At 40.6% G+C, this 67,473-nt stretch overlaps 27 protein-coding genes across 27 annotated transcripts in view; 16 read left to right on the forward strand and 11 right to left on the reverse strand.

Annotated features, from left to right (window-relative positions):
- Positions 1–96: 96 nt before the first annotated feature.
- On the forward strand, positions 97–2,791 carry JH06_0361 (hypothetical protein; the record flags this gene model as incomplete). Its single annotated transcript, XM_014674160.1, has 2 exons — positions 97–2,034; positions 2,066–2,791. 2 exons carry the CDS (start codon positions 97–99, stop codon positions 2,789–2,791), a joined length of 2,664 nt encoding a protein of 887 aa, XP_014529646.1.
- Positions 2,792–3,636: 845 nt separating this feature from the next.
- On the forward strand, positions 3,637–4,129 carry JH06_0362 (replication factor C subunit; the record flags this gene model as incomplete). The annotated part of the gene is made up of 2 exons (XM_014674161.1): positions 3,637–3,839; positions 3,871–4,129. 2 exons carry the CDS (start codon positions 3,637–3,639, stop codon positions 4,127–4,129), a joined length of 462 nt encoding a protein of 153 aa, XP_014529647.1.
- A 137-nt stretch (positions 4,130–4,266) lies between these two features.
- Positions 4,267–4,869, forward strand: JH06_0363 (gamma-interferon-inducible lysosomal thiol reductase precursor; the record flags this gene model as incomplete). The annotated part of the gene is made up of 1 exon (XM_014674162.1): positions 4,267–4,869. One exon carries the CDS (start codon positions 4,267–4,269, stop codon positions 4,867–4,869), a length of 603 nt encoding a protein of 200 aa, XP_014529648.1.
- JH06_0364 (hypothetical protein) lies at positions 4,866–6,173 on the reverse strand (the record flags this gene model as incomplete). The annotated part of the gene is made up of 3 exons (XM_014674163.1): positions 4,866–5,276; positions 5,307–5,386; positions 5,417–6,173. The coding sequence occupies 3 exons, from the start codon at positions 6,171–6,173 to the stop codon at positions 4,866–4,868; spliced, it is 1,248 nt and encodes a 415-aa protein (XP_014529649.1).
- Positions 6,174–6,289: 116 nt separating this feature from the next.
- JH06_0365 (hypothetical protein) lies at positions 6,290–7,117 on the forward strand (the record flags this gene model as incomplete). The annotated part of the gene is made up of 5 exons (XM_014674164.1): positions 6,290–6,333; positions 6,356–6,452; positions 6,483–6,527; positions 6,558–6,629; positions 6,662–7,117. 5 exons carry the CDS (start codon positions 6,290–6,292, stop codon positions 7,115–7,117), a joined length of 714 nt encoding a protein of 237 aa, XP_014529650.1.
- Positions 7,118–9,457: 2,340 nt separating this feature from the next.
- On the reverse strand, positions 9,458–12,503 carry JH06_0366 (n-acetylglucosamine-1-phosphotransferase subunits alpha beta-like protein; the record flags this gene model as incomplete). Its single annotated transcript, XM_014674165.1, is given in 9 exon segments — positions 9,458–9,505; positions 9,545–11,266; positions 11,296–11,489; positions 11,510–11,558; positions 11,577–11,762; positions 11,787–11,875; positions 11,906–12,001; positions 12,032–12,366; positions 12,397–12,503. 9 exon segments carry the CDS (start codon positions 12,501–12,503, stop codon positions 9,458–9,460), a joined length of 2,826 nt encoding a protein of 941 aa, XP_014529651.1.
- Positions 12,504–14,053: 1,550 nt separating this feature from the next.
- Positions 14,054–15,004, forward strand: JH06_0367 (pseudouridylate synthase; the record flags this gene model as incomplete). Its single annotated transcript, XM_014674166.1, is given in 4 exon segments — positions 14,054–14,167; positions 14,198–14,741; positions 14,754–14,800; positions 14,831–15,004. The coding sequence occupies 4 exon segments, from the start codon at positions 14,054–14,056 to the stop codon at positions 15,002–15,004; spliced, it is 879 nt and encodes a 292-aa protein (XP_014529652.1).
- Positions 15,005–16,631: 1,627 nt separating this feature from the next.
- On the forward strand, positions 16,632–18,707 carry JH06_0368 (hypothetical protein; the record flags this gene model as incomplete). The annotated part of the gene is given in 2 exon segments (XM_014674167.1): positions 16,632–17,063; positions 17,082–18,707. The coding sequence occupies 2 exon segments, from the start codon at positions 16,632–16,634 to the stop codon at positions 18,705–18,707; spliced, it is 2,058 nt and encodes a 685-aa protein (XP_014529653.1).
- A 774-nt stretch (positions 18,708–19,481) lies between these two features.
- JH06_0369 (cullin domain-containing protein) lies at positions 19,482–21,154 on the forward strand (the record flags this gene model as incomplete). Its single annotated transcript, XM_014674168.1, has 8 exons — positions 19,482–19,505; positions 19,527–19,808; positions 19,840–19,943; positions 19,972–20,138; positions 20,169–20,308; positions 20,339–20,393; positions 20,424–21,016; positions 21,047–21,154. The coding sequence occupies 8 exons, from the start codon at positions 19,482–19,484 to the stop codon at positions 21,152–21,154; spliced, it is 1,473 nt and encodes a 490-aa protein (XP_014529654.1).
- Positions 21,155–21,225: 71 nt separating this feature from the next.
- Positions 21,226–21,819, reverse strand: JH06_0370 (hypothetical protein; the record flags this gene model as incomplete). The annotated part of the gene is made up of 5 exons (XM_014674169.1): positions 21,226–21,291; positions 21,324–21,404; positions 21,435–21,501; positions 21,527–21,603; positions 21,640–21,819. The coding sequence occupies 5 exons, from the start codon at positions 21,817–21,819 to the stop codon at positions 21,226–21,228; spliced, it is 471 nt and encodes a 156-aa protein (XP_014529655.1).
- Positions 21,820–22,760: 941 nt separating this feature from the next.
- JH06_0371 (gamma-interferon-inducible lysosomal thiol reductase) lies at positions 22,761–23,315 on the forward strand (the record flags this gene model as incomplete). The annotated part of the gene is given in 2 exon segments (XM_014674170.1): positions 22,761–22,881; positions 22,900–23,315. The coding sequence occupies 2 exon segments, from the start codon at positions 22,761–22,763 to the stop codon at positions 23,313–23,315; spliced, it is 537 nt and encodes a 178-aa protein (XP_014529656.1).
- Positions 23,316–23,970: 655 nt separating this feature from the next.
- Positions 23,971–24,204, reverse strand: JH06_0372 (hypothetical protein; the record flags this gene model as incomplete). Its single annotated transcript, XM_014674171.1, has 1 exon — positions 23,971–24,204. The coding sequence occupies one exon, from the start codon at positions 24,202–24,204 to the stop codon at positions 23,971–23,973; it is 234 nt and encodes a 77-aa protein (XP_014529657.1).
- Positions 24,205–25,048: 844 nt separating this feature from the next.
- JH06_0373 (fucose kinase) lies at positions 25,049–28,734 on the forward strand (the record flags this gene model as incomplete). The annotated part of the gene is made up of 16 exons (XM_014674172.1): positions 25,049–25,096; positions 25,128–25,234; positions 25,267–25,429; positions 25,460–25,707; positions 25,740–25,820; positions 25,851–26,084; positions 26,115–26,223; positions 26,254–26,327; positions 26,358–26,616; positions 26,646–26,729; positions 26,760–27,011; positions 27,043–27,129; positions 27,159–27,621; positions 27,652–27,825; positions 27,856–28,001; positions 28,033–28,734. 16 exons carry the CDS (start codon positions 25,049–25,051, stop codon positions 28,732–28,734), a joined length of 3,231 nt encoding a protein of 1,076 aa, XP_014529658.1.
- Positions 28,735–30,447: 1,713 nt separating this feature from the next.
- Positions 30,448–31,194, forward strand: JH06_0374 (CDK protein kinase; the record flags this gene model as incomplete). Its single annotated transcript, XM_014674173.1, has 3 exons — positions 30,448–30,507; positions 30,538–30,775; positions 30,806–31,194. The coding sequence occupies 3 exons, from the start codon at positions 30,448–30,450 to the stop codon at positions 31,192–31,194; spliced, it is 687 nt and encodes a 228-aa protein (XP_014529659.1).
- A 592-nt stretch (positions 31,195–31,786) lies between these two features.
- Positions 31,787–32,165, reverse strand: JH06_0375 (u6 snRNA-associated sm-like protein; the record flags this gene model as incomplete). Its single annotated transcript, XM_014674174.1, has 2 exons — positions 31,787–31,914; positions 31,946–32,165. 2 exons carry the CDS (start codon positions 32,163–32,165, stop codon positions 31,787–31,789), a joined length of 348 nt encoding a protein of 115 aa, XP_014529660.1.
- Positions 32,166–32,377: 212 nt separating this feature from the next.
- On the forward strand, positions 32,378–33,499 carry JH06_0376 (hypothetical protein; the record flags this gene model as incomplete). Its single annotated transcript, XM_014674175.1, is given in 4 exon segments — positions 32,378–32,426; positions 32,457–32,704; positions 32,722–33,395; positions 33,427–33,499. 4 exon segments carry the CDS (start codon positions 32,378–32,380, stop codon positions 33,497–33,499), a joined length of 1,044 nt encoding a protein of 347 aa, XP_014529661.1.
- Positions 33,500–35,384: 1,885 nt separating this feature from the next.
- On the forward strand, positions 35,385–36,911 carry JH06_0377 (atypical RIO protein kinase; the record flags this gene model as incomplete). Its single annotated transcript, XM_014674176.1, has 7 exons — positions 35,385–35,461; positions 35,491–35,626; positions 35,659–35,852; positions 35,882–36,106; positions 36,137–36,253; positions 36,283–36,641; positions 36,673–36,911. The coding sequence occupies 7 exons, from the start codon at positions 35,385–35,387 to the stop codon at positions 36,909–36,911; spliced, it is 1,347 nt and encodes a 448-aa protein (XP_014529662.1).
- Positions 36,912–37,419: 508 nt separating this feature from the next.
- Positions 37,420–38,895, forward strand: JH06_0378 (methionyl tRNA mitochondrial-like protein; the record flags this gene model as incomplete). The annotated part of the gene is given in 9 exon segments (XM_014674177.1): positions 37,420–37,482; positions 37,513–37,710; positions 37,740–38,147; positions 38,159–38,193; positions 38,280–38,348; positions 38,378–38,468; positions 38,502–38,624; positions 38,656–38,800; positions 38,831–38,895. The coding sequence occupies 9 exon segments, from the start codon at positions 37,420–37,422 to the stop codon at positions 38,893–38,895; spliced, it is 1,197 nt and encodes a 398-aa protein (XP_014529663.1).
- Positions 38,896–43,297: 4,402 nt separating this feature from the next.
- JH06_0379 (hypothetical protein) lies at positions 43,298–45,651 on the reverse strand (the record flags this gene model as incomplete). Its single annotated transcript, XM_014674178.1, has 12 exons — positions 43,298–43,408; positions 43,439–43,538; positions 43,569–43,623; positions 43,654–44,005; positions 44,036–44,086; positions 44,117–44,496; positions 44,525–44,903; positions 44,935–45,129; positions 45,161–45,278; positions 45,309–45,474; positions 45,509–45,552; positions 45,587–45,651. 12 exons carry the CDS (start codon positions 45,649–45,651, stop codon positions 43,298–43,300), a joined length of 2,016 nt encoding a protein of 671 aa, XP_014529664.1.
- Positions 45,652–45,887: 236 nt separating this feature from the next.
- JH06_0380 (mitochondrial carrier family protein) lies at positions 45,888–46,306 on the reverse strand (the record flags this gene model as incomplete). Its single annotated transcript, XM_014674179.1, is given in 4 exon segments — positions 45,888–45,921; positions 45,933–46,090; positions 46,121–46,169; positions 46,200–46,306. 4 exon segments carry the CDS (start codon positions 46,304–46,306, stop codon positions 45,888–45,890), a joined length of 348 nt encoding a protein of 115 aa, XP_014529665.1.
- A 682-nt stretch (positions 46,307–46,988) lies between these two features.
- JH06_0381 (hypothetical protein) lies at positions 46,989–49,271 on the reverse strand (the record flags this gene model as incomplete). Its single annotated transcript, XM_014674180.1, has 8 exons — positions 46,989–47,133; positions 47,163–47,335; positions 47,365–47,396; positions 47,424–47,737; positions 47,768–48,774; positions 48,805–49,025; positions 49,056–49,201; positions 49,234–49,271. The coding sequence occupies 8 exons, from the start codon at positions 49,269–49,271 to the stop codon at positions 46,989–46,991; spliced, it is 2,076 nt and encodes a 691-aa protein (XP_014529666.1).
- A 182-nt stretch (positions 49,272–49,453) lies between these two features.
- Positions 49,454–50,595, forward strand: JH06_0382 (multidrug transporter permease; the record flags this gene model as incomplete). The annotated part of the gene is made up of 4 exons (XM_014674181.1): positions 49,454–49,693; positions 49,723–50,157; positions 50,188–50,243; positions 50,274–50,595. The coding sequence occupies 4 exons, from the start codon at positions 49,454–49,456 to the stop codon at positions 50,593–50,595; spliced, it is 1,053 nt and encodes a 350-aa protein (XP_014529667.1).
- A 1,561-nt stretch (positions 50,596–52,156) lies between these two features.
- On the forward strand, positions 52,157–53,525 carry JH06_0383 (hypothetical protein; the record flags this gene model as incomplete). The annotated part of the gene is made up of 7 exons (XM_014674182.1): positions 52,157–52,288; positions 52,319–52,411; positions 52,443–52,522; positions 52,553–52,610; positions 52,637–53,019; positions 53,050–53,409; positions 53,441–53,525. The coding sequence occupies 7 exons, from the start codon at positions 52,157–52,159 to the stop codon at positions 53,523–53,525; spliced, it is 1,191 nt and encodes a 396-aa protein (XP_014529668.1).
- A 557-nt stretch (positions 53,526–54,082) lies between these two features.
- JH06_0384 (hypothetical protein) lies at positions 54,083–58,943 on the reverse strand (the record flags this gene model as incomplete). Its single annotated transcript, XM_014674183.1, has 2 exons — positions 54,083–58,713; positions 58,745–58,943. 2 exons carry the CDS (start codon positions 58,941–58,943, stop codon positions 54,083–54,085), a joined length of 4,830 nt encoding a protein of 1,609 aa, XP_014529669.1.
- Positions 58,944–60,665: 1,722 nt separating this feature from the next.
- Positions 60,666–63,241, forward strand: JH06_0385 (TKL protein kinase; the record flags this gene model as incomplete). Its single annotated transcript, XM_014674184.1, has 9 exons — positions 60,666–60,734; positions 60,791–60,883; positions 60,914–61,090; positions 61,171–62,219; positions 62,249–62,367; positions 62,397–62,867; positions 62,898–62,933; positions 63,006–63,077; positions 63,108–63,241. 9 exons carry the CDS (start codon positions 60,666–60,668, stop codon positions 63,239–63,241), a joined length of 2,220 nt encoding a protein of 739 aa, XP_014529670.1.
- A 190-nt stretch (positions 63,242–63,431) lies between these two features.
- Positions 63,432–64,444, reverse strand: JH06_0386 (u3 small nucleolar ribonucleoprotein; the record flags this gene model as incomplete). The annotated part of the gene is made up of 5 exons (XM_014674185.1): positions 63,432–63,648; positions 63,677–63,978; positions 64,010–64,174; positions 64,207–64,298; positions 64,333–64,444. The coding sequence occupies 5 exons, from the start codon at positions 64,442–64,444 to the stop codon at positions 63,432–63,434; spliced, it is 888 nt and encodes a 295-aa protein (XP_014529671.1).
- Positions 64,445–66,320: 1,876 nt separating this feature from the next.
- Positions 66,321–67,473, reverse strand: part of JH06_0387 (hypothetical protein) — a gene marked incomplete at both ends in the record, with an annotated part of 1,632 nt that continues 479 nt past the window's right edge. Inside the window, 2 exons of the mRNA XM_014674186.1 lie at positions 66,321–67,427; positions 67,458–67,473. The exon at positions 67,458–67,473 is cut by the window's right edge and continues 479 nt beyond it. Of these exons, the coding sequence (XP_014529672.1) occupies positions 66,321–67,427; positions 67,458–67,473 (1,123 nt within the window). The remainder of the gene's footprint in view (positions 67,428–67,457) is intronic.

Consider the following 67,473-nt stretch of genomic DNA (forward strand, 5'->3'; position numbering starts at 1 on the left):
ACATTCCTTCAATCTGGAAGTAACACGATTGCTATTGCGATTGTTGCTATTACTGACAGTTACACCACATCCTATTTCGATGCAATGGTTCGTTTGATGCCTTCAGAACAATCAGATTCTCATATCTGGGAATTCACTACAACAACATCTGGAATTACTGGAGATGGTTCTAATGCTTTCGATATGTATTACGGAACTTCCCTCTATTATTCATCCTGTGCTGCAAATTCTTTGACTTTGGTCCTATCAAACAATCGTCGTGAATGGATCAGTTCTGTTCAAATTCAGAACTATTACACTGGAATCAGTACTGGTGACAGAGCCAGTCAGTTCAATCTATATGGTCGTAACTTGGGAACAGATGAATGGACACTTCTGAAGGAAGTCACTGGTATCACCTTTTCTACTCTGGGTCAGAAGCGAAGAATCTATTTCTCTAACAATACTCCTTACAATCAATTCAAGTTTGAGAACTTTGGTACTGGTAATCCTTCTTCTTGTGGTTGGAGAGTTCAATCTCTGGATCTGTTGGCTGATAACACCTTGGCTGATATTCCAAACTTCACTTATGATTCTTCAGTCACAATATTCAGAGGTATTGAGATGTCTGAAGTGATTCCTGAGAATGTAAGTGGCTATTCTGAGTTCCGAGTCTCTCCTTCTCTTCCTGCTGGTATTGTGTTGGATCCTTACACTGGTTGGATCTCAGGTACTGCCACCGCTGAGAGTCCTGCTCAAACCTACACCATCACTGCTACTAAGATGACTGGAGGAGATGTGACTGCCACTATCTCTCTCTCAGTTATCATATGTACTGGAGGCAAGGGATTGATGACATTCCGTATCAGAGCTGATACCTATCCTCATGAGAATTCATGGAAACTGTATCAGGGAAGAGGAACCTCAGGAACTGTGTTGAGATCAGTTAACCGATTCCCCGTTGAGGAAACGTATTACTATGTTGATTTCTGTTTGAATGATGGAATCTACACATTTGAAGGACAGGATGTCTTTGGAGATGGATGGTCAACTGGAACTGGTTACACTCTGACTGTTGATTTGGGAGAGATGGAGTTGGATATCATGGAAATGAGTAGTGGAACGAAGCCTGTGAAGGTGACCACTGTGTTCTCAACATATTTCCCTTTCCAAATTGAATACACAGATTGGAAGGTGATACAGAGTGATGTGTCAAGTGATTGGAATACTGTGAGTTTCGATGATTCCACTTGGAACACATACAAGGCTGCTGCCATTCCTACTACTTCTTCAATCACAACATATATCCGAAAGAGTTTCACAATGAGTGGAGTGAATGATTATCAAGTGTTGAATGTTCGAGTGAAGTATTCTGGAGGAGTGGCTGCCTATCTGAATGGAAATCTGGTTGCTCGATTCAATCTTGAAGATGGCTTTGATTCTCGTAGTCTATCAATCACTGATCATGATCCTACTGTGTTCTCGAAGTTCCATGTGATTCTGGCAACAGCTGGAATTCAAGAAGGCAGTAATGTATTCAGTTTCGAGATTCATCGTCCTTTGAGTGGTACTACTGCTGATCCTGTTGTGTTTGATGCTACTGGAGTATTTGGAGTTGAAGATTGTTCTACTGTTGTTGATTCTTATTCTTCTCTTGATTCCACTAATCCAACATCTGGTACTCTTGCTGGAATCATGGATCTTGATCCTTACACTACAGGCCAGTTGCCTAATACGATTGGAACCTATATTGAATGGACTGTTGAGAATCTGGAAGGAAGCAAATGGAACTCATTCAACATGGTTGGAGCAACCACTGTTACTTCTTGGGGCTTTGATATCTATGGCTATTCCAATCCTGATGATCCCAGAGAAGAACCAGTTCCTGTCCTGAATGTTCTTAGTCAGTCTGTGACTAATCGAAAGAAACCTCAGATTGCTGCTCATGTGGCTCTGGCTGGATTCCGCAGATATCGATGGCAAGTCACTGATACTGGTTCAGCTACAACTGTTCTGGGTTCTGTTCATATGGCATACTGCAAGGCTTCAGGATCTGTGTGTCCTGGAATTGGCAACTATCCTTCAGTGGGTGAAGGTCAAATCTCTCCTTCTTCTTGTGAGACTGGTTACAGAGGTTATTCATATCGTGAGTGTTCTGGAGGTGTGTTGGGTCAAGACCGATAAGTGTGTGCAAAGACTCCCAGCCAATCCTCGTTATCGTCCTTCTAACTTTGCGTTTGTGATGGGAACGGCTGTGACGACTGGTGTGCCTACTGTGAGAAACATTGTCGAACGTTGGTATATTGATACTGGAGTATTCCTTCCTTCTGGATTGAGTCTGAATGAGAAAACAGGAGAGATCTCTGGTACGCCCACTGATACAATGGATATGACATCATTCACTGTGTATGCTGAGAATCAGTCGGGAGCCGCTCAAACGATTGTGACAATCCGAGTGCGAAAGGGACAGTGTATGGCTGAGGGAGTGTTCCCTGTAACTGAAGTTGGTACAGTGGCTGAGTATGATTGTGCTACTCAGGGAAGTTATGTGGGTACTCAGAAGCGTGCTTGTGTGTTGGGAAGTGAAGATGGAGAGTGGCAGAAGGCCTCTGGAGTGTGTATACCCATTGCTGCAATTGTACTGATCATATTTGTGGTGATTCTGATCGTTATTATTGTCGTGTTCATATTACTGAGAAGTAAGAGAGTGAAACCAGTAGGTGGTACGAAGGGAAAGAAACCTGCTTCAAAGTCTACGAATACGATGAGGACAAACAAAACATCAACGGCTGGAAAGAAGATCAAAGTTTAACAAGATGTTTGTTGATAGAGTATTGATTACATTCTCAGAAATGTAACTTATCTAACAAGTGTTTTTCGATTTCACATAACTCCATTGTAAACTATGAAGGCTCTTTGATCTTACTGTCTACTTATTACGAGAAGAATCACTCATAAGAATCATGTCAAAGTGACATTGTATGCTTAAGAAGTGCAACCGACAAGACATTGAGATAAATAACGTTAATTTAACTAATTGTAGACGAGAAAGAGAACTGAGAAACGATTAGCAATGAGAAATCATATGATTAATTCAGAGGACGAAACGATAATGTGAAATGATTTTAAAAAGATAGGCTCGAAAATATCCCATTTAGAGAGATCAATGACTACATTAGAGACGTGTTCTGTGATTCATCCATCAATATTTATTCATTCTATCATTTAGAAGTCTATTGTTAATTCAATTGTATTATTTATAATCAAATAGACTCACCAATTAATTCTTTCTATTTATGTAATCAATATTGAATTAATTCTCTATTACAATTCTGTTGTGGATATTAATCCATTTCAATTGCTTATCTCTACCATATCTTTTGCACATTTCATTATTCTCCAGTATGAACGCATCTTTCTTTTTTGCGGTTCTGATGATTCTCTCGTCTCACATTTAGCCAAAAGGAACGATTCCACTCCCGGGGTTCTCATCTCCATATCAAAAGTTAAAACGACCCATTGTTATTGATGAGGCGTATGTCCTTATATTGTTTTACTATCTCTCTAGTCCTGCTTCCAAGAAATCCAAAACCACCACAACAACACAGGATTCTAATAAGAGTATCACTTAGTAGATTATGGTTATAAACAGAAATCATGGTATGTGGAAACAGAAAACGTATGGTCCATAAACCAAAGCCAGCATTCCTTGGGGAGGCTCGTATACCACCAGAACATGACAAATATCCGATTCCAGAAGGAAAACCTGATTGTTTGGATGGATTGGCGTTTGTTCAAACAGGATTAGGTCGATACCTCACCGCTCAAGAAATTAGTGATCTCATTTTTGATCATGGAGGGTAGTCATTTATGATTCTAACTAGATCTTAGAGTCGAACGTACCTCTGTAAGTGGAAAGACCAATTATCTTGTTGCCGGCTTTGAGATGGAAGATGGAAGAAAAATCACTGAAGGAGCCCAGTACAAAGCGGCAAAGAAGAAGAAAGTCAAGATCATCTCCGATCTTGACTTAATAAAAATGGTCAGTGATAGCATCGAGAAGAAGGAGGAGAAGAAAGAAGGAGAAGAGAAAGAAAAGAGTGGAGAGAAACAACCAACTACTGCAGAGAATGAAGGTTCAAAGGAATAAGTTTTGAGTATTTTTGTTGAGTGACAAATTGTACGAGAACACATATCTTAATACTGATAGTAATAGAGGATAGAATACTAATTGGGACAGTTGTTTCCAGAACACTAATATCATATTAACAGATTTATTATTGAAAGATGAAGTACTTTACTGTTTTTGCACTTCTGGCTGTCTGTGCTCTTGCAGCACCAAAAGTCGAGGTGAAAGCTCTTGTTGAGGCTCTCTGTCCTGATTGTATCTACTTTACTGCCAATGGTCTGAAGGATCTCGTTAACACCGAGGACATCATGGAGATTACGGATCTAGAGATTGTTCCTTACGGAAAGGCTCATATCATTTCTCGGGATCCTCCTCAGTTCCAGTGCCAGCATGGTGACAAGGAGTGCTATGCCAACAAGGTAGAACTTTGTGGACTGGCTCATTTCCCTGAACATGGTCTCAACATGATGAACTGCATGCAACAGAAGTATGACTTTGAGGATGCTTCTGTTGAGGAATGCGCAAAAACAGAGTCTATTGATGCTTCTATTATTCTTGAGTGTGCTAAGGGAGATGAGGGAAATTCTCTGATGCTTCGCGCTGGAGACATCACTCCCACTCTTTCTTATGTACCTTCCGTAATGGTGAATGGAAAGGTGTTCACTGATCCTGAGAATGTCATCGCTCACATTTGTGATGCCTACGAGGGAGAGAAGCCCAAGAGTTGTTCGAACTGGAAACTCTACCGTTGCTACAACTAAGCTGTGTGTTTCTTCCAAACACCAAAACCAAAAAGTTCATTGAACAAATCGATGTCAGCTTTCTTCACATTCTGTAAGGGATCCACAAACTCCTTTTCTAATTCTTCCAAATCCAAATCCACAACAGCAGTCATATCTGAACGTGGTTGCTGCTTGTCCTTCGCACCGAACAACTCATCAACTGTAGTTCCTTTAGATTTTGTCTCCGTTGGGTTCACATCTGGCAATTGCTTGTATGGATCGCGGACGTTGAAGCGTTTGCATAAGAGCTTGGCAGGTCTCCAATCTGACACTAGATGGGTTGATTTGATCTGAGAAATTGGAGCTGACTCCTTCTCATCCACTGCTGCCTCTTTAGAAGACACAAACTTCGAGTTGAAAGTTGGGTCCCTTGAGACCGTTTGACGCTAGTTTTCAACTCTTACATTCTTCCCTACTCGTCGCTCTCTCCGCTCTTCTTCGGATGTAAAGCGTGTGAAGTCGTGACCTTGGTCAGTTGTAGGCCTGGAAATCCTTTCTATATATAACGTCTATCATCAATTGTCACCCTTAACAATCACCCAATCCCAAGTCAGCGGCCGATCCCAAAGATGATGCTCACGAAAACGACTTGGAACATGTGGGGGAGGGTAGACAGTACCCTCCGTTCTCTTCTTTTCTTGTGCATATATAAACCCTTCAATATCACTCCGTTTGGAAGAAATGGAAGAATGCTCGTTTTCTTCGCGATCCTTCAAACGATGGTGGCTATTATCTAGAACACGATCGTAATTCGACATTTGCGTTGTAGCATAGATGTTCTCATCATCCTCATCTTCTAAGGCACCCAAACCAAAATTTGCACTATTCACAGTAGATCCTTTTAAAACATCTCCCATTCGCATTACTCGGTTCCGATCGTCGTCAAGAAGCATGGCACTTGATAATAATCCCTGAATTGGCTTATATCCGATTCCATAATAATGCCTCCTTGACTTCAAAATCTCGTTTACTGTGTGAGCCTTCTCCTCTGTCTTCGACCGAATCTGACGTGTTGAAAAAGCTTTTGATTCGGAAAATATGTTTTGGGTTTCCAACGACCGACCAACAAGAGGATTATCATCTTTATCCATGAAGTCCTCCTTTGACATTTGTTTGAATTCTACACGCTGATCTCGCGTTGAAATGAAGGATGTAGGCGTCCATCCTTCCTCTGTTCCAACTGTATTGAAGTATCCAGCAGCAAAACCTCCCGTAAAGGCTCCATGAAAACGGCGTTTTCCATTTTCATCATATACATTGTCCTTCGAGAAGCGTTTCGGCATGTTTCACTTGTTTCTGTTTTTTGGAATGTAGAATTTCTACTTTTTCTGCCATACCAATGATGATAGTGATTCTCCTATTTCAATAATCTAGCCCTTTTTATCTATATGAACTAGCAATGGAGTTGGAATTACAACAAGTTGACTATGATCAGTACTTCGTGTAGATATTAACTGATATGCAGGTATGATCGACAGATTCATGTGTGGGGAGTGGAAACTCAGAAGCGAATAATGAAAGCGGATATACTCTTTGTAAACTGTGACTATTTGTGTTGTGAGGTTTGTTGCTTCGCTATGTTGATGTTTTAGATCCTGAAGAATGTTGTTCTTGCTGGTATCAATGTAACTTTATTTGTAGTTCCATCATCCCTTTGTTATTTCTAGGATTCTACTCTGGTATCGGAGGATGAGTATAAAGAGTCCATCTTTCTACGAAAGGGTGATATTGGAAAGAATGTGTTTCTCATATCCATTTCACTCATCTATAGAGAGCGGAGTGTGTGAGTAGTCGATTACAGGAATTGAATCCTCGTGCTACCATTAACGTTCTTAGCCACTGTTCAGTGTCAGCTTATGTGCACTATTCGATGGTTATCTTCAGCAACATGGATTGTGACTCCTTAGCAGAGATCCAGTTTTCATCGTTCACCATCCCCTTTTTTGCTGTATATGGAAATGGTGCATATTCGTACATCATATATCTCAACATATTCGATTTTACTCTCTTAAGGCTAAATAAAGAGCAACTCCAAGCTCGGAATCCTGACTCTACCTTGTGGAGACTTCGGTCCCAGCCCATTGTTCACTCACCAGTGGCTATTGCTGCAATTCTTGGAGGCTTTATGACAGAGTTCATCGTCAGCTCTCTTTCTGGTGAAGACAAGATGGATTCGGTTTTTGAATTCGATGGGTTTTCAATGAATGGAACCATGTATTCTTTTTGATATGTTTGTGTCCTGTAATAAACAACAAAAGTAGAGAAGAAGGAGTTTAGAATACTCAGCAACTGAGTATTGGAGAGTGACTCATCTGGATTCGATTTAGGGTTTGCCTACAGATGCTATTAGACCATCATATGTACTTCACTCAGAAAAGAAGTAAAAGAAACGTTATCATCGATTCGGCTATCAATGTCATGTACTAAATGTGGCTGATCCAGAATATCAGGATAGCTACTTTGTATGTACTACATCTCACCTACAGCTTAACAATATCGTTCTCGATAATAACGAGATGGGAATATGCCTCAAGATGCTTCTCCATGAATTGGAGAAGGGTATATGGTGACGTATGCTTCGACAACAGCGCAAACACAAGAAGCAGGAAATGTTGTGTCTAGGAATGAACGAATACTGCGACAAATACTACACAAGCAGGATTCATCGTTGTATTTTCCGATAGCGGTAAGGCAGTCTTCGTCTCATTCGTTTTGTCCAGTTTTGGCTTCAATGGAACCGATAGCGAATGGATGTAACCAGCAAAGTTCTGGATTGTGATACGCATAATTTGAGTTAAAGTCACCAAACATGCACGGGAAATAGTTTGAATCCCATTCTCAAAGCAAATGCTCTCTACTGCATCCAAAAGGATTCGATCTGCCAATGAGTCTGTTGTGTGGTCTGCCGAACTCACAAAATTCTGATTAACATAAGAATCATTGACAAGCGCTTGAGGAATAGTGACGCTATTGATTTGGGAAATTAATTCCGGTCCAACAGCTCCAGAGTGTTGAATACTCTTAAATAGGCGTTTGTATACTTGCAATCGCAACTTCATGTTACAATATAGTTGTATCCACTACAATACTGTTAGCAATTGTATGCGTTATCGATGGTGTCACGGCATGTAATTCTCCTTTGGATTCATTAACAACGATTCTTTTGGATGGATGAGTTTCCGATGTTGGCTTCCGTCTATTGCATGAATTTACGTCCGTAATTTCACTCTCGTTTGTGAAAGCTTTCAATTCGTTGAATTTGTTGGTTTGCGCTTTGTTCCTAGATATGAATTTCATTTGGTAATTGGTATTACGTTGTAATTGTCAAAGAAGGGGATCAGTGAACTCATTACTGATGTTATCATTCCCCAGGAACTTATGGATGACTGTAACTATATGCACATCTACTTTTGGACAACTTGCTTCTGGTTGTTTCAATCAGGTAACTGTTGTATTTTCTTATTATGCAATCAAGAAACTATGGTTATGGTACTATTAGTGATGGATTTGAAATGATTGCTCACTCATAACTGTACATACTCCTAAGAGCATGGGTTCTGTAGGAGATCTGCTCAATATTGTAACACTATTGTTTGAATTGTCATCCTTTGTGAAATGAGAATGCAATGGGAGGATGAGGCTATTGTCTGTATACTCGCCGTAAGTGGATTCCAGTTATCAAACTGATAAGTGAATTAGCCGATTTCAATGCTCTATCCTTTCGAGTGTTTCATTCATATCCAGTGTTTTCTATCATATATAAGTACTGATGTTCTGTCAAGTATGCTACTCTAGATTTAATGTATATTAGTCTATTGGTACTATGCTATTGTGTTTGAAGGGAATCTGATAATGAGATGGAGTTCTTGTTGGTATTGTCCCAATCTCTTTATGTATTCTTGTGATATGTGAACAAACAGTCTGAACACTACATCTATACAGTATTTAAGAAGGTCACTTAACCAAACAAGCCTCAGATCGATAAATGTTTTCATTGTTTCATTTCAAACGATGTCGGTTCTCGTTCATCATTGGCTTCATACGCTCTCAGAACATCATCTTACCTTCACAACATCATTATCTTATTATTCTATAAGATAAAAATGACTAGGGACAGTCCGTCGTTGATGCTATGTGACCAAGAAAGTTCTAGGAATAATCTTGCTTCATCAAATGAAGTAAGTGTATCCAGAAACGGGTTCACTGAACAGTGATATGTATCTTCCGGCCTGTGAGAAATGAAAAATGAATGATGTCATCACATTGCCAATCCTAAGATTCTTATAATGTTAGTTCTTATAGCAATAGTGTAATGTCTTTATCAATCCATTTCTCCAAAATGAGGACGAATGGTGAGAGAGGACATCACCAATCATCATTGACGAACTCTCTGCGTAAGCCCTTAGAACTCTTTTCTGTTGATTCTACGCTCTGTGTCACCAAGAAATTATGGTCTTGGTCATTATCTTAGTAGAAACAAACACAACATTTTTCAAACTGAGAAGGAAGGGGAAAGAAGGATTGATAGAACTGATGAATGGCATCTGTCAAGTTCTTTGTGATTCTTTTAATGTTGTCGTTGATACACACAAACTTCGACTTCCGACTTCGTACACTATCTAGCTATCCAATAAGATCTATTCTCATCACATACCTGACGAATCGTATCATTCAAATCATCTCCAATCATCTGGAAGGCAATCCATTCATCATTCTTCATCAACATATCATTTCCAAATCCCATTCTTTCTAATTCTAGCCTTGCTTTATCACATGAGATCACACTTTCAAAGGTAATTCGTCCTATTTGGACTACATGCTGCCATAGGTTTCCATGGACGTCTGTTCGTTCTCGTGTCAGCTCCCGAGGATTGTAGGTCACACATTTCAATAGCTCTCGGATACATGTACTATCCTCGCAAATTCTCATCCCCAGAGACTTGAACTCATACTCGTTTAAGAAGCCATCACCATCTGCATCGAACAGTTCCCAGCTATGTCGTAGCCACCGATCGCGCTTCTGACGCTCCATCCCCCGCAACCAATGGAAATAAGTAAAACTGAACTGCAAATCATTGGCCGAACGGAAGCGATGATAAACCGTGTTTCGAACCAATTCGCTCATATTCCGCTCGATCTCTGTCAAGACTCCTTTCTGTAACAGATGAGGCATGTGAGCTGGGACACGTCGCTCTTCGCTACCAAATCGTTTCTGTAGCTGGAGATTCGTGAACACTAAGGAATCTGCATAGCTATCGCTCAGTCGCCTACTCTTTCCCCAGGATTTGGAGATCCGCTGATGTCGGTCCAGCTCTCGGATCTGACTCTGGAGCTGCACCGAATCAAACCAGACCACAACACCCGCATCTCCATTCCTGAATACTTGACTACTCTGGTCGAAGTTCAGGAGATCCAGTACTCGACTCGACACTACTCTATGCTGCGTCTTCAGACTCGTCTTCACAAACCGAGACCATAGGTGTTCGTCACCATAGAAGTCCTGACGACGAAAATCCAACGTACAAGTCACGAGTTCAATTCGAGGGATGGCCAGCACTAGCGAATCCTTATCCTCTGTCGACCACCAGTCCTGAAGAACCAAGAGTTCCTGGAATGACAAAAATGGAGACACTTTCCGGTTTTTCACAAATAGAGACCAGATCTGATCGTGCTTCTCGGTGATCGGATGCAACTCATAGATCCCTCTCCAGAAGCTTACTCGGCCCTCCTCAACCTCTGATCCGTATCGCAGTCGGAAGGCCTGGGAACAATCTCTCATCTGTCGCCCTAAATGTGATCGTTCAAACGGTTGAATGGCCGCACGCAGACCCAGAAGGGCTGGTGTCGTCTCCAGATATGATCGAAGGGAGATAAAAGATGTCGAGCGGAAATTCACACTTCGCTGCAGATCCGGGAGGGTCAGATATGCAGAAAGTGAATCACTGGACGATGGTTGGAGAAGAACCAGACCTGAAGCATCATACTCACCCTGATAGAACCAGTCCGGATGAGTTACCGAATCCCCGTGGAAATAAAACCAATCCGAGGGAGTGGTTGCAAACAAGGCAGCAGCATCTGTTGGACCCTCTGTATTGAAGATGTATAACCCAATCGTTGCATTTCCTCCCGTGAATGATCTGCATTCATGTGGTAAGACGTTTCCAATGACACGATTTGGCAGAGGATCTGGAACATACAAATACAGAGCAGAATGTGATCTTGGAGCCATTTGAATGTAACCCACTGTATTCAATTGAGACGACAGAGTCAGTGAATGGCCGAGTTGCTCCCCTTTCATAACAAAGTGAGCCAACGTGGGATCCATATCCAATCGAAGTAACTCGATCAGGAAGAAGAATTGATCACCCTTCGCGTCCTCACATTGACTCTCTCCAGTAAGCATACCTGTGTTATTACCGAAATGTGGAGGTTTTGAGGAATACCGAGAATCGAAGGTTTAAAGATCATCAAGATGGCTTTGCGTTCTTTCTGCCACCCCAATTTCACTAGTGCATCTGCTGCTGACCCCCACAAACCATCCGTACCTGCTTCAGGTGAAAACAATTGTTGGTAGACTAAGGAACCATTGGTCACAGAACCTATCTCCAATAGCAAATACGACTGATTGGGAGAGAGGATGTGGCTACAATGAACAGCTGTTCCAATGCCTACCGCCCAAAGCACACACGATCTGATTCTATCTCAAACTCCTCCTTCACATACGATCGAGCATCCGACTGATACTTAGGACGGATCAAATGACCAAGGGAAGAAGAGAAGCACGAATAGACGAGTTTCTCAACCTTAGTCTCTCCACTACAGTCCAAACCATCAAACCCACATTGTTCCAAATTGCATATTTCATCGCATATCTACAAATGATATATTCTGGTCACATCGACTCCATTCCCTAAAGCAGCTGTCTGACAACCCGGAGCACAGTCTTCATCCTTCATGGTGGATCGCTTTTCCCGCTTACGACCTTCTATTCATAACAAATAGCGTGCATCTAAACCAGTTCCAGCCATCACACAGTCTCCCATATCATATCCACACTGCTGAATATTGCAGTAAGAGTCACAATGACCATCTCCCAACATGGAATACCTGCCTGTCTCTCACTCCTTCCAATCAACCCTACAGTGCTCATTACACTCAGGAACCGACCACGAAGCAAAGAAGAACTGGCCGTGTTGTAAGTCCATGAGATCATAAGGATACACAACATCTCCCAGAAACACATCATCGTTGAAGTACAGAAAGTATTCAGAGAGACCAGGAATGTGATGCAGATTAAATTCAATTGCTGGAGACGAAAATGTAGGAAGAGCATCGGGTTCTGAAAAGATCTCCTCGTGAGTGATGATAGATACACGGGGATTATCTGTATTTAGCCAAGAAGGAATTTGACCATTGGTTACAATGTATATATGACGAATCCAAGGAGCATTCTTCTCAAGCGAGCGAAGACTATATCTACTTCTAATGCAACATCCAAAATACAACCTTAACTCATCGTTATCTCGAAATCGATTTATCGATGTTGCTTGATCATCAATGGTGTTTCTCGAAGTATTATGTGATTCGTCCCACTTCTGTTTGTAGTACGTCATTTCCTTAAACCATTCGGGATCAGAACCGTTCACCCAAGTGTACACAGCATCGATAATAGGGTAACAAACGTCATCTGATACATCTTCGTAACCTATATTATCAAAATAGTTGGTTCCACAATAGGTATAACGCAAGGGATGTCGAATTGTTGCATGGATGAATAAGGAATTATAAACTATGTTTCCAATGGAGAACACGATCAAAGCCGCCCTTTCTAGTTATTCCTTATGAAAAGACACGTACAAACAAAAACATCCATACTTCGTGGAAACAAGTTTAGAAAAACCCGACATCAAATAGAAAAATAGAAAACAATAGAATGAAAGGTCAAAAGCACTTTCTGTTGAATGCGAAAATAATCTACCGATAACTAATTTGAGTTGTAACACGAACAAACAGCAATATGAGGATATCTGGTGCTGATTTTTCCATAAGCAGTAGTGAGAACTAAAGTGCCATATAGAGTAGAAAGCGATGACATCTTGTGTAGTTTTTGTTTGGATCTATCATCTAGCCCATTTTCCACCACTTACCAATTCAGAGATCTTGTGGAATTGTTTCCCGAAAACACTCATTGCAGCTTCAAAAACTGCAATTTCGTATGGATTCCACTTATCTACATCTTATGTACACATACCACGATGACTTAAAACAACTACATCCTGGTTCTCCTGACCATTCAGTAATCGATTCTTCTTGATAGGTCGGGTCTACCACTAAAGAACACTCACAATATCAAACCTCAGGAACATATGTATTGGGATCATGTCTATCCAAATAGTACTCTGTAACAACTAGTAATCGACGTTCTAACTCGATTTGAAGTAATGCTACAATCGATCTTTCACTCCACTCTTACACATCCGACGAGGATATGAGTGAATGTCGACACCACCACCACGCATCTTCTGACGATGCCAAGGACAAATGGCGATATCTACATGCTCATGCAAACAGACTGACTACCATTTTTGCACCCGCATTTTTCACACTTGTATCCACTTTCTGGGGGAGAAATCTCCATTCTACACATCACTCTGTTGTCGAATCACAACCGCTGACGACTTGTCATTCTCTTATCAGGTTTGATGAATAGGGATTTCCGTATTTCCAGCACTGTGGCCTTTTCATTCTTGTCTATCGTTGTTTGTATAGAAGTAACTCCTACTTAGATTATCTATTGGCTGGGAAGGGTTCCTTGCCAGTTCCTTCAAAAACAAAATAGCACGAATCACCCGATCTGCCACTGATCACTCACTTCATCGACACTCTTACCTCGTTCTTTTATCGGTTTCTTTGATTTTACTCCCTTTGCTACCATTTATGTGTGATTCTTTCTTAACATAAAAGGCTATTTGGTGAATTACCATTTTTGTTATTATTGTTTGAGTTGCATTTTTGACGAGTTAGAGTGACTCATGTCGTTATTCAAGGACGAGACGACGTGTTCTTTGAGTTCACCTCAATCCAAAGAATCGTATCTTGTTAGTGATGTGAATGATGACAGGGTAGAAAGAAACGAGAACGGAACAAAAAGAATGATGATCGTATGAAACAGCGAAAGGAGTATAAACACTTATGTGATGAGACTGAATATATCATTAAGAATGGAATGCGATATGTTAAGCCCTACATCTATAGACATGAGACTAATTGCAAACAGGTTTGGAAGAAACCGATCTATGACTCCTAGAGATGGTTCGGCCGAACTATTTTGGATGTCTTTTCGACCGAGTTTGGTGCCTATTCTGCAGATTATTATCGAGATGCTATTGTTACTGGTCGAATTGTTGTCAATAATAAGAAAGTCTCCACAGATTACTTACTGAAGAATGGAGATGTTATTTGTCATACTGTTCATCGACATGAACCACCTGTTCCATATGATCCAGTACATATTGTTGGTGAAACAGATGAACTCATTGCAGTGAACAAACCCTCCTCGATTCCTGTTCATACATGCGGTGCCTATCGCTACAACTCGTTGGAGATGATCCTGAAAGTCGAAGGTGGTTTCCAGAACATCTATCTGATTCATCGTCTTGATCGTGTAACTAGTGGGATTGTACTGCTAGCGAAGCAAAAGGAGACAGCAGCTCGTCTATCGGAATCTCTTCGTCAGGGAGGTGTTCACAAAGTATATCTTGCTGAAGTGGAGGGTCAATGGAAATGGCAGGAAGAATGGAACCAGAAAAGTGTTGATCGTGTTGGTGAAGCAGGAGTGGGTGTAAGTGTGGGTATAGCTGTAGTAAGTCAACGAGATGGGATTATGCGATGTGATGCTGAACAGGGGAAGGTAGACACTTGGGATACGATTGAGGGATAGTCAGCTTACACTTACTTCTGTCCACTCCTTTACAGTCCCCAACTCAATCATACTCTTCTGGTGTGTCTTCCAATCACAGGACGGACACATCAGATTCGTCTTCACTGTGCATATTTAGGTCATCCCATTGATAACGATATGAATTACAATCCACATGTGTATGTCCCTAAGTAAGTGTGAACGAAGCACAATGACTAGACATACGATAACTCCATGGACTCCTCCTACAATCGATCCAAAGGATCTAGATACCTTATCTCAGGGTTTGGATGAGGAGAAGACATGATTGAGTAGAGGAGATCGTAAAGAAGTATTGTCGTTGGTGTTCCATGCCGGAAGAGGAGAGATTCAACGATTTATTCAAAGAAACACAGTTACATCTCACATCCATTCATTTGCATGCTCTTTCGTATACAGTAAGACTGTTGGGAGGAAACCAAGACTAGATCGAAGGAACGACATTTCAAACCGATTTGCCATCTTGGAAAATTCTGAAGGATACAGAACCAGCAGTGTTACTATCGAAGATTGAAGAGTTTAAACACATTGTTGTTGAATCCGAGAAAGCGAATTCCCATTCCTTTTTTGTTTGTTTGCAATTGTCCACGATGCACGAGTCGCTGGAAACGCAAACAGTACATACGCCGATTGCCGAAGAAGCATCTTTGCTGACAGAATCTGTATGGGATGAAAGGAAGAATGGAATTTCGCCACGGAAAACAGATCAGAGTCGACGTACACTGATTTCGGAGATGCTCCCTCCATTCTCGGATCCAGTAAGTGAAAACGATGAAGACGAAGTTTCCTTTGAAGAAGTTCTAAAAATGGATGAAGAATCAATGAAACTCTTGTCGCAAGAAGACATGTAGCGTTATTCGATCAGTTTCCCTGTAGAGATATTCTCCGAAATGGATATAAGAAGAATCATGTCATTCTTCAGAAAGTAGATGTAACAAACTCGGATTCTGAGCTTGCTTATATTGATGAATATCTCTATGAAGAGCAGGAAAATCCCCCTGCAACAAAGCTTCCGATTCGCATTATCAATCAATTTGTACTGGACTCTCGTAAAGTCGTATTAGATTATCTCAAACGACCCTATCATCCCATATTATATACATCGACTTTGAATAGTTGTACACACGGAATTGAACCGAAACAAGAGGAAGGAGATTTGTACTCCATTATTCAGAGGAAACATCGAAATGTATGAATGTGAGAATTGGATAATAAACAGAATCGATGGTGCAAGCAAGTAAAGAAGAGTAGTAAGACGGCACAGCTTGTTCTCCATTATTGTTTCTCTCAGAGCGAATTCATACCGTCCGTATACAATGTATATCGCGTAGATGTTTTCTCCAGGCATCATCACTAGCTGAATCCTTCGTTAAAAGATACTTCAAATCCGTTTCTATTTGTAATTGGTGATTGCTCACTTGTGTATTCCATTCTGACACAAGGTCACCAGCATCTTCCTCAAACAGATTGGTTTCTTACGGACTCTATTTCAGTTGCCCTTCGTTATCAACAAGAGTCGCTGACGTCTGTATCTCAGAGTATTCTTATTGTCGTGTACCAGGGATCTGTTCAGAAGATACCACCATTTGCTTCATCTCTTTCACAATTTGAAACAAAAGCGAAGAATGAGGCCATTGAAAGTGTGGTGGGGAAGGCAAGGATTACTCGTATTCCCTCCAGATTAAGTGGTTTAATTACTCCATGTTATATAGTTCTACTGAAGTTGTATCTTTGTTAGATAAATTAATAAAAATTATTCTACCTGAGGAAGTTCAGTTAACAAATGGTGAACTATCTTGCGGTGGATTTTGGCACCACGAAACTTTGTGCAGCAGGAAAGATACGAGGGCAATTCACAACCATCCAGATTGAGCAGAATGATCTTAATCCATCGGATGTGTTCTTAGGTGATCAAATCTATGTTGGAAGACAGGCAAGGAAAATGGGAGAGAAGGACCCGAGTCGGTTGGTAACCAACATCAAGAGATTGATAGGAAGAACGATAAATGATCCACTTCTTGTAGAGTACTGCGAAAACCAAGAATTTTCTATTGTTGAAGTGGATGGAAGTCTTGCCTTGGAATGCTCTGTTAAAGGAAGTACAAAAACATATTTCCTATATGACATTATTTCCGATGTATTACGTTATGTTCTTAAAGAAGCGGAACAGAGTTGCAATTGCACATTTGATGGGCTGGTACTCACAATTCCACCTGTATGGAATGAAAATCAGAAAACAGAATTCATTCGTTGTGCTCATCGCTTATCTGTTCCACACATTGAGATTGTCACTGAGACTGTAGCTTCTTGTCTAAATGCGGGATACAGTCCTTCAAAGAAAGTCCGGTATGTTATGGTTGTAGATGGTGGAGGTGGTACATTCGATGTAACCACACTTCGTATTTCGAAGGCTGGTGGTTTTGAAGTGATAGCTACTAATGGATTGGAAATTGGTGGTATTGATTTCACAAAAGCATTACTTAAGGATGTGATGAGCCAACTACAGAGTCTTGGTATGGATATTACCAAGTTAACCCCTTCTCAACGTAGTAGAATCCACAGTATTGTGGAAGAGACCAAGATCAGTCTCTCTTCCCAAGATACGGCCTCTCTCGATGTGGATAGTCGATCTGGTGATGTGTTGCATATCCAGGTCACAAAGGAGAATCTTGCTAATGATTGTCATACACTCTTCAAGCGATGTTGGGAAGTAGTTGCGAAGACAATTGAACAGTCTGCAGCTCAGGATGCAAAACCAGAGTATTTGATCCTTTGTGGTGATGGTCTGCGAATCGACAAATTGTGGAAATCCATTGCCGGGTACTTCTCAGACTCTTTCGTCACAAATCTCCCTTCAAACTCGGTGGCGATGGGTGCTGCAATCTTTAGTCAGATGGACTATGTTCAGAAGCGTCATTATGATGGTGATGCATGTCAAATACCTCCCACCCAGCCTCCTACTCAGCCTTCCACTCAACCTCCTACTCAGCCTCCCACTGGACCATCAGCATTACTGTGTCAATCTTCATTACCTCGTCCTGTACTGTCGTTTACTTCCGTGCAACCTTTAGTCCCAGATGGAGTCGATGCAAATGACTTGCGTCCAAATTCCATTATAGGATTTGATGGCTCTCAATTGGATCCAAGTCAATTGAGAGAGAGTCAGATCCCATTTCCATTACCCAGAACCTCTCAGATTACGAATCTTGAGGAATATACGGTGAGTGAGAAGCGCTCATACAATGTTTATATCGCAAAGCAGCCTATTTACCCTAATGCAACCGACTTACGACCGATCATCCAAGCATCGGCAGTTCTTCCTTTCAGTTCAGTACCTCTCCACTGGAAGACATTAGCCAACAGACCATTGATAATTCGACTGTACGAGGGATGCGAAAGTTACAAGAGTAAGTGTCGTTGTATTCGTATTCTGGAGTTGCAGCGAGATGAATATCACTCCTTGGAAAAGGAGTGTAGGTATTCCTGTATATGTACTGCTGATGTCTCTGGGATACTCCATCTTGATTTTCACTGGGATGACACGAAAGAGGAGATCAAAGTGGCACATGATTATTCTCCAGATCGTGAGAACAAATCGATTGCAACGTTGCCTTCTGTTCATAATGTAGTATTACCTGCAGCGAATGAGACTGTGTCGGAAGATGAAAAGACTCCTGTTTTAGAGTTTTCTGTTTGTTACTATTCCTTCCAAGTTTACTTCAAATTCAATTTTTCATCATTGTTTTTGTATTTATATCCGAGAATGGAAGAGAAGTTATTCATAATTACAAGAGGAGGTAATACTAAGAGGGATGGGTTTTCTCGTAGCTGTTCCACTCATCGAACAGTCATTCATTGATGAAAGTCGCGAAGCCATTATCAAGACAATTCACGCCGTATTTGAAGGAAAGCAAAGTGAATATGGATTTCAATGGGTATATATGGTATTTAAGTTGGAAATGTATAATGGAAAGAGAGAAAAGCTTCTTTGTGATTACGGTCGTCAAGCTGAATTGTTCGAGGATGTTACGGCATGCTTGCAATCTATCCTTTCTGAGAAATGCAATTCGTTACTAAATTCCTTTTCTTCTGATAAGACGGCGGTTCTAACGCTTGTCTATAAGTTTTGGACAGAGATCTACCATAACATCCTAACAGTTTCAAGTTTATTGAATCACTTGAGTCAGAGTAATCCAATGTGAGTAATGGGTCAATTTCTCACGGAAAGGCATAACATAAAGAAGTACTGTATCTCACTAATTCTGCAGATTCTGCGACAACAGGAAGAAGAAACAAATTTCATTTCTACAGTAGGAATTGGAGGGAGAGTTGACTTCAGCTGTTTGCTTCGCTAATTGCTTCTATATCTTCTATCCGTATTGTCTATTTATCAAAGATTGCCGAAAACAGTGAAATGGAAGTTGAAACAGATGGAACACTAGAACACTCCGAAATCCGCACGGTAGTGGAAATGCTGGATACTCTTACAATTTACGGCGATTTCGAGTCGCAGTACTTGGCCTCTCTGCGTAGAGAAGATTCCCGTCATTACCTGTAGAACTGTTTTACCGTGATTATTCGTATCGATCATTGCTACACTCCACGATCACGGAGTATATTCATCACATTCAGTATGTTCTATCTACAGTACGTTCTGGTAGAAGCAAGCAATGAATAGGAATTTCGAGTCTGTTCACAACTACTGCGCTACCGGACTGAAGTCTTGATTCGACCTCAGACACTTAAAGCCTACCTCTCATTGTATGTATCTGAGATCCTACAGAAGGGTCTGGAGGAATTGTTGCAAAACCGTAATATGGAGGATCTAACAGTATTATATGACTATTTCGAGGTAATAGGATCTCTGGGAGCACTGAAAGATGGGATCTGTAAGTACATTCGTAGTCTGAATACCATTATCTGTACAGATGCTGGAATTCCTCAATTCATTCAAATTATTGTCATTGGTTCAATTCATTGCTGATTTCTAGAAGAATCTGAGTTCCTATAATGAGGTGTGTTTCCACGGGAATTCTCAATTTTCATTGGGTGTGCGAGGAGCTTTGTTAGAGCTTGTAAACAGTAATCTCGAGGCGTACAAATGAGGTGTTGTAACTATGTAGATTGTGTGAGCATTTGGTGGCTTATATTGATTCCAGTGTCCGCAACCAAGGGGCAACATTAACAGAAACTTGGGTAAATGACTGCATGCTTATTATTGGACTCATGACCCAAAAGGAAGCCTTTGAGGGTCTGTTGCGACGCTGTTTCTATCAACACATCTTGGAATGTACCCACGGGGATTTCATGTTATGAATAGTTAATGACCAATTATGTCCTGCAGAAACAGCTCTGATAGATCAGCTGAAGGTGTTATGTGGAAATGTGTTTGTCACCCGTCTGGATTCACTGGCTAAGGATGCTATCACATCACGAGAGTTTAATGATTATTTGAAACAAGTAGAAATCCAGAAATCAGGTTATTTTTAGAACTTCCATTTTTCGGAAGAATTTTCAAATTCTACGTTCCATGTTCTGTCGAAAGGTCTTTGATTCTAATCATATTCATGTGTAGATTCGTCTATAAAGCCGTTGTATTTGGATATTCAACTTCCCCCCACAATTGCTGTAATGAAGTCGAATTTCGAGGAAGCTTATTACAAGCGATACACGAGTCGTATCCTTCAATGGATGTTTGAGGAGTCACAGTTCACTGTGAGCATGATAGTACCAGGAGGAACGGTGGATTTACGAGTGAATTTCGATCAAATGATGATCCTTAATGCATTTGATATGGTTTCGGATCTCTCATTCTCTCAGTTAGCAGATCAAACGAAACTCCCTATATCCCATTTGTCAACAGCTTTGACACAATTGTGTAGTGATCATGCAGGGTGTCTGTTAGTGATTCAGTCAGGATCTATTGAGGATCAATCAGCCTTCTTCCATCTGAATGATGCTCCTTCACTAACAGGACCAAGTGTGAATCTGGTTCCACCAACCTTACTGACAATTCATGCTCCCATTGCTGCACCGATTCAAGATATGACTGTTACTCATCGTACAAAGGTGGATGCAGCCATTGTACGGATCATGAAGAAACACAGAATCGTACGTTATTCTGATCTGGTTGCTCAGCTATCAACAGTGCTCGATTTCCTTCCTGAAGTACTGTAGTAGTGATGTGTTGATGGATAGGAGGCATTTGTGAAGGAACGCGTTGAGTCCCTTATCAGCAAGGATTATCTGGAACGTAATGGAGAAGATGAATCGATCCTTATGTATCAACCATCAAGTGTTTGTTGAATTAGTGTACTCACTGGACCATTATAACGAGGATTGTTCTAACAAATAGACTGAAATCAAACAGATATAAACTATACACAACTGTCTTCAGATCGTTTATTGACAAAGAATGAACCTTGATGTGTACGGAAAACTGGCTACAATAAGAAGAATCCACTCAACTCCATACAAGATTAATTCCATCCCAAAAGAGCAAGAAACTAAAAAGAATGAACGATATGATTGTAAGTATATCATGAGATGGAGTACTCTGCACTTATAACAACTTATCATACCATACATGAGAATTCTCATAGAACCACATAACCAAGAGAGTAATGATAAATGCCAAGACTTGAACGATTGAACTAGGATACACTGATCCTCTCATACCTACGTGAAAACAGCATTACTGTATTGAACCAATCTGGAATAGAATTGATCATACAGAAGTCCTGATAGAATGTACACTAGAAGCCAGATCCAAGTCTACTATCTGAAACTACATAGAAGCCTACACCATGACCGAATGTGGTCAGAAGTCCATTCCAAATTGAGAGTAGAAATGTGAAGAGATCAGCAAACTGGATACAACTAGGGTCACGCAAAGCAAACATGACAAAGACGATTAGGAGCGAGAAATAGCACTCATAACGATACACGTAGAACTCAAATTCATTCTGCATGGAGGGCTAGAAATGATTTATTGAATCATTTCAAACAAATCGTAACAGAGTCTGAGCAGTGAAGGCAGTAGCATAGGAGTTCAGTACAACTGCAAGAATGAAGAGGATGGTTGCAATGATAATAGTTGGACAACACGTACGACGGTTGATAATGAGAGATAATCTGAATAGAAATAGAAAGAAACAAGATACATGATAAGGATGAGTGAGGTGAATCCGAGAACGAATTGACATGTTCGAGACCAATTCCATCCAGTTAAGTGAAGGAAATATAAAAATCCTCCATTAAATACACAGGATGATTGCATAAGAACTACGAGATGGGTGGATTGTAAATGAGGTGTCATAAAACAGATTAAGATATAATATACAGAGCTAGTAATTGCGATAATAAATGAGCGATAATCAGGAACTTGATACTCAGAGTATTCTAACGAATGATGACTCTATTTGTAAACTTCTGTGCAAAAATGAACCTGTTTCTTTTGATATTCAAGAGAGATTTTGCTTATGACTACGTGAAGGAGGAAATACAAAAAGCAAATAAAGGCAGCACCACTACGGAATAATGTAGATTCCTTTGAATGTACTTGGATTCAGTAATATCCAAATACACTTTGAAGCTAACAATCTCCAAACCCGAACATATAAGTGTTGCAAACCCAAGAAGAATAAGCTATGGATGAGTTCAGATTGCAATGTTAACGAGAAACCATCGATAACCTTTATGACAATAATCTTCTTTCTATTCATAATTCTAACCTCCTGTAAAAACGATCAATGGTTCCGCATTCTCCATTTTGTGGAATGCAGAATCAAATCTGTCTTCTTCGATTTGGAGAATGATGAAAAGAGGAATAGTTCTGTTGATAGCACTGACATTGTGCTTTGGAAGTGTATGAAATGGGAGATGTGTTGACGTTCAGGGAGAAAAGCTTCACATGGATGTATACATCGAATCAATTTGTGGGGATTGCCACCGCTTCGTAGCAAATGAGTTGAAGTTCATTGCACTCCATCCAGAGTTGCTGGATTATGTTGACTTGGATCTTCACATTTTCGGTAAGGCACATATTATAGACGCGTCGGAACCTCGTTTTTCGTGTCAGTTTGGAGAGCCCGGCTGTGTTGGAAACCGCGCATTGGGGTGCATTTACCATCACTCTACGTCCTTTTATGATGCTGTTCGTGTGATGGAATGTATGTATGAGAATCGTTTGTATTCGGAGACTTCAATTCATGCATGCTATGCTAAGTTTGGTCTGAATTCAAGAGATGCAGTCACATGTTTCAAAGGCTCAGAGGCCAATGAATTGCTTTTGGAAGCTGGAAAGCAGACTCCTATTTTGCGGTGGGTGCCAGGATTCAAGACGGACGGTGATGTGCGTCTAGACACTCGCAATGTTGTTAATGTCATTTGTGCCAGTATTCAAGGAGAGAAGCCTTCTGTTTGTCACCAGACAAAACACACTGTTGGAATGGATGCCGAGCTATGAGTTCTTTTGTTGCAACAAGCATTGGAATAGAGATAAGGATGTAGTTTTTGTCTTTTGGAATTAGGTTGGAATTGCATGAGATATCTCCTTTCACGCGTCATTTCTCGTTGTTTTATCCTACGTTTCAAACCATCTCAAACTATCGAACACATCACTCATCCCAGGCAATGAAGAAACACAGGAAAAGAGATTTTGGATCTCTTCTGGTTCAATTAGTGTCTTGGCTCCATCTGACTCTTTGTTTGCATCATCTTCTATTAGTTTATCCGAAACAATATCTAGAATATTGGAAACAAGCAATCGAATCTCTTCATTCCTGGACTTTAGATACTTTCACAATTCCATCCTACGCAGCTGGATCTATATGAAATCTCTGGTTCACCCGACTTTTTAAATCTCTTTCGATACATAGGATTTTTGAGTCCGTTATAGTTTCCATGAGAGGATTCCTATGATATGTGTTTCGTCTTTGCATTATATAGGAATCCATTTTTTAAATTGGTAGAAGCAGCCAAGAAACAAGATTCGCCTCATGTCAAACCATGTATTGTTAGGATCCTCTATAAATAGCTATGGTTCGAATTCACTTTGTCTAACTGTCTGAAACAAACACTCCATAGTACGTAACAAAAGAATATACATATAGCGAAGATCCTTAGAATCCTCCACGAAGACGAAGGACAAGATGGAGAGTGGATTCCTTCTGAATGTTGTAGTCGGAGAGGGTACGACCATCTTCGAGCTGCTTTCCAGCGAAGATCAAACGCTGCTGATCTGGGGGAATTCCTTCTTTATCCTGAATCTTTGCTTTCACATTCTCGATGGTGTCCGATGACTCCACATCCAGAGTGATAGTCTTTCCAGTAAGGGTCTTTACAAAGATTTGCATTCTTAGGAATTTACAATAAAGAAAAAATGATTTCTTCGGGCGAATCCAGTTGGGCGTTTCATCTCAAATCCATGTTAAACGGATCCTTCTAGAAAACTGAGCGTGAAGTGAGATAGGATCATGGAGAGTTACTTATAATTCAAAATCACATTAACTGAGATGAAAACAGAGCAGCGGATCCATCAATCAGATGAAGAACACATTCAAAAAACAATCAAAAGCATATAAAAGGAACTATCTTTTGTTTTGATCTATCCGAAAATATCTTCACGAAAGCTTGATATCACTCATTATGGACTTCGAAATCCCAAATGAGAATCTCTACTGTTTTCATCAGAATGATGACCAAAAATCATACTCATTGTCCAAATACATAAGACAACAATAACAATCTCCTAAACGAAGAATCGGTATATCCGGTGGAAACTGAATAATGATGGAGCGTTATCAACACTAGGAGCGTTGAGATAGATATTCCCCAGATGTACGATCATTATAAGTCTAGAGAGCAGCATAATTCCATTATGTTGGCATGAATGAGCAATATCTGCTATTTATCACCTGTGAAAACAGCCCTTGAACGAAGTCCACAACATTTACTGGAACTGAAAGTCAGTTCCATTCTACATTCGGTGACATATCAATTATGAGAAAAAGAGATAGAAATATGAGAGCAATTCATGATCATTGCCGATAAGATGAATTGGAGACGGATCCTTTTTAGTAAAACACCAAACTATCTTCTTATGCTCTCAAAAGAAATAAAGGAATAATCATCGTTATTGAGTTATATGTGATTCCCCGCGGCTCATTAAAGAAGGGAAATGAACATCAAAAAGGAATAATGGATCAGTTTACTGCAATTGTTGTTACTGCTGCTGGAGCAAAGCAAGTGAGTACTAGAGATAGGGAGTTATACGAAGGCTTCTGCGTATCAAGCGGAATTGGAACACCGTCAAAAGAGTGGCTTTATTCCGAAGAATACATTTGTTCTTGCCGTTCCAGATCCTAGTTCAGCTCGTGTGGGAAGGTATAAGTACATATTATAGTTGAGGAGACTAGTGGTGGTGCTACATTTAATGCAATTGTAGCTGCGTGTGAACACCTTTCGGCTCGTGCCGGATTTGCTTCTGTGTCGCCAGATATTCTTGCCAATTCCAAAATTGTGATTATTCACTCTGGAGGCGATAGTCGTCGTTCTCCTCTCCAGAGTCTGTGTGGAAAGGTAAGAACTAAGAAGTGTCTTGTTTTGTAGGCTTGGTCTGCAGTGAATTCGTCTTTGCGTGAAGATGTGATGACTCCTTTCGATTTCTTGTTATTGAATCTTGCAGATGCTTTCCGCGATTCGCCACCTGGTTTAATCGTGTGTTCTAGTGACGTGCTCCTTGACTTCGGCAAGGTTCAGAAGGCAGATTGGACACGTCCAGGTGTAACGGGTTTAGGCATTCCTATGCCCATTGACTATGGTACCCGCCATGGTGTATATATCAGTGATGAGTTCGGGTATGGGATTTCTGTGTATAGGTTGAGTTTAGAAAGGTGAAGGAGTTCTGCCAGAAGGCTTCAGTGGAGGAGCTACGTGCGAAGGGTGCTGTTCATAAGGTACTTGTGAATGGGTAAGCATAGAGGAATATGTATCAGTATAGAATTGAAGAAGAGCGTGTGAATCTTGACTCAGGTGTGGTCTTTTTCGATTCTCAGACAACACAAACCCTTACGAATATTCATTTGTATCCTCCACTGGACGCCTGCACGTACATGGGTGTGGACAATGGTGCTACTCCATTGCGTATTGAGCTGTACTCCGATATTATGGAGGCTTTGGGTAACTCTCCATTGACAGAGGAGGAGTACATGAACCTTCCTACATCAGCCAAACAGTAATCACAGATCAAGGTATTGACGTCTAGGCTTCAGGTAGTGAAGGATGCACGTGCCATCTTCTGGCGCCATCTGCGTAAGATCCCATTCAATGTATGTGTTCCTGATGATAGTGATTTTGTACATGTGGGAACAACTGTAGGCAATAGGAGAAGACCTGAGTGTTAGTTGGAGAATATTGAATTCCTGACACGAGAAAGCAAATGGGCCCAGCGTCTCCAGCTGAACAAGCATGTTCAATCGTAGGTGAGATGATGGATACTGAGACACAGATTCATTCGCAATGAAGCCTCTGTGGCTCAGAGTGTAGTAATGAACTCATTGATCAGCGGCGAGGGTGAGGCAGGCGAACAGTCAGTGATCGAACATTCGCGTCTGGAAGGAGCGTGGAGGATTGGACACACCAGTTTTGTATCTCAGATTCATTCGTTTACAGACTTGGAAGTTAAGAATGAGGTGGCTGTTCAGGAGATTGCGGTGAACGAAGATGATCTGATTTTGATTTGTTATGGTGTGCGTGATCAGATCAAAGTCCTAATTACAATAAGGATTAAATCTAGGCTCAATATGGAACAGAAAAAGCAACCATTTGTGGACAGAGTTGGGATCGATTCTTTGAAGTGGCTGGTGTTGTCCCTAGAAAGGTACCCAATTCATGGATATTCTGAGAATAGATCTGGCCTGATACAGATGGTGAGCGTACGTTGTGGAATGCTAAGCTTTTCCCTGTTCTTCATGCCTCAGATGATCCTGATATCGCTCTGTGGATGCAGGATTTGACGCATGTGAGTATGGAGAGTGTGAAGCATTGGCGCACATGTGATCGTCTCAGTCTGAGTGATATTCTTCTGCGCTGTGATCCCAGTACCAGTTTCCTGTGGCGCAAACAGATCAACATGGAGATTGGTATAGCAAAGATGTGCGAGGTAGGGTATATGGAAGAATACTGAAACCTAGGTGTTGCGTGAAGGACGAGATGAATGTGTTCTTCCAATCATTCGAAAGATTGTCTCATATGGAGACATGAATACCCGTGCACTTACTGTACAAATGAGGACTGGGTATCATCATAGGCTCTGGATGAGTTGGCTATGGAAGTACCTCTGCAGATTGTGCCTCGAATTCTCTCTACAATAGCTGACTTCCTTGCCGAGATGGCTGATAACAAGGGAGGACTGCGGAGTGGACCTGCACATAACCCTGATTGGGATGAGTCGATGCTAGAGATGCGACTGGGTCACATCAAGGAGGCTGTACGCATGATGGCGACACTGCGATCTTCCTGGCTCAATTCCCCTGAACGTATGGTACGTGCTGCCAGACACTATGAGGCTGCTGCTCGTGTGCTTGTGAGTGAGGTTATTTACAAGTGTGCTCGTCGTTTCCGACGTACTGTAGCTCCGCCAGTAGGTGTGTGGGTGAAGGCCAGTTGTCCAATCCGTGCGGACCTTGCTGGAGGCTGGACTGATACTCCTCCAATCACTTACGAGTTGAAGGATGGAGGTGTGTGTGTGAATGTTGCCATCAACCTTGAGGGTAAACCTCTTCTTTCTTATTGATAGTTAGGCCAAATGCCTGTCGTGGCCTCAGCTCGTCGTCTGAAGGACCCTGTACTGGTGCTGCAGCCTCCTGAAGATATGGCTTCGTCACCTGTGGTATGGAAGACACTCGAAGACATTAGTGACTATCACCAGCCACTGGCTCCAGGTGCTCTCTTCAAGTGTGCGGTGATTGCTCTGGGTAGTGATACACTGTGTATTTGAGTAATAGGTCTCATCAACCCGGACTCTTCACAGGAACTGGACCAACAGCTCAATTTCAACGTGGGCGGTGGTATCGAGGTTCGCATGAAGTCTTCACTTCCACAGGGTTCCGGTTTGGGTACTTCTTCTGTACTGTCGGGAGCCCTGCTTGCGGTAGAATGTGAAAGATGTATCTCAGTTGTAGGCTATTTGCACGGCTGTGGGTTATGAGTATGATGCAGACTCGATTGTACATTCAGTGCTGATTCTAGAGCAACTGCTGACTACAGGTGGAGGTTGGCAGGATCAGGTAGGAGGAATTCTGCCTGGATTCAAGTACTCTGTGTCTCCGGATCAGTTCCCTGTCCGTGTGATTACTGAGCAGGTGCCTGTCTCTGAGGAGTTCCTAGATGCAATCAATCATCGTCTGATTGCTATCTATACAGGTCGCCAGCGATTGGCTCGTTCCCTCCTTCAGGACGTGATTCGTCACTGGTATGCTCGCGAGCCATCAATCCTGCAGGCTGTGCGGGATCTGCGGGATAATTCTGTTGTATGTCGTGAGGCTCTGCTTCGTGGTGACCTGGCTGCTGTTGGCGAGTGCTTGAACTGCTACTGGGCCAGTAAGAAGACAATGGCACCGCAGTCAGAGCCCAAGTTCGTTGTGGACATGCGTGAGGCGTTGAGTGATTTGATTCTGGGAAGCTCACTTGCGGGAGCTGGTGGAGGTGGTTTCTTCTTGTGTCTGACGAAGGAGGCGGATCAGATCGAAGAGGTGAAGCATAGATTGAGCTCTCTGAGTGGTGTGGACGAAATGCAGTTTATGAGAGCCCAGATTAACATGCAGGGATTGCAGGTAACTGTGGGCGATGAGTGTATAGGAAATCCTTTGTTGAAACGTGAATGAATGTGTGTGTGTTTGTTGGAGTATCGATCTAATCCAGCAAGGTTGCTGAATCAATCATTTGAGAATGAAGTATTAGTAGCGTAAACCTTACATACAGTTGTCACAAAATCACGTCCTTTTCGGTAATTCCACATTCCTCCCATCTCATTAAGGTTTATCTCAAAAGCGAGAACGAACCCTTATTTAAGGCATGAACAAATCGTATCTGCTTCTTTTCACATTTCGTATATTTCATCTGCTTGCTGATAATCCATTAGTTCTTGTACTATTCGGAGTATCTTCCAAGTCGACTGAATCCCTAGTTATATTCACTTATATTTGGTAATATCTAGTCTACAAATACGAGTTCGGTAAAAGCCAAGACATCTTCCAAAAAAGGTATGTTTACTATATTATTTGTGATTTGTTGTAGATGCTGATGACGACTTTTATGAGCTATTAGCACAGAAACTAAATGACGAGAAGAAAACAACTTCAGAAAACGATTTCTTTCCAGAGCTAGACAACAGTGATAATCAAGAGTATGAGAAGGACCCAGAAACAGAAAATGAAAACAAGAGACACTTGATTGGTTTGGCTTCTAACATTCATGATGTGAATGGGGTGAGTGTCACTCTTATTGTTTCCGTCGAGTCGATTGAACGTGTTTGGTGTCAAGCAGTTCCAGAAGGGACATCTGTGGATCCAGAACAGTTGCAAGATCAATTTCTAGGTGAAACTGTATCAGAGAAGGAAAGTATCGTTTGTTCTCGTGTGCTTATGTAGAAACCATGACTATTATTCTTTCTCATCTCCAACCGGACTCTTCGTATTCCATTCACTGTTACGGTTTACCGATACTGTCGGCCTCTGTTTCGGAGGTGTCGCAACCTGAACATACCATTCATACTCTTGCAGGTGAGGGAATGAGGATGTTTTTCATTACCAGCAACTATAAGCATAACAGGAATCAAATACCTCACATCATCGATCTCCTATAAAGTTGAGTCTAATATTCATTTGATTGCTTCGTGCTCTCTCTTTAATTCTGAGTGTACAAATGGTTGTTGTCCTTTATTGTAGCAAATGAAATCGCATCTCTTCAGTCTTCGGTTCAGACCCAAAGTACCATTAAATTTGATCATTTGGATCTCACAAAGAAGTACTTCACGAAATGTACAATCTATGATGGACCAAAAGGTATGGAAGGAGAATCTCTGATCAATAGCAATCATTGCATCTGAAATCATCACACTTCAGAAACCTCTATATTCTATCTCACTTGGGACTATGATCATCTGGGGTATTATCATTCTTCTAATATTAGTTATTTTAATTTTGCTTCTCTCACTTATCAAGTATGATCTCCTTTTAAACCTGAATTCTAGATTCCAAAAGAAAAACCAGACAATGTAGATTTCGGTTTGTTTGAATAGTTATTAGATACGATCTGGATGATATTGAGAAAATAGGGTTATTAAAACGAAGGAACATTTCCACTATTCATCGAAGGGAATATGAATCTGATAGTGATAGTCAATTGCTAGGTCGTGAAGATGAAATTCAGTGTTCTCAATGTAATGGAAGGGAAATGGTTTCATATTAAGGTGGCTTTAAGAATCCACGTTCAACTACTGTATGTAGAGCTTGTAACTGTGTTTTGAATAATTCGGTGCTAGCAGAAACGATTATGCAATCATAGTGTTCATTATTATTCATTTCTTTTGTTTGTTAATGAATATTGATGTGTCGAAGCAGCCACTTGTTCGAGACCAATATGACATTATCGGAAGAGTACATGTTGGAAGAGAATATGATGGATAGCTGGGAAGTGGTACATATGGAGTTGTTTATATGGCAAAGAGGAAAGGAACTGATGGACCGTTTGTGGCTGTGAAAATCATCCTTCCACAAAAAGAAGGGAAGACTGATTGTCTTACAACAATTAGCCAGCTTCGAGAAATCAAAATCATTAAGGAACTCAAGAATGATCACATCGTTAAGGAACTGGAAGTATTCTATAATTATCCAAAGCGTGAGCTTGGAATTGTCTATGAATATGGTTGATATCGAGTATTGGATTCATCTGTAGCTGATTACGACTTGCATGATCTTGTGGAATCCTTTCAAAGTGCACGGCAGTCTATTCCAGTCCCTATCATTCGAAATATCATGTGGCAACTCTTGAATGCGGTTTCATATCTCCATTCCAATTGGATAATGCATCGCGATATCAAGCCGACAAACATACTCATCTTTGATAATTCTGTTCGTTCAGGTTTGATCAAAGTGACGGATTTTGGTCTGGCACGGAGTTTTCAAGAACCGATTATTGCATTCAGTGAACTGGAGCGTGTTGTCGTTACTCTATGGTATCGAGCTCCTGAACTCCTTCTGGGATGTAAATCGTATGGTCCTGCTATTGATATGTGGGCTGTTGGTTGTGTGTTAGCACGGGTAGGCGGTAAAAGCGGTGGATGATGATTAGATGATCAATCTTAGGGACTTGTTTTGTGGAGATGAAGTCCGCTCTCTCTCTGAGAAGCATCCTTTCCAAAGCAATCAATGTGAACGAATCTTTTCCATATTGGGTTTGCCTTCTATTTATGATTGGCCTGAACTCAAGTCGTACGAACATTATTCCAAGATCTCGCGATGGGGTTTCGACAAACGACTTTCGTCTTCATCTTCACTGCGATCATGCATTCGTTATTCGAATCGAGATTCGTAAACGTTGAAGTTGAGGTTTATATGCTAGAGAGATGATAGACTTACTAATTCAGCTCCTCACACTGAATCCAAATCATCGGATCACAGCACGAGATGCCTTGCAACATCCCTTTTTCACAGAGCATCAGAGTGAATTGTCATTGGACTCACTACCTAAGAAAGAACAACGTGATTTCCCTACACCTCAAAAACATGTGGATGGAGTCAAATTCGAACCCCACCTTGTTCATTCTCCATCTTCAGGAATTCAGTTACAAGTTCGGAATGAAGAAGGTCTATTTTGTACTCCTAAGTGATCTGTTTGATGCAAAGTCAGTAAACAAACAATCAACAGGAAAAACGATTATTCATAGGGATTTTGAATTTCTGTCATACCCTCTGCCGGATTTATGGTCATTATGGCGATTCCGCGACAAATCACAGTTCCAAGTTGTCGTGTTTCTCCCGACAATGAATGTGGGTCATCAAAATCTATAGATCATGGCAAGCCAAGACAAAATACCACGCAAGTATTCTACAGTATCATCAAGAACCAGATTCATCAGAGCATCGTATCCCTTCAATATACCTGTCACTATTCCGTTAAACAAATACAACAGCCAGCCAACACTCACGTCCACCTTGGAATTTGACTCGAATTCCCTTATCTTGATACTTTTGAAGATCAAAAATGAGTTGCTTTTGAGCCTACAAATTAAAAACAGAGAAAAAGAAATCACCATGAGAGAAGAATGATCGTGACGTATATGTTACTTACTACAGTTGGTTGAGGATAGAGAGACCTGATTAATAAATCGATGTCTCTGAGGATGCTCTACGCGTTTCGGAGAAACCTCCTTTTACGTAGTTGACTACGTGGCAATATTTGATTGGATATACTTATGAAACAGGGAAACTATCCCCTTCCTTATTCAAATAATCATATTTATTTCCAATGAATAAGGTATTCTACGCTACACTATTCCTAATTGCTGTTGCTACTTGTATAATTGAATGAGGGTGATTACGTATAGCTGCTTCTTTGAAGTCTGTGAGCGAAGTATCTGTTATTAAGGGAGCTAGAGATCTTCGTCGTGCCTTTAATGCTGCTCTGGCACGTATCATTGATTCGGGAGAGTTCTTGGAGATCAAGAACCGAACTGGAATGAATGAGGTTATTGCTTGCATTACTTGTGCTCCGGATTCAACGCAATCTGTTTTCCCTATGAAGGATTCTTTGACTGGACGAATGGTGGATATCATTAATGTAATGCTTATCGTCGTTTATTCATTGTGTAGAAGCAAGAGTTGGTTGTTGCAGGACTTCGTTACATCGATATGCCTGCTGGTGACTACGTTGCCGATCCTCCAGTCGGATTCTGGCCTGAGTATCTCCGAGCCATTGTCGCCAGGATTAATGCTTTCTATCAAACCAATATTCAGATCAAGTGGAATCTGTTCAGTAGTTCATCAGCTATTATGGATTCTGTTCGTAAGGGAGAGTCGGATATGACAGATCTGTATATGATTCTCTCCTCCTTCTACAATGGTAAGGATCGTATTGAAGCTTTCTCGGTGTCCTGTTCTCCTGGTGGATATGAATCTACTATGACAGTAACGCGTGCTTCAGGACTGCAGTCGATGGTTGATCTGAACAATGCCTTGGAGTCAGGAGACAAGCTGAAGATCGGAGCTCTTTCTTCTGCCGATTTCAGTACGGTTAAACCCTTCTTATCTGCAAAGGCCATTCCAGTCACATTCGAGTCTGTAGATGAGATGCGTACCCAGATGTTGAATGGAGAGATTTTGGCTGGTGTTACATCTACCAATCCTGGTGAGACCGAAGACTTCGCCACCTTCCGAAGCGGTGTTGTGTCGCCCCGTGCTGTGATGATGTTAGCTGATGCCGATGAAGTGTTGGAGCCTGAAACTGACAACACCCAGACTATATGGATAATTATTACCTGTGCTGTGTAAGTGGCTTATGTTGGTAGTGATGTTTAGAGGAGTTGTCCTGCTTGTTGTGGGTATTCTAGTTGGACATTTCTGCCAAAAGAATAAGAAAGCTCAGCTTTAAGATCGTTTAGTTATACTGTTTGTAACAAACACTCTACTTCATATTTGCCATCAAAAAGCCGTTAAGACTTCCTAAAGGTGAGGGACTTGGATTATACTCACTTTGCTGTGGACTACGCTTCTGACCCTGATTTTGTCTCTTCAATACAATTGTCTGCTGCTTCTTGCTTAGATCAAGGATAATCTGAGTATCTTGTCGAACACGAGGTACTTTTCGTTTCATAGCCGTTGCTCTCTTTAATTGGTTCACTGACTGTTGCAAACGAGAGTTGCGAGGCGATCTTACAGGTCTCACTGGATTGGCTCGAGAGGTCGGACGAATCTAATTGAATAGATGAAGTCAAATTGTACGTGTCCTGGCATGGAAATGCGACTATTCGGAACTCCTGAAAAACGACGACGATTCTTACGAGTTGAGGAAACTAGGATCACACATTCGTTTATACTCTGTACAATTTCGTACTCCTCTATTCTCATTTCGTTGGACATTTCGATTAGGCAAAGGTTGTCCTTTGGGAGGCAAATTCTACAAATTCAATCAAATTCAGCATATATACTTCATTTACAGAAGTTGGTTGCTGGGAATTCTGGTCCTTTCCGATAATCTCACCTGGTCGTTATACGACACCGAACTATCCATACTTATTGGGACATCAAAAACTTGCTCAGAACTCATAGTTGGGACGATACTAAGGAAGGAATGTTTGATTCCATAGCATTATTTGTTAAGGAATGGTAATGAATTGAACAATGGAATGGATTTTCTCGATGTCTTCACTCTATCTTCGCTCTTTTGACTGACATCATTGTTTCTGTTGGTAATGTCCTCCGATGAGGAACCATTAAATGGATTAATTTCCAAAACAAGAGAATGTAGAAATGAAAACTATAAGATCGCCATCATCAATTACGTATCCTTACACCTTCTCTTCAATCTAGGCGTGGATCGTGATCCAGAATCTTTTTGTTGGTATCTTTTGGAAGCAGGAACATTCCTTCGCCTATCCAGCTCCTGTTATCATGATTATCAATGCTGTCTGTCCTACACTTCAGTAAGAATTGACTTCCTAGTTCATTATAGGATTCTTGGTAGTTGGCTTCTTGTAAATCACTTCCTTGTACTCGTAGTCTATCCTATTTTCTCTCATCTACAGACCCAGTTACTATGCTACCTATCGATATTCCTTGCAGTATCGTTATTTCCAGTTTCTGACATAGGGAATCAGTATTACTTGTATGATTATCGTGTGCCCCCAAATGAATTCCTTTCTCACCAAATGCAACATGGGTTTCCCTTCAGAAGACTGCCGAATCTACGACATTCACTACATGTGGCCGATTTTGCTTGTACAAACACTCTTGTGTCTCGTTGTCATCGCTATCAAAACTGTTATGGTCCGTAGAGCATACTCTTTGTATTGGTACCTTCATGAATACAAAAGTCCACTTCTCAAGTACATTCATGAAGGACGATATCTGCATATCAACATTCCTACTGATGCTGCAAAGAATAAGTAGGAGACGTAATGGGGAGATGATGGATACAATACCGTTTGTTATCATAATAAGCACTACATGATGATTGCAAACAGCACGGTTGGTTGCAGACACAACAGATCCCTCCAACTGGAACGGCCATAGAATCATTGGATTGTTCTTCCATAATGAAAACATCCTCAATATATCTATACGTTAGACAAAGACTTCACATCCAACTTCATTCCAGGAAGAAATGGAGGATTCCTTCCTTTGTAAACAACTGGGAGGGAAATATTGCAGATAGAACACTCAAAGTAACGTGTTGACATTCAGAAACCGAGTATATGAAAGAGTGACAAAACAGGACCGATTTTGACGTCTTGTCCATTTTGCTACACATCCAGCGAATGGCCGAATACTCCTTATCAAGCAAAGTAGAGGCGGCTATTAACAAGCAGTTGGCGACTGAAGAAGAAGGAAAGGCGTATCTGCTTATTGAAGTGTTGAATATAGGTTTCGCCATACGGGTCGTGATGACCGTGCTACAACAGAGAATGTGATGGATCCTCGAACTCGTTTCATTCTCTACCAAATGCTCAATAGGGGGCAACTCCGTGAAATGAACGGATGCATTAGTACAGGAAAGGAAGTACTATTCATGCTCGTCAATATAATATTTAGGCAAATGTGTATCATGCAATCGGTGCAGAAGCTAACGAACTGGCAGTGAAAATCTACAAAACATCGATTCTCATTTTTAAGGATCGTGAACGTTACGTAGCAGGCGATTTCCGTTTCCGACATGGTTTCAACAAATCTAATCCCCGCAAAATGGTTGCAATGTGGGCAGAGAAAGAACGGCGTAATTTGGGAAGGTTGGTATCATTCATCGTCTTAACAACAGATTGCATGCTGCAGGTCTTCCAGTCCCTGAACCCATCAGTTTGACTCGAAATGTACTTGTAATGGAGTTTCTTGGAGAGAATGGTTGGCCAGCTCCGCGATTGAAGGATGTGGCTCTAACAAAGAAATCGTACGAACGTATCTATCGAAGACTTGTGTTGATACTACGAACAATGTATCAGGAATGTCGATTAGTTCATGGTGATTTGTCCGAATACAATCTGCTGTAAGACTTACAATTGTATCCTAATATTAGGTATTATCGCAAGGATATCTGGATTATTGATGTATCACAGTCAGTGGAGATTGACCATCCAAATGCTCTCCATTTCCTTCGGAATGATTGTAAAAATGTGACTGATTACTTTTCAAAGTAATAAAAGGAAGAATTCTAAGAAATAGGAATGGAGTTGATGTGATGACAACACGAGAATTATTTGATTTTGTTACGCGTTATTCACTAAAAGAAGAGGATTACGATGATGTTATCAGTCGGTCTATTGAGTATTCGAAGGAGGTGATGAAGAAGGGAACATATGAGAATGAAGAACAAGTATTTATGTCTGCATTTATTCCACAGAATCTGTTTGAAGTAGTTCATATCGAAAGGGATATTACAGACATGAAGTTGGGAAATATCGAAGAAATCTTTTATTCGGCTCTTACTGGTATTGATATTGCCATGAAACAAGCAGCAAATCGACAAGAAGAGGATGATGATGATGAAAAGGAATTGGAGTTTGAAAATGAGTTTGAAAAGAGTATATTGTGAATGAATGGGGTTTACAATAGATTTTAATGAAGAGGAGGTTGAGAAGGTGATTGAAGAGCATACTGTGACTCTCCCGTTACCAGAGGGAACTGGAGAAGAAGTGGAGGAGGAAAAGCAGTTCACAAAGAGAAATGCTACAAAAGAAGAGAAGAAGGCGCACAAACAAATGGTAAAGGAAAGCAAACGAGAAAAGAGAAAAACAAAGATTCCAAAAGCAGTTAAGAAGAGAGCTGAAAAGGTTGCTCGTATGAAGAAGTAGTTTTGGTATGTTTGTGAACACATTATGTTGGCAAGAGGAGTGAATAGAGTTGCTCGGTTTTGGAACGTGAATTGTGCGTTCTATTCAACCAAATCATTGAATGTTGTCTTTTTTGGTTCGGATGCCGTGTCTAATCCGACCTTGCAGCTACTTTTCAGTGATTATCTTCGTGAAGATGGTTTAATCAACAGACTGGAGGTATCGAATTGTTTCGCTTCCGGCTTATCAAACAGGTGATATGTACTGCAGACAAGAAAAGTAAGCACAGTAATGAGTTAATTGAATCACCTATCAAGTATTTTTGTAAGAAGAATGAGATTCCATTCACGCAACTTCCGGTTATGCCGTACTCTCTATGTATTGACTGTTCTGTAGTAACCACACATTGAAGAACTGGCAGCCTCCCGAATCAATCCTATCCAAACAGTTCAACCTCTGCATCGTTGCCTCCTTTGGGTTCTTCATCCCTCCACATGTAATTTCCTGCTTCAAAGATGGAGGACTGAATATGCATCCCTCTCTTCTCCCCAAATATCGAGGTGCAGCTCCTATTCATCACACTATCCTCAATGTTGATTCTCTCTAATCCAATGATCACTAGAATGAGTCCAAAACAGGAATTTCAGTAATTACTCTCAATGACAAAGTGATCGATTCAGGGAAATGTTTGTATCAGAAAGAGGTGGATGTAGATCCAATGATGCATTTCCCTCAGTTGGCCTCCAAACTAGCCTTGGAAGGTGCCATGGGAATTATGGATACTATCTATAATATTGATACAATTACACCATTTGATCAAGTGCTTATTGAAATTGTCTGTAATCATAGGATGAGTCAAAAGCAACCCAAGCGCCGAAGATAACAAAGCAAATGTCATTTGTGAATTTCAACGAGTCAACAGCAACCAATGTATTCTGTCTGTTTAAGGCGTTGAATTATGAGTATCCTTTGCGTGTTCTATGGAATAATCAAACGGTGTTTCTAAGATCAATTCTACCTCTAGAGGAAGCAGAGAAACGACCTAAAAACCTACCAAATGCTGCTGAATTCCAACCGGGAAGTGTTATTTATTGCAAAGAGCGGAAGAGTCTGTTGATCCGATGCAAAGATACATGGGTGTATTGTGATGAAGTTCAAATTCTTCCAAAGAGTCGGAGCATCACCGCAAGTGTGATTCAACACGAGTTCAGTGATAACCAACAACAATTCAAACTCTTTTCTGGATATAATTCTGGTGTTTGTTATAGAATTGTGCTTGTAATACCTTCTCGGATCTAAACGGGTATTCTGCTTGGTATTAGAGAAGAGAACAATGAGTAGTCCATATCAACAAGCAATGTAGTATAATAATAATGTCTGTAATTTTAGTGACGATCTGCCACCAATCGATGTAATGGAGAATCGTGTTTCGCTGACTGCTATTGAAGTTGGCGAAAAGTAGAAGGTATGGATTTATTTCTATCTAGATCATCCGAAAATAAGATATCCAAAGAATGTATTGAGCGAATTGGGAAACTTGTCACGGATTATCAAGTTCGTGTTGAAGAAACAGATGCTGTTGGTTCTACTTGTTGTTGGTCTGAGAGTTAGATTGTCAATATCGAAAAGAGTATATATCTCTCTTGTGATGCAACTTGTCAAAATCTTGTAATTCTTGGATGTAAGGTGGACTATAATGACCACATTCTCCAGACGAGTGATGAAGATAGAATTGTATTATGTGGTAGGTGGTTTTCACTCCTAGAGTGACAACAACTTTGTTCGTTTTGTAAAACATATGTTATCGCATTTGGTAGAAAGAAAGCCAAGTGTAGCAAGCATTGGAGTGCAGATTATGGCTATTTCAGATTATACTTGTCATCAACTTCTGTCGAGTGACTCTGGATCTGGTAGAGTCAGTTGTATATTTTAATAGATAGATAGTGTTTTCATTACGCTTCGTCCAGAAGAGCCTGTTTCCTTACACATCCATTCTCACTCCTAGGAAAATCAGACACGGCCACTGGCCAGTCAGAACCTCACAGTGGCTGCTCATTCTCGATTCATTCATTGCATTGCTCAAGTCAGATTCTCCTCCTTCTCTCATTGTAGGCTTCTTCTGTTATGGAAAATCTTTGTCTTCATCCTGCTGAAACATTTGAGATTGTCCAAATTCGAACCTATTCCAGTCAAGACCAAGTAACCTCTATCTCGTCATTTTATCTCTAGTTCCTCTCTAGCCTCAGTTATATGGATCTTCCTCGTCATTCACTCTGTGCATCCTCTTCCATGTCCTTTTCACAGCGTGAAACTATTCAATTGCTGGACTGTCTCGTGAATATGAAGCGAGGAGTCGTACCTGAGAGCCATGAGCACATGGTCACACGGTTATTGCGATTAGGTGATATTCGAGAAGAAGGAGGTGTGAATGTGGTTCATTTCTTTTTACAGACCGTTCTGGATGATGTGGCCTCAGTTTGATCATCATGAACTTGTAATCACTAGTTGGCACAATCACGATCCCTGAACTCTCAGGCTCCTCCGATGGTGGTGTCACATCTCACGACAATGATGACCTTGATTCATTCCTTCAGTCTCACATTGCCATCACATACCAATTCCATCAAGTATAGTGTGAGGTTCCATGATGAATGTAGAACTGCTGAACGATATCATATTGAGTGCTTAGAAGACAATTTGATAAAATTGAAAGAGAAAGTCAGATTTCTGGAATTGCATAAATAGTAGTATGATATAGAAAAAGAAAAGACTGTAATTCTGGAGGCCGAAAATAGTCAGATAATAGCAGAAATAGCGAGTTTGGGGATTTGTCCAGTTGATTCTTCGCTCACTCTATCAACAGCCGTATCAGCTCTAATCCAGCAATATCAGCTCTTGAAAGAAAAGCAGACACACCAATGGATCACAAAAGATCTATCTCAGGCTCTGATTCAGATGAATGAGGGAACCCAAGAAATTAACGATGGGAAAGCTGAGTCTCCTTCATCATTGATAGATTCGTGTCTTAGTGATGAAGCACAATCAATGCTGAGTGCGAATCTCCTCAAACTCATTGAGCAAAGAAAGATGTCATCAGATTCCAATTCAGATTCACTGAATCAGCAGCTTCTTTCAGTAGGACAGGAATACTCAATTAATCTGTAGTGCATCTGCAACATGCATGAGAATCAAGTCACCGAATTAGAGGAGCAAGTGCACATACTGTCAGCTCACTGCAAAGATGCAGCTGCACTACTCTCGGAAATCGATGAATTGAAAAAAGCGCGGGAAGAATTGGCGGGAAAGTTAACAGATGCAGAAAAAGAGATTTTAGAGTTGAAAGAAGAGAATGTGAATTATTTGGAAGCAATTCAAAATTGTGTGAAAGAATGTGAACAGTGTGTTCGAGAACTCCAAGAAGTGAGAGAAAGGGAAGCAAGTCATCAGACTCTTCTTAGCGAAATACGAGTTAATTTTACAGCTCTGCTACAAGCCTATTTGACTCAATCACAATATCAACATTCTCTTGAACAAGCTTGTCGATCTCTAGAATCCCTATTGAGAGACATTCATACCAAATTGTCTCCATCTGACTATCCTGATCTATTACAATGTCTCACTAACACACTCACTCTAATGAATTCATTCATTCAATCTCTTGCTCTAGTACCTTCATCTGATCTTGATGCACTGTTCCCTGCATCCATCATGTCTGATGAGACTGATGCTAGTAACGGGGAAAAGGAAATGTTAGCAGAGGAATTACGCCGAGTGTGTTGTGAGCGTGTGGCTCTGGAACGAGCATGTTTGGAGAGTAGCGAAGGTGAGGGTGAGGGAGAGAAATATGGTGAGCCAGAAGAGATTCATAAGGAGGAGTATGAAGTCTGTGTTGAAGGAGAGAATGATGGATAGAATGCACTTCAAGCAGCCTTAGGAGAATACTCGGTAATGATTCAAAAACTGTCAAGTCTGGATTACGCTCATCATCTGACAAGTACTTCAATCACACTTCTAGTGAGTCGATTGAATACAAATCGACAGGAACTTCTACGCAAACGGAAGGAACGTGATTTCCTACAACAATTAGTGAAACGATTAGAAGAGGAAGTGAGTCTTGTTGCGTGCGATATTAGTGATGAAGCTAGTAACAAAGGGGAAGTGAGTGAATGAGAATGAGAAATGATTTTCAGATCATCTTCCTTATCAACCGTTTCACAACTGTTAACTATGCTTTGAAAGCACGAATGCAACAGCTTCAACTTCTTACACATTCTATGCAACCACTCTTACGAGGATATGAAGTGCAGCAGGAAGCATTAAAGCGGATGCTAAGGAAAGAAGAAGGAGAGAAGAAGGTGATGCGTGCAATGGAAATACGTGCTAAACAGAAAGTCACTGATGTGAAGCATCTTCGAGTAATCACAGAGAATCGATTTTAAGTGATAGACTCTCATTAGTGATCTTCGTCATAATGAACGAGCTCAGGCTGTATTGAGTGTAAAAGACCGTACTCAGGGTCTGACACGAGAACCAGAGGTTCGAAGTGATACCAATAAGAATGCTCCTCATCACGTTAGAAGTGAAGGAATGAATTTATATGTAGACCCGGAGTACTTCAAGCATGCTTCAACATTCTCATTCACTCTCTCTTACTCTTGCTCCTTCACCCTCTTCAGAACAACTCAATCAGCAATCCCAAACGCTCCAGCAGCAACTCACACAAGCAATGGATCAGGCCACACAGGCTCGTCACAACTTTGACTTGATATCGTTGCAATATGCACAAGATCAAGAAGTGAATGATAAACTGGCGAAAGAAACAGAGGCATTGGAACGACAATTAACCGCGGTTCAGAAAACAGATCCTGGAAATGAAGTTAGAGCGAATGGAATGAAGTGATGACTAGAAGCGCATCAGTTCACTTACAATGACTCTCGCATCCACACGCAAGCAGTTGAATCAAGTGGCGGGAGAATTACGTGCACACGAAGAATCAGCGTCAAAACATTTCAACGATTATATCGGCTGGCGCATTGCAACAAGACAAATACAGAAGCGTTTGACTCAAATAGGCACTTTATCTGATAACACTGTTGCCATTGACAATGAAGTGGAAACTGTGGAAACCATGTTAGGTTGAAATGAAAATTGGATATTAGTGTAGGGAAACTGAAAAATTGTGAAGATCGTATGAGAGAAGAATTTCGAAACTGTAACACCGAACATGATGCACTTCTGAACAGACTGTTGGAACCAGTGTGAGATTGAAAATAGACTTAGAAGTAGATGTGTGAGACGACTAAACGATTATTAGCAGAGAAGGATCAATTGATGGCGAAATTGGCACATCTTCAGGAATTGAAAAAGTCCACTCCTTTGGATCCCAAACAGGAACGATATGATGCGGTCCTTCAGGAGTTAGAAGTTCTGAGAATGTCAAATCCCAGTATGGATCCAGATTACCAGAAAAAGAAGGAAAAACTGTTACAAGAGAAAAAGTCCCTATTTCAGTACCTAGAGGAATCACCATTCAATTCACTGTCAAAGAGCATTGCAAAAATCCGTTCTCGTCTTACGGCTATTCAATTGCAGATCGAAACAACGGAAAAGAAACGTGAAACCAAAGTGCGTGAAAATGAGAGGAAGAAACGGTTAACCGACGAAACTGTCATGATGGCAGTTCAGTCATTAAATGCCTGTAGACAACGTTTGAAGCGTTATGAAGAACGTGTTAGAGAGGTAAGTTGAATCTAATGAGATTGATCACCAGAGATCGATCTCAGCCATCGACATTTATGACTTCTCTCTTGAAGACAAACAGCAAGAGAATCTGTTTGATTTGTGTTCAAATCCAAAATTGGGTTTGCAAAATGATGAAGCGAATGAACCTACTCTTACTGCACAAGAGCTGATTCAGGAGGATTGTCGAAGATTGATTCAATTAGACCAAATAAACATACTTGATGGTCCTGATCCGGATCATTCCACAAATAGTCACAGGACTGATTCAACGGAAGAAACGGAAGCCACAGCACTGGAAGACATGGGAGCAAGACAGAACATGACACAAGTTGTGGTATCGAATGGAAATGATGATCAATCTGTGGTAAGTGTGAGTGGTTATAATGGTATGTTTGTGCGATGGATGGAGAATGATGAAAGCAAACGATGTTTGGTTTGTAGGAGATCATTCAGATGGTGGCGACGTCGACATGTAAGTATAATGAAGGGAGATAAGTCTGTAGCATTGTCGTGTCTGTGGACGTTTGATATGTTCTTCATGCAGTCCATATAGAAGAGAATTAAGCTCCGCTGGATATCAGAGACCAGTACGTGTATGTAAGATGTGTAATCAGAATATGAAGTAAAGTGTTTGTTATGAGAGAAGATGGATTGAAGAAACATGTTATTCCTTCTTCACATCATTATTAGAACAAACATATGAACAGAACATAAACTTATCCCTCTTACCTGTCAACATCTTCTTATATCGATTCGTTCCCACGATACGTTCTAACTATACTTCAGATCTATCTCCCTTTTTTACCGTATACGTATCATATCGAGTATATAACACAGTCACACCTACACTCAATCGTTCCTTATCACTTTCTCTTTCATTCATTCCATTCACAATATCCGAATAACTACTCTCATCACACTCAATCACTTCTTACAATTCAGGATAACTGGGAAGTCCCACAAAATACACAGAATGGGCTCCTTTTATGTCTACCTCTCATACTCTCCTCTCATACTCACTCATTCGTTTGAAATATTGGAAACGACCACTGAATAAAAGAATCCGAATTGTGCCATTGTAAAAATAACTCCGATTTCGGAGATTATCAGAATAGTCTAGGTATCTGTCAATGAGAAGTACTGTTAACCCATACTCATCAATGATACCACATTCCCGCTCATCACAATTTTCCATCAACAGACGTTTCACATATATATATTCGAAGTAATTGTCACAATATAGCAGTATTTTGGAATACGCAGAATTGTTCAGAATTTTCAACACATTTCCCTCCAAATACTGAATCTTGTTCTCATTGATTTGTGAAGGTGAATCACATTGAAGTCGGAGGAATAGTTGACGAGGAGGTGACTATGAATGAAGAGAGATCACATCATCTACCAAGATGTCACTAACAGCTCCTTCATAATAAGGACGAATTTCTAAACGACTCTACGACTCAGACATTGATTCAACTCCTACAAGGATATTAAAACAACTTCTATGAAATAAACCAAGAATTGTGGAATTGATATTTTTTCCCACAAATATGGTTTGACGCATATACTTCTGGAAATCACTTAGATAATATTCCCGAAGCCTTGAATAGTCTGTATTTCTATCACGTGATATGGTATGGTTCATAGCATCAACCACCCCTCGAAGATGATCCACATTCTGCATGCAAATCATATCCATTCCATAAATCACACCAATTTCAATTGATGACAAATAGTCAAATCCCCGTTTTTCCTCTAATTGACGCAATGCCAGAGGTGAAGCCAGAATCAGATCACTATTGTAGAAATCTGAATATAACTTCACACGACGTCGATCAAAGCTGACTCCGATACGAAAGCAATCTAATTCGTAGAATCTCCATTCTCCTACCATCATTGTTACCTGGGAAGAATTGCTTCCATTTTGGTTGCTTTTCTCCTTCCGGTTCAGGTTCCTCATCGAATTCTTCTTGAAACTTGGATTTGCCCAAAACCTGGGTGTTTTTGGGCATTAGAGAAAGAAGTCGATTTACAAATGAGAAGGCATAAAAACGGAATGGAAGAAGTACAAGAACCTTTGCACGTGTAAATCCCTGATCCTGATAAGAAGGAATGGAAATGGTGGCATCAAGGTCGATGTCCGAAAGAGGAACAAATGGCTTCCCTTCCTTCTCTGCTTCCTTCTTACGAATTCGTTCGTGTGTTTGCTCATTCAATAATCGTTTCCTTGCCCGAATTGTGTTAGTATGGTCTGTTTCTATATCAACTGCCTTCAATTATATCCTTCCATCAAACACCTACCTTGAGAAGATGATTCAACACATGAACACACAAACTCGTTAACAGCATGTCATTATGATGATTCGAAGTTGCTAATTCTTCATCTGAAGCATATAAGAGATCGCTATAGTGAGAAATGGCTTGATATAGTGCTTGTTGTCTGGGATCTTTCTGTAAGGCTTCAAAATGAGATTTTAACTGTGGCTCCAGTCGAGCCTTCCAATTAACATGATCCCTTTTAACATACCTTCACCGGAGTAAATGCAGTACTTGAGAGCATTGAACTAATGTTTTCAATTCCATTCGTTGATACCTTGCACTGAAGTTGATCAGCAAGAGAAATTGACTCCAATGAATAGGAGGATCTATAAGTCAATATCACAAATGGATCCAACAAAATGGTATCCGCATTCGCCTTGTCTTGATCGGTAAATGCACGCTTGTTAAACCATTTCTGATAGGGATCACCGACAATCTCCTTTTCTTCTTCCACACCGAAGGATGGCAAGTCCATTTCTTCCTCACTCTCAACTCGTTTCTCTCCCACATCACCAAGTTCCACTACAATTATTATCACTCTACTATCAACAAGTACAATCATTAGCAGAATCTACTTCCTGAAACTCTTCCTTCCTCTTCCTATAAACCATAAAGTCTTCTCCAAACAACCTACAAATTCTTCTTTATCTTTTTCTGGTCATGACCTTCTCTTCGATCGGTCTTCTGTCTCTTTGCCATTGTTTCCTGCTTTGTAAGTTCATCCTGTTTCTCTTATTTAAATATCTATGTTGAGATCATTATTTCAGATCCGAAGTAGTATAGTGGTTAAGTATTTCCGCCTGTCACGCGGACGACCGGGGTTCGATTCCCCGCTTCGGAGATCTCTTTTTATTCTGGGAATCTAATTCCCAACAAACATGCTCTAAAGGGATTTTTGAAGTATCACCTCCACAATCATAAACATGATGGCAGCATTAGGAACGGTTCTCAACACATGGGCCTCGTAACCTGCATATAACCCTCGGCATCCAGACTGTTTGTATAGATTCTTAAACGAAGATATCAGAGTTGCATACTCTTTTCCTTCTGTCCGTTCTCGCATTCGTGTTCGAACCACCTCATGAGGATAGGTGAGGGTGGTTGCAATGAGCTTGGCTGCAGCAGCAGTCCCAAACAACTAAATATCAAGTCCTAGACATGTATCAACTTGGAGTTTCGATGGATTGTCTCCTAATTTGCGCTTAAAAATATCATAACTAGATCTCATTCACCTCCTTCAGTCAAACCATGTGAATTGGATAGCTGTTTCTGTCAAACCGAGATAGGATACCGATAAACCTCGGAAGAAGGCACGAAGTCCCTCTTCCCGGTAGATTCGACGAACTGCATCCATAATCCCATTATAGTTTTTGAAACGAGTATTCGTTGTAGCCTAAGGTGAAGGAAATCTATTGTAGATTACCAAAGGATATGAGTTCAGGTTCCTTGTTGGTTTGAAGCTGCAATCGTGTTTTTACAACCCAAATAGGGTTACTGATAGTGACAGCAGTAGCTCCAGCAAGAACACTCCGAATGAGAGCATTCATAGTTGGAGATATAGAAGGACAATACTTGTTCATTGGTTTCTTTGACGATTCATACACTAAGAAATGAACTCCTCGAGAGGGAGCAACACTGCAGATCATGATCTGAACATTATTCTCGATTTGAGTTCATACAAAACACCCTCTCCATAAGGAGAAAAAACCTTCGTTCCGAACTACAGTTTTCATTCCTTTCCAAACCCCATTTAAACCTCCATAACGAGCATTAAATGTGGACTACGCATAATCCAAAATACTGAGGGAAACCTGATGACGAGTCTTTACCAGATCCAAAGGACAAGTTGCAATCACTCCTATTCTTCACATTCCTCCCTTACAGATACCGCACGTCGAACCGATTACTCCCGCCAGAAAGTTCTTCAGTGCTCCTCCGGACCCTTGTTTTGCACTCATCACAAGGAAATAAGGAAAAACAGTAGAAACGTGGAAACTACAATCGTTCAATTTGAACAAACACCTATCTAAATAACACTATTCTTCCTTCTTGTTCCATAGACGATGATGAGAGGAAGTTACGAAATATGACTTGATGCCGTCAATAAACACCTGGATGAAGTGATAATCGTTTTCTTCTTTCTTGGCAAAAGCAATACACTTAGAACAATGATGATCCAGTCTACATTTCAACGTTCACATTTCTCCTACAAGACATCATGGTCAATTCTACAGCAATTAAAACAGAGAATCTGTCCACATTCTCTGCAATGTCTTCGACGATTCAAAATTGAAAACTCCCTTCCACACTGCATACAATGCGTTACAGTAGAGTTATGAAGGAAGAAGGAGAGATGATGTCGATTCGATGTCAAATGAGGATGCTACGTTGAAATCCGTTAGGATAATATACCTTAATCCCTTCAAGCTGATCCAAGATTTGCTCTGCAACAAACTGACTAATCCTACTACCTCCCTCTTTCTCATGAACACATGCATTCACTAAATCCTTGATATTTCCGTCACTGACTATTTCCTGGACATTTAGGAGGATAACCAACAGCTTCCAGTTGCCCATACTGAGCGCATAGTGAGAGGGATACCAGCCATATCCGTCACATGTGTTGATGATCGAACAATCCACCTTCAGAAAGAGTCGAACCAAATCTTCATTCCTGAGAATCAAAGCTTCATGAAGAGGAATTCGGGAGAAAGGCCCTTGATGCTGAGTGAGCAACGTAGGTGAATACGAGAGCAGTACTGCGACAGTGCATTTGTCATTACTTCTAAGGATGAGATAATTCATCATACTCTACCGAATCGCATACCAGAGAGGCGAATAACCCTTCTGATCCACACGAAGTGGATCACAACCAGCCATGATCAGCAGTCCACAGAGTTGTGATCGCAGTTGCGGGTTTGAGACATAGGCTTCACTCTTCACAATAAGATGGAGACATGAATCTCCCTCTGCAGTGATCTCACGACAGTCAGCACCATAACCCAGAAGCAGACGAATGAATGACTCATTTAATAGTATACAGGCGATGTGAAGCGGGGAGTAGGTATGTGAGAAACAGCTCGAGCTGAGGTTGATTTGAGACGAGAGAATGTTGACCACGGAGGCGTAATTAGCAGTTAGTAGACCATTTATCAATGTGAACGGAATCAAGTCTTCAGAGGGATTGATAGTCGATCCAAAATATCCCCAGATTTTTGGCATCTTTCGAAAACACTGGTGTAGAGCGTTAGACGGAAGATATGTAAAGATGGCTAACGAAAAGAGACTGGTGAGTTGGAGGGGAAATGGAGAGGATTGTGAGGACTGTAGTAGGTCAGACACAGATCGCAACAAAAGTAGAGCGCATCGAGGTGAATTGTTCAGCAAACTGAGATGAAGCGCGGTTAATCCATCTAAATAGTATTGCTGAAATTCAGGATGATTCCGATTGTGTGCCACATAGAGATGATCTGTCGTTTGATTATCATCAAAGGACTCATCACTAAACAGATTCCCATAACTTCCAATCACACTATTATAAGAACCACATTCCTGAAAGCAATGAATGGATGATGATCTACGACAAGTGGTTGGGTGGAGAATCACCAGATCTCTGATCTGTTCAATACTATCCATCATACTCCACAAATTGCCGCCAAGAGGGAGATGCACAGGAAGATTCACGGCAATGTGCTGATGGACTAACTGTCGTACTCCTGTTTGCTGGTGACAAATACATGCAATGTGGAGAGAAGTCATGCCAAGAGCATTTGTCAATTGGTAATCAGTGTTGGTCTGTTCGTGAATCGAGAATAGGTCGCCCTATTCCTAATTCCGGACAATATCTCATACAATATCTTTGCTCCAACTATCACAAGAAAAGTACGCTACATGAGCAGGACGATTTCCTAACAAATCCACTGCACCGATATAAGTATTCCATACAAAGGAATATTTGGTTTGAAAGAGAGTGAAAAAGTCATAATCGCCGATCCATGCAGCTATATGAAAAGGAGTAATGTACTGCAGATAGAGAAAGTCCTGAACATCCACAATCCAGTCATCTTCCACTTCTACTCCTCAACTACCGAATCATGGAATACGCTTATCATGTAGACGCATGATTCCCTCTTCAAATCCCCTTAATTCAGTTGCAACCACATCTGTGGGAACATTATCGAAGAACAAATGCCATAGTCGATTAATACTCTCTTTCACATCTTGCGGACGGTCACTCTTTGACAAAATACTAAAATTCGTAGACAGTACAAAGAAGGATACCTTGGAGGCAATCTTGATAACGAATACAATTCTCGCATTGATGTAACGTATAAACCCACAAAGAGCCTCTTCTGATTCAACGAAAAGAGTGTATCGATGAAATCACGAATACAATCCGAAGTTGGCATAACCTGATCACCAAATGTCTTCTACAGACAATGTATAGACGATTCCAATAAAAAGTACTACCTAAACAGGATTATTACTGGCATTCTCTTCTATGTTTGTACCAACTAGTGTTCCCGTTGCATTGCTTATGAGCATTGGAGCTGTTATTGGATGGTCAGCTCAAGCTAACTGCTTGGTTAACCTTGACATGACTCCTGGCGTTTATCACTTTGACTTTATTATCTGGCGCACATTATGGTGTTTTGTGTTGATGCTTCTCTTTGGAATGCGATGGTGTCCTCCAAACAACGATGACTCCTTCGAAAACATTCGAAATCTCTTTTTTGCACCAGTAGATTTTATGGAAATGTTGAAGTGTAGACGAAAGAACTATGGACACATATCGCTGGAGTGACTATAGCTGGAATAACAGATATGCTTTTCCAGGTATTCCTGTTTTCGGGAATCGATGGAGGTGGTTTATCGAATACTGTTCCTTTACAGATTGGTATTGGTACTCTTTTTGGAACCTTTTTCACATGGCTCGTGGATAGAAGAGCTAATTTGGTTTTCTTCATTCCTGGTGTCATTCTGAATCTGCTAGCTGTCGTTTTTGATGCTCTCACTTATCACTTCTTAAACAAAGACAACGCAAAGAAGAACGAACAGAATTTACTCGAAACCGGAGAGCCAGAAAAGCCTCGATTGTCGACAACACAAACTGTTCTCATCTGCGCTACCGGAGCTTTGATGGGTATTCCATTTGGTCCAGGTACTGCTATGGCAGGTAGAGAGCCCTATGCTCTTTCTCCATATGTATTCTCTCCAATTCTCTCTTATTCATAGTCTTTAACCTTCTTATTCTCCTTGGTTGGACTCTTAACAGCACCTCTCTTTTCCTAGTCAGTCCTTCATATGATGTTCATTTCTAGTCTCCTAATGCGATTCCCCTTCCAGGGACCGAAATCGTCGTTCAAGGACTGGTGGAATCTTACATGGCGTCAGCGATGGCCAGCAATCTGGGGAGCACTCTCTTGGGCGCTGGGAACTGTAGCGTACAATTTGGCTGGACCAAGTCTTGGATATGCCGTCGCCTTTGTGATTGGTCAGTCGAATCCTTTTATTTCTTCGTTATTTGCCTTGTTCTATTGGCATGAATTCCGTAATGCTGGAGCAAAGACATGGGTATGCGAAGTCTGTATGCTACTCTTGTATGCATCCTCTATTGGGTTGATTGGCCTAACGCTCAATTAGTGTTGTTTGTTTGAAACATTCCCGCGGGAAAGAATCAACGAAGTCAAAAGAATGAGGGTACGGAACGTAATTAAGATAACAATCCTGTTGTATTTAGTTTTGACCGTGTACTATTCAGCATCTAGTCCGTTTGAAGAGAATTCAATCACTCTTACTGTTGTGAGTTAACGTGGGTTTTTATCTTGTAGATCCCTTACAATGAAAGTAAGGAGATTTGCATCAACAATAGTTCAGTCTTTACAGATATGTGGAATGAACGGTATCTCCATATCGATTCAAGTCATGGAAATTACTCTTTATACTCTAAAAAGACTGTGATTATTCCAATTCTTAGTGACAAACATGTGTCAGATATCATCATGTACTTTTGATTCCTTCTCCTCACATCAAGTCGAAACAGTGGTAGTGATCCGTATTCACTGGATCTTCGGATGTACTTCGCTCGCTGTTACATTATCCACAATGAGAGCCCGACAAAGTCAGATCTCCATATTAATGCAAAGACAACGCGCTGTAAAAGTTAGTCATAGATTCTTATCCTAGCCTTATGTTTGGTCAATTCTATTGTGATAATATTCCTTTGTATGTTGTGTCTCTTTTACCCAATGTAATCTTTTTATCACTCTTTTCATCTAGATTTCTGGTCAAAGAGATACTGTTTTACGGAGCAAGCATTTTGTGTCTTATCGCTACACTCACTTCCTTACTCACCTATGTCGATATGCACATCTTGTAAGCTTCATTTCTCTTATTTAATCCAGATCATTACCAGGAGTGAGTGTTTTAGTGGATTGTGTTAAGAATGCAATTCCAGTTATTGTCTTCTATTCCTTTTTCGTGTATCATATTCTCACCTATGTTTTAAGAATTGCATTAAATTATTACCACTTCTCCATTAACGAATTTCATCGTATCCCTCATATTGTTAGTTTCATTGGTCCTTTAGTGTGTCAATATCAAGCTTGGTCTCTATTGAGTCTTCTACTCATCTCTAGGGTTGTTGGCGTGTACTGTGTGATTGTTCTTGTGATTCTTCCTTTCAACCGCGATGGTATTTGGATGTCCTTCTTCTTTGGAAGCATTCTATTCCTTTTAATCACTTATTTTGGTAAGGAAGCTCTTTGGCGGGATCTGATGAATGGAATCATTGTGGCTACGTATTTGTTGACAGTAGTTCCATTTGTTTGGAAGAAGTAGGAGTTGAAAGATGTTCTTTTCTGTAGTGGCTTCTATTACCTTCTCTTCCCATCTCCGAGTATTCGTACAAAACGTGAGACAGAAAAGAATCTGAAAACAGTTGTTGATGACTAATATGTTTGTTTTATTTCACAGTCTATTTGACCATATTCCCAAAATAGTCACGATTTTCCAAGTTGTTCTGACTCCATAATGAAGAAGAGGATATCTGATGATACATGCTTTTTTGCTTGTAGTATCCTGTTTTGAAGTCCTATTCAGTAGACATTCCTCTTTCTTTTCATTAGTTCAAGTAGTTATGGTATTTCATACGGACCTTATATAACTCATGGAACATTTATGAGCACCAACAAATTGTATCTTTATGGTTCGGAACGACGATCTAAGAAGTAACACTGGTAGTCGTCTTTCCCATAGGATAAAGAAATCGCGTGTCAGTGTTCATATTCGAACAAACAAAGGACCAATACATGGAGCAGAGAATTGTACTGTGGAAGTTATAATTTACTGTTTTAATGATCAATAGGTATTATTTCTGGATGATACTGCGTTTATGTTTCTCGGTGTGAAGAGAAATGCTAAGCAGAAATACTATTGTTGTACCCGTCAATTGATATCGGTTGGATGTTAATCGAAATCATTAGTTGTAGAGGAATCAATGTTCAACCCTTGGTCAGGTAATTATTCCGTCTAACAAAGGATATATTCGCAATACCTTCTATTCGTTAAAGTAACTTATTTTGGTGTGAATTCTCTGTAGAGATAAATCAACGTCCATTAATGTTGTATTTGATGTCCCTTCAACAGGAATCTATTATGTAATCGTAGCAGCGTAATGATATAGAACTACTCACAAGGTAGATGTGATGCTCGAACTCATAATGTCACATTACGTGGTAAGGTCACGGTGAGGAATTTGGGAGGACATTTACCAGCAACCTCACTTCCACTACTTTCTTTGAGCAAATTCTTGACAATCTTCTATTTCATCTGTAATGGTGTATGGGCTGTGTATTCTATTCTGTATCGCCACAGATTAATAACCATACACTATTTCCTAATCACACTTACGTTTTTCCTTTTCTTCTCTCAGTTCGTTTGGTTTTTGGATCTTCGCTATTTCCATGCTCATGGAAGTTTCCTTGCGGGATTGCAATTTATCTTCCTCCTTTTACAGAGTCTTGCGATACTTTCTTTTCAGTGTCTTCTTCTCCTTATTTCTTGGGGGTCTTTTTCTTGCGTTTGGTTGATTTATAGACTTGGTATCACACGTGAGGCAGTTGGTGAACACATTTGCAAATTGTTCGGATTCTTTCTTATTTCTCTCCCTCTGTTGTTTATCCAGGAGAAGACAGATGTTTTGAATGATTCTGTGCTCTCTGCTAGGTGTATTTGTGGATGTATTCAAAATATTCTCTTTATCAGCTGGTTTTTCGTAAATATTCAGTCCCTGAAAAGTGAATTGGAAAGCAAACACCAGCATAAGAAATTAGAGCTTGTGGGTCAGTTCAATCAGATTCTTGTTTTTTCTCTTGTTTTTATCGTGGTTTCCATCTCAGTTTGGGTGTATCAGTTAGTTTCATATAACCGGGATCGTTACTGGCAACAGTGGTGGTTGTACTGACTGATTGTTTCGTTGATTCTCTAGTTGGACAAGTGGTCTCAGTCGGTTCTTTGAGTTATGTATATATTTATATGTGAGTGTAGGGGAGAGAAGGATGGATGAATTCTAGTGTATATGGATGATATCCCAAACCAATGATTATGTGGATCGGCTTGAAGTATCGACAAATGAAAATACAGAAGAAGGAGAAGGGATAGGTTCGTTAATAGAAGAAGGAAATAGCGAGATAATCCAAGTTAAAGGTTGTGGAGATTCATTTCAACCAATGATTATGGAATCATTTGTTTGTTAGGTTGCTCAAACGAGTCCCTAGAGCATGAGTGGATGTTCGGAAAAGTCAGTATTCTTTTGACCAAGATCATGAGTCAGACAACTACCAGTAATATTGATGCAAGACTCGAACGTCTTGAAATGAAAGATACTGCTATGTAGGAATACGTGCTTGTCGTTGATCTCAAGAACGGGAAACCGGATCGTCGAAACGTGTTTTGATAAGTGTGTAGAATCGATGCGATCCAAGCGGATGGGAGGAGGGGAAATCCAATGTGTTGAGAATTGCACAACCAAGTTCCTAGACTTGACAAACCGCCTTTATTCTCGGTTTCAAGAGATCCAGACAAAAGAAATGAGTCAATCATGACTTGTTTGAAACAAACACCAGGCAAATTATACACGAACGTTCTTCGAATTCTTGCCTCCCTTGGCACCAGCACGAGCCAGTCTCTTGGCTCCGTTCTTCTTACCCTTATTCTTCATACGAGTCCAAATATAGAAAGCGGCGATTGCAGCAACAATCAATACTACAATTACAAGCACAACAACCAAACCCGCAGAAACTCCGCCACGTCCCTTATATTGAGAGAGCTCAGGCTCCTTCATAAAAGCGATGGAAAGATCTGAAGTGAAGATGGAAGTGTAGTAAGTAGCCAAATCAGATACCAGTCTACTTATAGACGCGCCCAGAGCGACCAACACGTTTGAGGCGACATCATCGTTAACAGTAACACGGACCCATACAGCCATCTTCTCCTTGGTTCCCATTTCTTCACTTTGATACGTGTCAGTCACGTCCTTGATCTTCCACACATCAACACTGTTGGTATTAACTGACAAGTAGGATGACAAGACAGAAGCAACAGCCACAGATCCGTCACTCTGCATAGCACTCAATGACACAGGAGAAATCACATAGACCACATCGAGATAACTTATACCCTTTGGAGGCTGCTTGGATCGACACTCCGACTCATCGGCAGTACCCCAATTTGGTTTCAACATATCTTCACTGCAAGAACGGTACCGTTCACCAATGTATCCTTCAGGACAATCCACAGTCACTGTGGTACCTGAGGCAGTACCAGGATAATCACCATCCTTTGGACAATAGCTCAGACGGCAAGCTTCCAAAGCCAACTTCGAAACGGAAACCTGAGCCACACCCGATTTGGAACGATTCACTTCAAATTTGTATTGTCCGTAGGAGTTCATATGATCCATCATCATGAAATGCTTCTCTTCAGCACGACTCTCAAACATCTCATTCTTCTCATACGAATACAACTTATCCCACGACACTCCATCATTACTTCCATAGACAGTGAATCTTGCAGGATCACGACTATCATCATCAATAGATGAACCCACAGTAAGACGGTTAATCCATTCGACATGATCAAAATCATAACTGTAGACGGTCCAAGCAGGAAGACCATTTTCTGTCCACTGAGTCGTAGCATCATCGTCCCAAGCCTCAGCAGCTGTTTCACCTTCCTTATCGTAGAAATTACTCTCTCGAATGGTACCGCCTGTTGAACGTACCACACAATCACCAGCCGTATAAGACACATAACCATTCCATTGAAGAGCACCATTGACTCCAGCAGCACGGTGCAATTCAACAGCAAGGACATTCTTACCCGTCTGCAACAAATAACCTGCAGCTGTTCCCACACGAATCAAATAACCATCAAATGAGCCTGAAGCCACTGTGGTGTAGGAAGGAGTACCACTTCCCATGTTTCTACGATACACTTCCTCGTTATTCAAATAGACTATAATACCATCACGATAATATATGCCAAACTCCACCACAGGATACAGATCACCATCAGTTAATTCGAATTCGTGAACAAAGTACACCCCATTCTGTGTCCAGTCACCCAAGGTACCGAAAGTCATCGTGTTCCATGAAGATCGATCGCCATTAATGGTATTCCAATCACGATTTGGTCTACCACTCACCAAATACTTCCATTCGGTTGTCTGAACACCACTCTCAAAGTTCCATGTCTCAATCTGTTCCTTATATGAAGTACTTCCAGAATGATTGAATGTCCAAGTACCAAGAAGATTACCATCCTCATCAGTGGCTTGTACGTAACTACCAACTGACCACCCATCACCATACGTGTCTTGAAGAACAATTTGATATTCACCAGGAGACATACAGAAGGTGGTGTAATAATACAGATAAGACAACAATAAACCACTCTGATACCAAACAGTATTACCCTGACGTAACTCCCATGACTCTTCAGTACCATATACGTCTGTTACTTTCAAGAATGTAACAAGACGCTGACCAGCGGCAGCAGAACACTCACCATAAGTAACAGTGAGTGTAGTACTTGCAGAACCAGCAGGACCGGTAGCAGTAATAGTGTAGACTTGTGTACCTGAGCCAGAAGCGATACCAGTCATCATTGGATAACCAAGATCAACACTGACAGAACCAAAAGAAGGAGTGATGGTGATGGAGCTATAGCAACCATTCAAAGTCACTCCAATTGTTTCAATATAATTGCCAGAGTAAGCTGTAAGCGTAGTCATTGAAAGAGTGATTTGAGAGAGAGTAGTAACAGTAGTAGGGAATTGCATAGTATCATAATAAGGAGCATAACCCACATCCTGATAGGCATAACGATAAGGATAATAAGTACCATCATCCTTTGTCACCTGCCAACGACATCCATTATTTGTATTACATGTTACATAGAATGAATAGGAAGCGGCTGAAGCAGGATTCACACAGAAGGTTGCCATACCATCAGTTTGAAGAGTTGTTGAACAAGACATGCTCTGAGCATTACCTTCTGTATCCATACTGTCCACTGAACATGTCTGGATTGTGGTGGATCCTGTGTTGACCACAGACACAGTTCCTGTACCACTACGGAACCATACGTGAAGGAATTCACCAGTCCAACTTACACCATTCGTCACACCCTTACAACCAGAGACAGACAAAGAGATAATGAGCATAGTGGAACCAGCGGAGTTGGTAGCTGTGATCGTGTACATAGTAGTCGAAGAGCTGTGAGTGGGTGTACCACTAATAGCACCAGTAGCAGCATTTAGAGAGAGGCCTGCAGGGAGAGAAGGAGAGACAGTAAACATATTGATAGGGGTTCCTTGACTGTTAACTACGGTGATCTGTGAGATAGCTCGAAGAGGAATCAGAGTAACAGGAGTAGCAGCATTGATCGTGTTACCCTGATAACTGTACGTAAGACCACTGGGAGCCACAATACTCAGAATATCAAAGCTAATGACAGTCTCAACAGTAGAAGAACCACTGTTAGCACTGATTGTATACTTTGTCATAATCTGAGGATTGGATGGAGTTCCAGAAATACGACCAGTTTGAGGTGACAGAGTCAAACCAGTAGGAAGTTCAGGGAAAATACGATAATTTGTAAGGGAAGATACAGAGAAGAGAACAGGTTGATTATCCTCAATAGGAGATCCAACGTAGTAGTGAGTCTGTTCATTACGATAACTGAGAATACCCGTGGGAAGATAGAATACTTTGTTAGCAGGAACAACTTCCCAGATACCACCAGGAGCCTGCCATTCAAAGACAATACCCTTGGTGCTGGACTTCTGTTGATATTCGACACGGAAGTAATAGTATCCAACCTTCGAAACAGCATATGTGGCTTCTTGAGAACGATAATAGTGGCAGCCCCAGAATGTGATGATAGCCTGTTCATCAGCACCAATCAACTTGCAACCATCATCACAAGTGAGACGTAGTCTCCAACGACCAATAGATTCCATTCTCAAATATCCTTCCCACTCCATGTAAAAATTGGAGCTGAAATCACTAGGGAAACCAGACCACACAACAGCTTCATCAACCTCAGGATAGTTGATGTTATCCATGATGGAGACTTGAGAGAGACGAATAGCATTACCAGTAAGCATATTATAATCGCACATATTGTTTGTATCTGTTACTACGTAGAACTTTGTACGGAAACCAGTAATCATTGTACTGGATATAACAATAGAAACTGTTGTACTGGCAACACCATTCACTCCTGTTGCAGTTACTGTGTATATACCTGAAGAGGCAACAGAAGGACGACCACTGATATAACCGTTCACATCGATGGTCATTCCTTGAGGAAGAGTAGGAGAGATTGACCAAGAGACAGGGGCTCCTGATGCGAGTTGAGGCATGTAGTAAGGCAGATCTGTGTTCACATATCCAGCGATAAAGTCATATGAAATGAAGGTGGGTCCACGACCTCCCACACGCATGTTCTCACTGTTCACATATTGACTCTCTAACTCCAATTCCTCAGATCCATACTTCACATACAGGGATGACCATGAATTATACTCGAAGAAACGAATCACAATCAAGTGACGACCCACAGTCAGCGTGGTACTGTTCAATGTTTCACCGAGAGCACGACATGACTCACGGGAGATGAAAGGAGAGTTAATATCATCAATGTAGAGGAATGCACCATCATCTGAACTCAGAGCGAAGTTATAGACACCTTCTCGAAGAATCAATAGATAGGTGTAAAAATAGGCAGAATAATAGTCAACGAAACGTCTATCCAGACCAGGCCAAGTATTATCAACATTGTTATCAGTGAAGTAGAGTTCATTGACAGTCTGACAAAGCTGAGCAGGATTCTTGTAGAAAAAATCGAAATCAGGAACCTTGCATTCGGTAATCGTCTTCCAGTAGCATCCAATAGCTCCACGAGCGTTCATTTCAATCTGGTTACGAGCACGGAAGGTGAATGTCGTCTCCGTAGAACCGAAGCCAGTGGTAGTGGCGGTCACAGTGTAAACGATATTCTCATTGTTGAACTCTGTTAGACGACCACTGATGGTTCCGGTAGCTGGGTTCAGAGACATTCCCTCAGGAAGAACTGGGTTGATTCTGAACTCATTGACGGCGGCATCACAATGAATTGGAATGGGTTCCATCTCAATATCTGTGTAGAGAGTCATAGAATCGAAACCATAGCTGCAATAAGTGGGTTGAGCGTATACTATAGTTATATGGGGAACAGAGACACTTACCTGCAATTTCAACAGTGCTAATCCAAGCATTATAGCCAATATAGAAAAGACGAGGGTTCAAGCCCTCCTTTGGTGTTCCCGAAATCGTAACAGTGTGCTGATTTCCGATAGAAGTAATTGAATATGTAAGACCAGCAGGTAAATCAGGAGTAATACGAGGCGTATAAGACATTGTTACAACGCAGGTAATAGGCTCCATTGCCTGGTTAATCGTTAATGCGGCAGAGGAAGGGGTACATGGAAATGTATAGAGAGCCTGCGATAAAGCTAAAGTTAACACATCGAGATGAAGAGTTACCATAAGAAAGAAGAAACAGCGAAAGCAGTCCTTTCATCACAAACTTTTTCTAGGCATGTAGAAAGATAACACAACCAAATAATTAGATTGGACCCAAATAGAGGAATTAATAAGGGAGATTAATGCATCATTAAAAGATTATAATACAATTAGACCCAATAATTTTCGCACAGTCATTGGCTACAACTCCCCATCAATTGTAGCGGCGATATCAAGTAGCGTCTTTTGCGGGGATTTCAATATTAAGATTCCCAAAGCTAATTGGATAAAGTACCAACAATATAACCAAACAGCTCTGGTGCTTACTATTGTTCAACTTGTATTTTTGGGTATTATACTTCATTTGCTTTTTGTGGTAACAAATATTGTTGCTGTATTAATACTTGGGCCGTTTGGCTCACCAGATCGTAAGTTCTCCCACACAATTGTTATCCTCTGGTAAAGTGATATTTGGTTTTCTTCGTTAAATACTCTTTGTAATTGACAGGTTTTTGTCGACATAGTCCACAATGCTGATAGAGAATACCATTCTATTCCACTACCATTTGATAATCAATGGTCTCGTATCTAGAAACACTTCCAGAAGTCTCTCCCACATCTTGTAGAAATGGTACTAGATTACCTGTTATCACTTTAATGTTCTGTTCCGGACTCTGCATTGATCAAACACTTATTCTATACTTGCTCTTCACTTATTCGTTAAACTGGAGTGTCTATTCTTATTCAGAATTGGTGATATGTTCAAATATAGATTATCAATAAGAAAAATAAAACAAGACCGAGAACAATGTAACAAACTCACAACAATAGGGTCCTGAAGACACAAATCATAATCACGGGAATTGGAAATACTCTAAGATTATGGTAATCTAAACTCAATAGAAATAGATTGGTTGTGTTTATACCAATGAGTTCATATAGAATTGAGAGAATGAGCAAGGAAACTCATAAACTGTTGATAAACTATGAATCCCCGCGAAAGACGTTAACTGAGGTGGGTACATTAAAGCCTCAATTAGTATTGTTGAAACAATTGGTATTTCTTTAACAGATTTTGATCAGGGAGATATTCAATATATAGAATAAACCTACCATAGGATGAGCACCTGGTATCTTCAACTATGAGATAATAATCTCGATTGGAGCTCCATTGAATTCTACGAAGGGTTTAGATTTAAAAATGAATTCATCAAGACAATGATATGTGTTTTGGGGTGTCAGATTGATGAACACTTATCTTGTTTTCATATGTCATATCAATGAAAAGAAGTCAGAATTCTATCAATAATAGGTCAAAGTTACTCCTGTTGCTCCTTGTTGTGAGCAGCTGTTTTGCTGAAACTATTATTGAAAACGAAGAAGTGAACGGATCTCTAGGTACTGGAGAGTCTGTTTCCTATGAACTATCAACCGTTATCGATTGGCGTTACTACGCGTTTATTGTGAAAGTATCTCTGTAATCGTTCAAATTCCAAGTGATTAAATAGAGCTACAGGAAATGAAGGAGAAAGAGTTGCGACGTTGGTTCGTTCGTGTTCGGAAATTCAAATAGATGAGTACATTGGATTATAATATATTCATTGGAAAGGTTTCTGTTCACAAATACGGTTCTAACCTTTTACAATGCAACCAGTATCTGTTATGGTTCCACAACAAAATCAACAATTCAGAACACTTATTCTGACACAATCAGTTATTCTTTTAGGATTCAGCGTGTAGATGGTATGGATACTAGAGTTGTATAAGAGATAGATGCTGCAACGCTGATTCCATCATCGGGAAAGTATAATGATACCATTGCAACATACTCAAACAATCATGTCCGTATTTACAAAGTCTATGTAAATTAAGATTGGTGTGATAACGACTAGATCACGGCAATTACTGATATGTGGTATCAAACCATGGGTATTGATGATTTGATTGTTGACTCGATCTATTTACAATTCGAAAGTGATTCAGATCAGCCACTTGAAGTATATTGGAGTAAGAGTTCCCGCCCGTTTAATCGCCATCGGCTTCCCTTCTCACATGATGGTGACTGGTCGGTTATAATCGATCATTCTTCTTCCTTTTTCTGTGAGAGTTGTGATGCATATGTTGGTATGCTGGATAGTCTTCATTCTAGATATTTGTTCATTCATCTGAACCTACCAATTGTTTTCTTCATGTATCAATCAGTACTGAAATCCAAAGTAGATTCGATCACTTTATCTCATCGTTAGCATCAATTTATATTCATCCTGATGAAACGCTATCCCTCTCTACTTCATCAAGTGATGTTGTTACACCAACCTCTGTAACAGATCTGAAAGTTTGGGGTGTTTTGGAATCCAATTCCTACCAGGATTACTATGTTCTTCTGGACTGTTCCTCTTTTGTCTATTATGAATCACTACAGATTACTGTACAGTTTACCAATGCCACGCAACCTCTCTATTTTGACATAGGCAAAAATACCCTCCAAATTGGTGATTCCAATTATACTCATATTATTGGATCAGAACACAATGTTTCGTTTTATCTGGATAAGGATGATGACTTACGTTCTATTGCTGGAGCAATTTATCTTCGGGTTGGAGTGCCTTGTACACTCTGCTCAGGCAATATTACAGTAACTCGAGTTCATGACTGTTCATTTCATTTGTTAATCTCATTTGTAGACGAAATCATCCCCTTGTACTATTCTCATGATTATTCTTGGAATTCCAAAAATCTTTCAACTGCTCAGTATTATGGTATTTGGGTTCCTGAGAAGGGAACTGAAAAACCTAAGAGCATTACCGTGAAATTGACGAATCTGACCTACTATTGGACTTCTGTGGTAGCATCTCCAATCACGATTCATTACATGTTTGGAGCCTCACTCGAGAATTTTAATCTTGTCGATAGTTCTGTGAATTCTAAGACGATTGTATACAGTCAGTATGCAACAATCCACATTGATTCTGTTGTAACGGGGAAATGGCTTCTTATTGCAATCCGAACAGATCAAACAAGTTCAGGGATTATTTCTGGATTTGTTGAAATGGAGCCATATTTGGTCAATCCAGGAACTCCGATGATAAGTGATCTCAATGCATATCAGACAGACTTCCGTTGTCATATCTTCTTGTATACCACAACTTATACTCCGATTACCGTGAGTGCTTCTGTTGATGCTAGTGATGTCTCTTTGTAGGATGAGGATATCTTGTAATAGATAGACGACTAATGATAGCAATTGACAATTATCCCACAGAGGAAGATTATGATTGGATCAGTGAAGGACAAAATAGTGTGAATATTACCATTTCCAGAAATCATCCCAAATATTGTGAGAAGTGTAGAATTGATTTTTCTTGTTTTATTTAGGTGTATATTATGTTATGCTTCATTTCCCTTCATCACAACCCTCTGGTGAGCATTCTCTTACTTTCCAATTCTTCTGTCCTACAGACACATGTTCGAAATGTCAGATTGGTCAGGATCCAGCTACCAACTGTGCAACATGTCTGTCAGAGTATTATGGTCCCAGTTGCACTCCATGTGGAGATTGTCATCATGGTCATTGTGATGATGGCATACAGGGCTCAGGTGAGTGTACGTGTGACAGTGGCTACACACCGTATTCTAATTGCACGGAGTGTATGAAGGGATATTGGGGTGAGTCATGTTCTGCTTGCGAGAGTTGTAATGGCCATGGAGTCTGTAGTGATGGAAAGGAAGGAGACGGTAACTGTGTGTGTGAGGAAGGATACAATTCGGAGGGACGATGTGGAGATTGTGTGAGTGGTCGTTGGGGAACGAAATGTCAGAGCAAATGTCCAGGAGAGAATGCAGACTGTGAGTATGAAGAGAGAGAGTAAGAGGTAGGTTCAGGTCATGGTGCTTGTGATGATGGAATGGAGGGTACGGGACGATGTACTTGTCAAGAAGGGTATGTAGGGTTATGTAATGAATGAGGGATTGAATCATATGTAGTGTGTGATACACTTCAGGAGAATGATCGTTGTGTGCCTCGTTGTGTTCAGGGGAAAGGAGCTTGTGATGAGGGTATCTGTGTATACAAAGAATACTGAATAGAGAATGCTGTATGTGTATGTTTTGATGCCAATACTGGCCCTGATTGTGATTACAGTGCTTCAGAGAACTTCAGTTTGTATCTAATTTTGGGCCTCGTTGTTGTTGCTTCTTTTATCTCCTTCATTTTCATGTAGAAGTTGTGGAATCCATCAATTCTAGCATTTATGTGAAGATAAAAAGTAAGAAAGAAAAGAAAGTGTCACAAGAATACAAACGGATGACTGTGGACAAAGATCGACGGACAATATCCTGGCGAGCACCAAGCAATCAAATTAAAACTGCATATTAGGATTCTGTTTGCTATCTGAAAGAAAATATCAGAAACTAAGAACAAACAATCCAATCATCGGATAATAACTTCCGCTTCTTGCTAGAATTCGTATACTGATGAAGGACCCATTCATTCTCAGCTTCTTCTTGATCAACTGTACCCAAACGTAACTGATAAGGTCGCAATTCGAATCGTGGTCCCACCTCACTTAAGGCAACTGTTTTGTGATCCTCTTTCGTATATGTATGATGTCGGAAGGAAATAAAATCCCTACATCACACAAACACAGCATCATTACCCCTGATTTGCAAATGTCATAATTCGTTTGCTATCGGGCCGCGGGACAGGAAATAGATGTTTTAGTACATTTGTAAGTCGTTCTCCAAGTTTTGATGTCATGTTTGAGAAAATGAGATGCGGATAGGCCTCACTCATCGTGCCCACATTCTCAATATCGTGACGCATTACGGTATTCGTAATATTGAAGAATGCAGTAGGCCCGTAGGGAAGATGACAGACAATGAGAGTCGTTGGCTCACCACGGTGTTCATTAACAATAACAAGATCTGTATAATTATTTGCACGACATGCCTTCACCAACTATTCATCAGCCCTTCTCACCAGTTCTCACTTCATCTAACTTTGAAGCACCTCGATTGATTCGTTGTGAATTTGGAATAATTAGTTTTATCTCCTTTATAAACTTCTTTAAACGAGAACTGGGATCACGCGAGGTAGTAACACACACTTTCGGGTCTTCGATTCCAGCAGTTGCATATTCATCATCTACATGTGTCTAGGTCTCAAATAGCGTTCCAGAGACAATACTCGTAACTGTTTCGTTTGATCATCTTCCATATCAGCAGTATGCTTTAGCTGCTCGGCCTCATACCGCAATTCAGTTGGAACCTTCTTTCCAGCTACATCATCACCTCAACTCGGAAAAATACCTACCTGCTAATGCTTCTCGAATCTTCATCTTCTTCTCATACTCCTCCTTTTGTTTTCCTTCATGAGATTTGCGTAACAAATATTCTCGTCTTAATCGGATGTCTCGGCGAAGCATTCTTCACTCCCTAATTTCAGCCACTGGTTTCGTTCCTAGGAAGAGAATTGTGGCCTCTTCACTAGTAGTGTGTAGTGGTTCTTGATAATCAAGCATAGTCATTATTCTGTATATTTCTAGGCATGCATAATGGGTGTCTACAAATAAGGTATGTAGTTAACACAATGTACAACAAACATCAAAATCTAATACAAACTAACTACCAAAATGAAGTGCTCACTATGCGCACTTAGTAAGAATGACTATTCTCTGGATTCCATAAGTTACGCTTTACAACATAGGAACGATGATACAGCACTTTGGCAAGATAAACGCTGGCATGTCTATCTCGACTGTTAACAACAGCATATCGTGGTGTAAGAAAGGGAAGAGACGCATAGTGGTTCACCTTGAGAACAGGACTCATCCGAGTGCTATCACTTTCCTCTTCCGTACTAGGCGATGAAGGCAAAGACCGTGGAGACACACTTCCTCCATCAGGAATGATGTGTTCAGACACCTTGGGCTCCTTTTTAAGTGTTGTGTCTAAGCTTCTTGTATCGTAACCTTTATCATCGTAGGGGTAACGCTCCAATTCATCCTTCTTTTCTATCAAATCAAAATACGCAGCCATTCGACCTACCATAGTACCGCCTCAATTGTCTATCTCTGCACGTCTTACAAACTATGCAGTACCCGCTCTTTGTCCTGTTTATGAAGTCTTCAACAGGCATATTCTTTCGGCACTGTCTGCAATATCGTAGACTTGGTTCTTCAGTAGGCATACAAAATAGAGGAGAGAGACGCAAAGAAGCAGTTATATAATGACCTAAGAACTATCTCTTAACTTCTGAAACCGCTCATTTCCTCATATGATTGGGCACACTATTGTTGTGTTTCCACTCTACAAATGATCGCTATGCAAGGTGCATAACGGTTCATAGTAGTTAATCTATTTGAATAGTCATCGTTAATCCTTATATTAGAGTCTGGATCCCACTCAATATGATCTCACAGAAACTTTGCTAACCGAGGAACAAAAGTCAGAGAACACTATAAGCATTCTTTCTCGAATTGAAGCAGTCATCCATCTCAGAGAATGGAGTGACATTTTTGTGTTGTAAAACACATTTTCTACTACTACTTGGATTGAATAATCATGAACACTGAAAAATATGTTGATTCAATGAGAAAAGAGAATCAGAAGGCCTCTGAGTCTAAGAATAAACCCGTTTGTTATTGCTATTTGATTAATGACTAGATATCCCATAGAGAGTGGATTCACAAGTAGCATTGGTTCTCACGGTTCACCTTTAGGCTCGTCTATCGATTGAATGTATGTATATCTATTGCTATGATTGGCTTCTACATATGTGGTTATGCGTCCAACATGTGATATGTAGGTGTTCTCTATCTACTAAAAGATGATTTTGTGACTATGGCAACGTATCGTTATATTCCGGGAATGTTTAAGAGATATTGATGGATCATGTATAGGAGGCGTTCGTTGGGCATCTTTTCATTTTATACGATTTCCGATACGGATTTTACTGCGTTTGTTCTGTCATTACTCCTCATCAGCGTGTTTCTCTTTTCGGTTCGGTGGATTTGGAATGGATATCTTGTACCGTCCTCAATTATAAACTGGATGAGTTTGGAAGGTTGCTGCTACTACTTAGAGAAGGTTTCTGTAGAATTGATGGTGGATGTTTACAAACAGAGCTATGGGTTTTCGTTTAAGTGCAGTTCGATGACAAATAATGTTCGGATGTATTGCTGCATCCTATTCATTCTCACTCTGATCCACTATTGCATTATGCATTTCATTCTTCCATCTTGGGTGCTTAAACGACCGATAAAAATAACTTGATACTGTTTGTATCCGAACAAACTAGAGTCACATAGGATGCTTCATCCCCTCAAATACTATAGGATTCACTGCATAATTCTCTGATGGTTTTCGATGGAAGCCTAATTTAAAGTGAAGCATTACCATATCCAGTTGTGGACTGATGAACAGAGATTCGGCATAGCTCACATGATGTACCTGAACATACGGAATTCTGCAAGGCCGAACAATCTGCTTCCAACGGCCATCTCGAGTTACCCCTTTCCAACGAAGAGGACAAATTTCAAGAAGATTGTTCGTGAATTCCCAGAATTTGTAGGAATAATTGCGACACGCATGGAAAGTATTGTACACACGAAATGCATTCACAGAGGGGAATTGGGAATCATATAAGTGAACAACATCACTTAACCTCCAATCTGGATTCTTTGTTAGCATGTACTCATCAACATCACTGTATAGTACAAAGTCACTTAAGAAGCGATAACGACGATTACAACTAATCAATGCTGAGGCCTGCTCATACAGGTATTTATGGTGTGGGTATGTATATTCCACGACATTAAGCAAACCCTTTTCAATATATCGATGTAAATAGGAAATCCAAAAATCAGGTTTAGCATTTAAGTAGATGGTGAAGTGTTCCACTCCATGATAGTAATGATAGCGGATCCATGTAGATACTTGAGAAGGAGGAGAATGATCAATCACAGTACATGCGGAAAGATAAAAGTGATGGTCGGTAAAGGACGGAATGAATGGAGGTGTTATGGAATAGTTATACTGTGTTTGCTGCGACTGGACGAAAAAAGTCCGATTTCTAACATTACACATTCCCGAGAATATGAAAACCAAAAACAGAGTATGTTTATGGTTATCTTCCTTCATTCGATTGATGGTGGTAACATTCTCCATCAGCAAGGTGCCAAACCAGACATCAGTTAATGTAGCTCGAGTAGCCGATCTTCCCATCGTGCGGTACATATATTTCAAATTGAAGATCGTCTCTAAGATTAGAGACTGTCGTTCACAGTAGGTGAATGCATCCATCAGAAGAGGCTGAGAGTGAGTACTGTTGACATTCGAGATGGAATAGAATGCAGAGCGAGGAGTGGAATCAAAAGGAAGACGGTGAGCCAACTCTCCCGAGTTATACTAGGGATGATGGAACAGTCGATACAATACTCTCATATTGAGTTGC

This window comes from Blastocystis sp. subtype 4, assembly GCF_000743755.1.
Source record: "Blastocystis sp. subtype 4 strain WR1 chromosome Unknown seqid_0015, whole genome shotgun sequence".
Lineage (NCBI taxonomy): Eukaryota > Bigyra > Opalinata > Blastocystidae > Blastocystis > Blastocystis sp. subtype 4.